At 45.3% G+C, this 71425-nt stretch overlaps 1 protein-coding gene across 2 annotated transcripts; it reads left to right on the forward strand.

Moving 5' to 3' along the window:
* The first annotated feature begins 693 nt into the window (after positions 1-693).
* On the forward strand, positions 694-44412 carry TIPARP (TCDD inducible poly(ADP-ribose) polymerase). Of its 2 annotated transcripts, none has more exons than XM_031957559.1 (6): positions 694-1183; positions 4999-5967; positions 27133-27301; positions 29352-29533; positions 40478-40753; positions 41759-44412. In XM_031957559.1, exons 2-6 carry the CDS (start codon positions 5054-5056, stop codon positions 42204-42206), a joined length of 1989 nt encoding a protein of 662 aa, XP_031813419.1. In that variant the 5' UTR covers positions 694-1183; positions 4999-5053; the 3' UTR covers positions 42207-44412. The 2 variants fall into 2 exon arrangements, with proteins under 2 accessions (XP_031813419.1, XP_031813420.1); XM_031957560.1 differs by lacking the exon at positions 694-1183 and adding an exon at positions 2344-2957.
* Positions 44413-71425: the final 27013 nt, after the last annotated feature.

Consider the following 71425-nt stretch of genomic DNA (forward strand, 5'->3'; position numbering starts at 1 on the left):
CACACCCGCCGCACTCTGGTCTCGCCTGCCCGGCCGCGGCCCAAGGGGCAGAGACGGCAGCGGCTCCTCTCGTTATTGGAAAGGACGCCCGGCTCCGCCTGGTGGAGCTGCCGGGAGCTCCCGGGTCACGGAGAGCTCGGGGATTCGCACGGCGGAAATATCAGGAGCTGCCTGTGTAAGAGGAGGAGCACTGGCTCCCGGCCCGGGGCCGGGGCTGACTCTGCTGGGACTGGGAAGCTAATTACGGGAGATGAGCCTGGGGGGAGGGGGCAGGGGGAGGAGGCGGCAGTATGACGGGCAGAGTTTGCTTAAAAAAAAAAAACAAAAAAACTCGGTTCAACGTGACCTGAGAAAAGAAGAAAAGGGGGAAAATAAATACCGGGGCTTTGAGCTCATATCCTCCCTGTCTACCTATTGCGGAGCTCGCGCGCCCTCCCGGGAACAGGGTGACTGGCCCGTGCTCCCTACAAGGCTTGCCGACGCACGCAGCGTCCTGCAAGTAGCTCAGCCTGCAAGCCCCCAAGGACATTTCCTTCTCCGCGGCGCATGCACACACACACGGACGCACACGGGGCCCGGCCGGGCTCCGACGCGGACACGGACACACAAGCACACGCACGGGGGGAGGGCCCTGCGGGCGGAGGTGTGAGAACGGGGCAGGGCAGCCCCTTTCGGCAGCCACTCTCCCGGCTCTCAGTCTTCCTCCCCCTCCCCGGCTGCTCGCCAGCCAGCCTGCCTGCCTGCCTCCTGCGCTCGCTCCGCCCCTCGTCGTGAGGGGGCCGTGAGAGTGCTTTACAGGAAACACTTTAAAGCAGCTTAGCCAGTGAGACTGGGCGAGCGGAGCGAGCGGAGCTGCTGCCGGTGCTGCTGCTGCTGCCGCCGCCGCCGCTTCCACGCGAGAGCAGCAGGCTCCTGCACACTCCACCCGGGCATGGTGACTCAGGGAAGCCCAGAGCGCGGAGCCTGCGCGTGCTAGATGCCCAGGCTGCTCCCGGCGCGGCCGCGCGTCCTCCCGGTGGCCAGCCCTAGCCAGTCAGCTCCGGCTCCGGACGGCCCGGGGGTGGGGGTCGGGAGGATATTTCCGAGGCTCGCCTCATCTCCGTGGGGAGCCGCGGCGGCTCGGATCACGTCCCTGGCGGTGCCGGCCGGCCCCGTCCCTCGGTGCCCGCAGCTGCTGGTGCAGGTAAAAAGAATCTGACTGGGGGCCGGGGGAAGAGGGGGGCTGGGTGGGCACCGTCACCCTCCCCACCACCGTCTTCGCCCACCGCCTTTGCCACGGCCCCCTCCCCCATTCCGCCAGCATCTTCTGCCTGCTCTGGACCTTCCATCTCACCTCCCCCCCCCCCAAGGGTGGAAGAGCGAGAATTCCCCCCGGCTCCCGGCGTGCAGGGGAGGGGGTGGAGGGAAGGGCTGAAAAAGTTTGGGGGATCAGGGGGAGAGTGGCTGCTTCTGGGGCTGGCAGGAGCTCTGGAGTGAGGGGAGGGAGAGAAGAGCAGTGATAGGCAGGGCGCCCGGTCCTGTCGGGGGTCCTATTGTTATGATTTGCTCCTGGAGGGCACGGGGGCCGGCCAGGTTCTGGGGAGTCCGCTCCCGGTTCTTTCTATCCTCCCTCCCAACGCTCTTGTTTCCCCAGTCCTCTGGATCTGGGGGAGAACCCCCCCCTTTTTTATAAGGTTGAGACGGTCCAGCCCAATCCTTCTGGGTTACTCGGAGCCCCTGCCAACGGAAAAAAATGGGACTGCGTCCTCCCGGGCTGCCTCTTGTCCCTTCAGATGTCATTCTGTCCCTCAGCGTGTCCGAGTGCACCAGGACTTGCACTGGGCAGAGCGGGGCAGGGCAGATGTTGCTTTGACTCTTAAGGACCTTTGCTGGGGGGGGAGGGGGGCTTTCTGACCTCTGGGTTTGGGAAGCTTCTCTCCGGGGCCAGCCACCCTGGGAAGTTCTTTGGCCTCCTTGGGGGAGGGGAGGCAATTGCGTGCGCTTAGAAAGAGGTAGTATCCCCGCTGCTCCTCGCTGACCTTGCTCGTCCCAGGCGGGCAGTGCCCAGGATGGGAATTGGTATTCCGATTGACTGTACAAGAAATCTGTCTTAAAGGTTCTCCTCCTGTATCTCTCTCTTTCTCTTTCTCGTTTTATACCTCTTTCCTTCTCCCCTATCTCCCACTCCCTCCCTCTCTCTTATCTCTTTCTCCTCCCAAGCCCTTTAGAGCAGCAGGAGCAGTTTTTTTCCCCATAAACATATATATTATTATTATATAATAATATTATATTATTACATACATACGTATGTATGTAATAATATAATATATAATCCCCCCTTTCTCTTTTGGTCTTGTAAATGTTGAGCCTTCGAGTTTAAAAAAAAAAAAAAGGTTTAATTTCCACAGGAAGGAAATTAACCCGGGACAAATGGACTAGGAGGAAATTTTTTGGGGGGGAGGGGGATGTGTAGTCTCAGAACCGGGGGCCCCTTTAAGAGCAGCCCTGCCTGGGGGCCAGCGTGGGCTTCCCATCCTGCCTCCTCGCGGAGCGGGCCATCCCGGCCCCCGCTGCTCCCGGCGCTTCGGCCGCGGTGCCGCCCACTTAGTCGGAGGCGTCTCCGCCTGGGGGTTCTGGAGCTGCTGAGGGCTGCGAGCCGGCTCCGGCCCGGCCATTGCCTTCCCGCGAGAGGCCGGCAGGAGGCAGTGCAGGACCGGGACGCTGGATGCTCCTCCTCCATCCCTCCCGGGAGGATGCGAGTGCTTGTGGCGGAGAGCGCCGGGGCTGCGTGCAACTAAGTGCCTGTGAGTCAGCCCGCCGCTGACACACGCAACTGCAGGGCATGCAGGTTCTGAGCGGCCCGGGAGGCTCCGGGCTTTGCACCTGACCAGGAGCTCGTAGCTGCCGCCGCCGCCGCTGCTGCCGCCGCCGCTCCGGGGAACGGGGGGGGAGTTTAGCTGCAGGACAAAGGGCTGGAGGTGAGCGAGCTGCAGGCTGTGGGAGCGCGGGGACCCGGGCCGGGCCGAGTCTCGCCCCCCGTGGCCCTCGGCTCCCGCATCCCCTCCGCAGGGGCCCGAGCGCCCAGCCCCCCGCTAGCGCCGGGAGCTGGGGGCGGTCCCCGCCGGGAGGCGGCTGTTCGGGGCTGGGTCGGGGCTGGCCGGGTCCCCAGGGAGGAGAGGGCGAGTTTCGGGCCCCCTCCGCGGTGGCGCTGGGCGTGGTGGGCACCGGGAGAGCTGTTCCGCGGCGGAGCAGCCAGTCCCTGCGGGGAGGTCGCTAAGGCAGGAGGAACGAAGCCCTGGTTGGCCCGTTTCCCACCGATTGATGACTGATGTCGGTTTCACCTTTTCGGGCGGCCTCCTGGGGCCCAGCTCCCCCGGAGCTTCTTCCGCCTTTTGTAACATTGTGCACTTGTGAATCTCGGTGCCTCGCAGCCTGCCCTCTTTCCCTTTTCTTTTTAAAATCCCCCCCCCCTTTTTTTTTTTTTTTTTGGCTGACAACTTCTCCTGCCGGGGGAGGGAAGGGGCGGAAATGTTTTCCCGTGGGACTGGTCTCCCCAGTGCATGATGAGCCTCCCACCGACCCCCGGGCTAGGTTCCCTCCCCCTCCGGGCGGCTGAAGCTCGGGGGGGGGGGGGGGGTAGAAGCAGCTTGACTCGGAGCTCTTGCGGGTGTCTCTGCGTCTCCGTCTTCCCGGATGTCTCCCGAAAGCTTGGGGAGTTCCATTGTAGACGAGTCCAGCGCTTTAGAGGAATAGACAGTCGCAGGTTAATTGACAGGAGAACATGCGTGTCTATTTCCTTCTGGGTTCTTGTGAAGTTCCCGGTTTTCCTCTCAGAACCTTTTTCTGCAAGGCTGATGGACTTGGGTCACTACTCGACACACAGTAGGCACTTCACCGATGCTTCCAGAATGAATCCCATTTCCTTTCTTCCTAAGGGTTTTCTGGAAAGCAAGATTTCTTTTTCTGACATAGCTACGAATAGTAATGGATGTCACTGTTGCTGGCTGACCCTCTTTTCTCCCACTCCTAAATCAGGAGTAACATTGGGGGTTGTGGAGTGAGGAGGGAAGGCAATAATTCCATCATAATTTCTTGTGGTCAAGCCTTTGGAACGGCTCCACCTGTTCGGAGCCCCTGATGCCCAGGTGAAATTTGAAATTGGCTTTAGAAAAGATGGGATTTGGTACATCTGTTTCCAGAGGAGCATTTTGTGAATTCTCTTTTCCCTGGAGAATCCTTGCTACCCATACTCCCTTTTTTTTCCATTGCCCTCTTTGTGTCTTTGTATGAGCTGTCATCCCTCTCACCTGAGTGAGCTCCTTATCTCCTCTTCTGCCTTATAGAATACCAGGGAGTTCAGGGGATGGGTATTAGTTTGTCCACATTTTCTGATTCTGGAAAGCAGAGACTAGTATTGGTTTGAGTAATTGACTGATTGATTGAGCATCTTCCAGAGTACCTGACATAGAACCTGGGAGGACTAAGTGCTTAATGCATACATTGGCTTGGCAATACTGTGTTGAATGAATGAGTTAGTAGGTTTTTCACCTTTTTAGTGAGAGATTCTTTTTGTACCACCCTGATTTCCTGATATAATCTGCCCACTCCCTCCACTCTTTATAACAGGGAATAAAACAGTTAGAGGAAAAACCAGGGGATGAGACCATCCAAAAAATCTAAGCAGTGTTCCATACTCATGCCCTCCTGCCAGAGCAAAGAACAACAATAATAAAGATTTGCAAAGTGTTTCAGACCCATTTTATCTCATCATTTGATCTAATTCATAAGAGCAAGGTAGGGGAGAGTGGGGTCATTTGATCGATGCAGAAAGTGAGGCTGAAAGAGTTGAAGGGATTTGCCTGGGGTTGCAAAGCTATTAAGTGTCTGAGATAGGGTTCCACGTGACATCGGTTTGCAAATGAACCTGTTAGCAAAGGCAGCTGATGACAAAGGTAATGGGATAGCCCGGATCAATGATTGATAGAGGATTCTAATTGAGACGCTTTTCTTCCTGCCTAGGTCCCGGTCTGATCTTTGAATAGGGAAGAAGGTGACTCTCTGGACTTCATAAAAGATGGAAGCCGAGACAGAGGCGGCCTGCATTGTGCAGCCTCATTGTCCTTCGGATGAGTTTCCTTGCCAGGTGAGACTGTCTGAGAAGATTTCTCCGGTGAAGACTTGTTTCAAGAAAAAGCAGGTTCAGAAGAGACTCAGCACAGGAACTTTGAGAACCTTGAGACCAATATTAAACACCTTACTAGAATCGGGCTCCCTCGATGGAGTTTTCATGCCCGTGAACCCGAGTGGAAATGGCGGTAGCAGCCTGTGCCAGCCAACTGTGAACAAAACATTGGGAATGAATTCGCCGTGCCCACCAGTGGGCAGCGACGTGGGCATTCTGCTGCCAGGAGGGGCGGATGTTGGAGCGCCAATAGCAGAAGCGGAACCTTCCTCGGAGGATACGGAGCAGGTGGTCCCATCCCAAGACCACGGCTTCCCATCAGAAACTAGCAACGGAACCGTGCCCGATCCTGCCGTGGGGCCCTTCCAGGATGCCCTCCTGCACGCGGCCCCCAGCGACGTTCCCGTCAGTCCTGACTGTGCGGAGAAGGCGATGGAGTGTATTCCCGGTTTGTTTCAACAGGACAACTACGTCCTCCAATATAACTTAAACACCAGCAACAAGTTGAATACTGGACTCTTCCAGGGTAAGAGCGAGGAGGCTTCCCTCGATCTGGTTTTTGAACTGCTGAACCAGTTACAATATCACACGCACCAGGAGAACGGGATTGAGATTTGTATGGATTTCTTGCAGGGCTGTTGCGTTTACGGCAGCGACTGCTTAAAGCATCACACGGTCTTGCCCTACCACTGGCAAGTCAAGAGGACGGCCAGCCAGACGTGGCAGAGCGTGACCAATGATTCTCAGGAGCACTTGGAAAGGCTCTTCTGCAACCCAGACAATGACAGAATTAGACTGAAGTACAGGTACGTAAGTGGCCGCTCATCCCCCGGCCCACTGCTGGCTAGCTGTCCATTCTGCTCCAAAAGAGCAGACTGTTCTCCCTGGGATTTTCCCCTGTTCCTTTTAAAAGAATAGAATTGTTTAAACGATTCTGACTTCTCCTTATGATACAGCTCATACTCATTACTTACCAAGGTCACTGGGGCTTTAGCATTTGGAAAATGAAAATATATCGTATTTTATGCAAGGCTTTTCTTACTGAATTGGGTGTGTATTGAATTCTGTGAGCCAAGAAATCATTTTCAGTGCAGAGTTTGCTACTTAAAAGAATCCTAAGGTGAAACTTTTGTCATTCTCTCAATTTGTGTTGACATTTGGCTTTAGATATTGGGATTTTCTAGAACAGTAAAACCTGCCACGTGATTTGTGGGGCACACGTTGAGATTATTTTCCCACCCAAACCAACATGTTCTGAGCTGTGACTAGTTACAAATAATTCAGCCAACTTGACAAACCCCTTTTGATGTTTTTTCCTTCTATCAGACAAAGCTCTTGGCTCAGTACCTTGTTGACATCAGAAAGTTTTTAGTCAAATTCTTTTGATTTTTCCCTTTTATTGGATACCCTAAAGCTTTTTTTTAGTCATTATGATAATTATTTAATGCCCCTTAGCTAAGAACAGGAGTTCTATTTGTGGCAATGAACCCCTTTAGCAAATGGGTAAAACTTGGATCATTTTCCAGCAAATGTTTCTTAGATAAAAGAGAATTACAAAGGAAACCATTTACAGTGAAATATGGTGATTATTTTAAAAAAAGAAAATAAGTACATGGACCATTGGTTGAAAGCCTCTGCCTAGGACATATTTTAACTGTAGTTTCATCGATTTTTAATGAGGTCAGAAGGTAGGCTTCTTTGTCTGTTATGAGAAAAGCTCTGGTACCTTACATAAGAAGCCTTTAGATAAATGGTCCAGTTCTTTCAGTGTGAACGTCCAGGGAACTGTATTTGACAGAGAATTTGTCTCCATGTTCTAATTCTGCTGAACTTTGAAACAAAGAGGAAAAACTACAGAGGGCCATGAAATTTAAAAAAAAAAAAAAAAAAGAAAGAATGTGCAAAGCTATTGGACCAAAACCATTCTTTTGTAGCCTTAAGATTTCTCTTTCTTTGAGTCTGAGTAAGAAGTGATTGTTAATGATGACCAAGAGTTGACACCATCTCTCTGGAATAGCAATGAAAGAAGTCTGGGAATTCCAGATGGATTAATCTGGAAGGACAGTAAGGGCTGAAAAGCAAAAGAGAAAGCTGGGAGTGGGGAGCTCATTCGGTTTCCAGCTGGAGGATTGTTGTCCTAGACTTGGAGAGACTTGGAGGGCTTACCACCATGCTCAAAGCATGTCCTCCTGCTTGGTTCATTTCAGCATTCACTCTGTTCCAATGAGGGACTCTGGAACCCCAGAGTTCTTCATCTTTTTGCTGTCTTGGACCTCGTGGCCAGGCTGGTGAAGGCTCTGGATTCCTGCTCAGAATTGTGGTTTTTAAGTGCATAAAATAATGTACATAGGATGGCCAATATTCAGTTACACTGAAATACTTAAACCAAGTTAAGGGATCTCAGGTTGATCACCGGAATTAGAGAAACTTTCCAGTGATCCCCTCCCTCTTAAAAAAGAAAAATGGTTAAGAAATCGGCTAACTCAGTGATCCTATCTGTCAACATATGCAATATGTTCACTTTTTTTTTTAACTGAAAAGAGGCAGATGTTTATGTTATCTTTGGGGAGGGAGCCAGTCAGTCAACACACATTTGTTGTTTGGTTATTTTTTTGTCATGTCCAACTCTTTGGGACTTCAAAGGGGTTTTTTGGGCAGATAGTGGAGTATCCTTCTCCATTTTTAAAAAATGGATGAGGAAATTGAGGCAAAGAGGATTAAGTAACTTGCCTAGGATCACACTGGAATTCAGGAAGATGAGGCTTCCTGACTTCAGACCTGGTACTCTATCCACTGCCCAATTAGCTAGTCCAATATACATGAATAAACACCAATTATATGCCAGGCTCTGTACTTAACAATGAATGTAAAATAAGAAAAAGAAAGACAATCTTTGTCCTGCAGGAGTTTCCAGTCTTACTAGGGTGGAGGTGCTGAGTAAGGTCCCCAACATGGGAGCATGGTGGAGAAACCCCAAGCAGAACATCCAGGTGACAAGCTAGCTGAGCCAAACATCCCTCCTTAAGTGTAGGAGTTCATGACTCTACTCTCCAATTGGAGAGGCAGGAATAGTGATGAGGTTGAGTACCGAGGCTGATTGAGGGATGATGAAGTCACTCACTGCAATTAGGTTGTCATCCTTCAGCTCATCAATGATCATGAGCATTAGGAGATTGCATTTTGTGCCTTTTCTAAATGAAAAATTTAGGGAAAAAGTGAGCATGAGGACTGTTTGTGAAGCTGCTTTAAGGCAGAAGTCAGGCTGTGTGGGAACTATTTGCTAAACAGAAATTTCTCATCTTCTAAGTATCTTTTGCCCTAGTTCTCTTTTGATGGGATAATCAGGATTTTGCTGGTGAATCTTATGATTCTAAAAAGCTACCATTTTTCCTCTGAGGAAAAATTCATCATCAGTTAGGAGAAAATGACTTCTTTTTTCTTCTGATTTTTTAAGCCCTCTGTAGCATACAGCTCTATTTTCCAAATCCTACCAGGGTATACAGGAGCTAGCAGTTCTAAATTGATGTGACCAGGTTGACTGATTAAAAAACAACCACCAAACAAATTACCCAACCCTCCCAGCCTCTTTAATCCTTCCATCTCCATCAGGGCTCAGGCTGGTAAACTTTCAGCATCTTAATCCACCGAGTTTCTCTGTAGTTGAACTGGCCAGGAAGAAACTTCTCAAGGTCACTGTCAAAGACATGGCATTCTGTTAGCATGAGTAAAGTGAGAGGGGAAGAGAAGCCGTTGGATTCCAGAAAGATCCAGGAACCAGGCTGAGGTCATTGTGTGGGGGCATTCTGTGTTCTAGTCTTTCTGAAAGGCTGTTCCGGGCTAAAGTACAGAAGCTGACCTTTGAGCAGCTCTCGCAGAGTAGTTACAAAGCTGGCACAGCGGGTGCTGGCTTTTAAAAATAGTTTTAATGAGGATAAAGTGTATTATACACTCGGGCAATAGAATTCTCACTTGATTGTGTTTGTGTAGGAACCTGCACATGCGTGTGCACATGTCTCTGTACATGTGTGTGGATACATGTCTCTGGGGGTGTATGTGGGAGGAGGGGGTGGTGCTCACTGACAGGGTGGCTTAATGCTGGGCTGGTAGACCCGGATTTGAATCCTGCTTCCCCTGGCCGGGTCAACCTGGAGGAGTCATTTAGTGCCTCAGGCAGCTTTCTAATGCTCGCAGTGATTCAGAGGGAGGTTTCACATTAAGGAGTTCCCTACCTCGGATCCCACATTGTGGGTCATGACCCAGCAAAAAAAACCAGTGTGTTTCCTAATTATAAAGTGAGTATTATTGTTGTTGTTGCCCTCGATGACAACATGGACAGTGATATTTTTAATGGAGATGGGAGGCTAAAGGTCCCTCCCGGGACTTGGGACAGGGGACCGACCTGTGGTCAGTGCAACCTGCTTTTCCTTGTATTCCCCGGCGATGTTGGGTTTCCTAGCAACAAGATGCAGATAACGGCATTGCCGAGAGATCGCAAACAAGCCGGCGCAGCCCAGTTCACATGGTTACCACATTATTTGGCTCAAGCTTATTAATCTCTTGTGGTCAGGCTTGTAAAGCTGGTCTCTCTATGCAGATTGCCTACAACCCGGAAGAGCCCTGCTCGGCACTGGGCAAGGGCCAAGTCCCGGCAGCCGCCGGGCCGGCCCATGGGTGGCGGCTGTTTGTGGTGCTTGTTTGCAGCAGTTGATGTGGCCTGGTAACCGAGTGGCCACCGCGCCGCGCTCCATGATGTCCTTGGGTGGACTTTACAGAGAGTTCGGGTTCCGGGCCCCTGGCAGCCCCCCCGTGGAGAACGAGCCGGGTTCGGGGTGGGAAGATGTTAAATATTACTTAACCCCAAAAGGCAGGCGGCCTTCATTTGATGACAAAGTTCTATTGGATGGCAGCCTAGGGTCCTTTTCCGGGAGCACATGTTCAGCAGAATTTAGTGCCTGCTGATTTAACTGGCGTGTTTTAAGTGGAACAGTTTTTGCCCCCCTTCCCCCTTCTGGCCTTCGGCCTGACGGATGAGACCATAGGGTTTGCCATGGACTTTCTGCCTCTGTGCATCTGCCGGCCTTAGGGCCGGCCCCCAACCTCCGCAGATCCAGCCCCGAGACCTCCCTTTGAGCCTCGGGTAGACCCTGGAGTGTTTCCAGATCGGGACCTTGCGCTCTTGGGGGGGAGAACCCCGCACACAACTGAATGTTTTGTTGGGGCCTGAGAGAAGGGCTCCTGTGACGGGCTAAGGCTGGCTGTCAGTGGGAGGGAATAGTTGGACGGCAGAACTCAGCAGTTTTAAAAGCCCCACACTAATCGGCCCAGTATTGTTGCGGATGATTGGGATTGTTGGTGGAGGCTGCGCTAATCTGGCTTTCAAATCTCGGCCCCCATCTGGCCGGGGCCCTCTGTGTGAGGGGAGCTGGAGTGTTCTGGAAGGGGGGACCACTCCATATAGGGGCTTGCCTTTGGAGCTCTCCGGGCAGGTCCCCGTGTGACCCGAAGGGAAGGGAACACGAGAATCCCCGGTATTGTTTGGCCTTCGCTCCAAGCCCAGGCTTCTGTTCCTCCTTTAGAAACCAGGCCGTTGTTGACAAAAAAAGGGAGTTGATCTTGCTGGAGGATTAAGCTCAGAGTGTTGTCATATTCTCGGTTTGGGGTTGTTTGTGAGAGTGCTTTTCTGCTCCTGGGGATAACACCATCAGGTGACTTCCCAGGCAGGCAGGAACCCTTGTACAGGCAGCCTTCCCCAAGCTGGTCACCCCATTTATCCTGGATGGAGCTTGCTTTGTTTTCACTCTCTCTCCCGTTGGATTGTAAGCTCCCCAGGTCAAGAGCTGCCCTTTGGGATCTTAGAATGGTCCTTGGCACATAGTAGGCCCTTAGTAATTGTGTGTTGATTGATCCATTGATTGATGGATGATGATGAGGAGAAACTGCCAGAACACTTCCTGGTACCTTAGCCTATGCCCTTTATTCTAATTCGCCTTCCCTCCCTCATCCCCACCATCTCACCCCCTCCCCAGCCCCTCACCCCCCAAGGACTCCTGCCTTTACTTCTGCCTTGCCCAAATCGCTAAATTAAACGAGTTAGCTCCATGGTCTGCACAGCTGTGGCAATGTATGAGCTAACTCATTATGTGTTATTGATAAGACTGGAGAACAGCGAACAGCTGAAACTCGCTCACTAGGCCTTATGACATTTTGGTATTTCTTGAATATACAGCTGGATGGGTATGAATTTATTTTTAAAAAGCAAGAGAAAGAAAGAGAGGAGAAGAGAAGAGGGAGTCTCTCTGTAAGCAAGATGTGCCTGAAGTGACTTTGCAAATGGGCTGCCTGGTGCTGGAGAATAATGCTCCCGATGAATTTATTCTCTGTACCTCTTTGTACTGCTATTTACATATGAAATAAAACTTAATTGGCTTCTATCTCTCGCATCCAGAGAAGTTCCTTGCCCTTGGGTAGAGCTATCTGGAGGATCAACAGCAATCACTCCATCATTTCTTTTCTGATTTTATCTTTTTTTTTTTTTTTAAAACCCCCATCAAGAAGTGAATTCTGGGTCTTGGGAAGAAGCAGCTGTCACCTGGCTCCAGGTCATTTTTTCCCCTGGTGTCCTCCTGGCAATTAAACCAAGCTCCCAGAGGTAAAGATGAGGAGTCAATCAGAAGTTTCTTATGGGTTATCTATTGGGCCCAGATGCACGCCCGCTCCCTTATCAGGAGAAAGCAAAGGGCAATGAGTTGTCATCAGAGAAGCCCGGGGGGGGGGGGTGGCTTTGTTGTGGGTAAAATGCCCCACAGAAGCCCTCCTCTCTTGCCTTCCTGTGGCATCCCAGCCATCCTGGTTTCTCAGAAGTTAGGCCAGAAACATAAGGCCGCTCCCACAAAGCTAGCCAGGGGCTTGCTGGCTGACTGGGTGTGGTCCAACTCTGGGAATCCCTCGCCCAAGGGTAGCCAGGAGATGGGGGAAATGTTCAGGGACCATAAGTGAAGAAGATCATCCACTAATTTCAATTCAACAAACATTTATTACCTCTCATGGCAGGGACCGGTGAGAGAGACAAAAATAAAACAATTCTTGTTCTCTGGGAGCAAGTGCAGGCTCTGTGTCCGGAGCTCCCTAGTGCCTCTACTTACACTAAGCGAGGAGAGGGAACATTTCTAAGTAGGAGAAGGGAGCCTCTCTTTCCAAAGGCACAGAAAGAAGGTATTTGAAGGATTCTGAGAAGCGCAGATAAAGAAAGAATGAATGCATGGGGGATGGCTGCTGAATGTATGGAGGAGGCAGCTGGAATGTTGAGTTCAGAGAACATGGAGTACTTGGGTGGGGATGGCTTGTAGCCTGTATTGGGGAGGGGGGGGGGGAAGCTGGTGATGAAGGGGGAAAGACAGGTTGGAGCAGAGTGGAGGGAGGGCCATCAGGTCAAAATGAGGCGTCGGGTGGATTCCAAGTAGTTATGGGGGGACGTTGGAGGTGACATGGTCAGATCTGTGATTCTGGAAGATTATGTTGGCAGCAGTTTGGATAAGGGATCCCCTTTCCTCCAGGCAGCAGTTGTAATAGTCTGGGAAACAGGGACTGAATTAGCTTGGGGGCCATGGGGGGAAAAGGAGTACCTATAGGGAAGTTGTCAAGTGACTGATTGGCTACAGCAGGTGTGAGGGAGAAGGAAAAGGACACTGAAAATGAAGCCTGTTGTTTATGCATTTCCTGAGAGATGATAGACTCAAGATAGAGAGTGAGGCATCTTTTCAATTATGATCAACTTGGCAATTTGTGTTGCTTGATTTTGCAGATTTGTCACGAGTTTTGCTTTCCTTTTTCCAACTGGAGGGGAAATTCAGAGAAAGAGAGAGGCTAGAGATAAGGTTCCCGGTTTTAGAAAAGAATAAAGGGAAGGAGGAGGAGGAGGGAAAGGCAGCAAAGGAATCTCAGACAGTCACAGCAGTTTTGAAAATTAGGTGTTGGATTTATTATATACTGAAAAGAAAGTCAAGTTCTACAAATCAGATTTGCAGTTTGATGTATAATCATCTCATTCTGCAACATATATGGAAAGGCTCATTGTATTTGGTACTGAAGTCAGAATTTTTAAAAATGAAGAAGTCTTTAAAAAATCAAGGATAATTTCAAAGTTATGAACTGGGTAACTTGAAGGATGGTGCTGTCCCCAAGAAAGCTAAAAAATGGGTAGGAATAGGGAATTTAGAGGGAAATCTGGGGAGTTCTCTGGTGAATATGTGGAGGTTGAGGTGGCGATGCAAGGCCGAAGCCCAAGAGAGAGAATTAAGACTGTTTATCAATATTTAGGAATTGTTTTTGTAGAGATGAGAAGTGAAGCCCTGGAAATTCTCAGAAACCAAATGATGAGAAAAGAAAAAGCAGGTACAGTAGAGAGCCTGGAGTGAAGGGGCATCATGATCCAGTAAAGACTTTCAAAGCAATTAGACAGATAGAAAGAGACTAAAGAGTCAGTTAATTGCATTTATTCAACCTTTACAGTATCAAGCATGATACTAAGTGTTGAGAATCAATCAGTCAGCCAATAAACATTTATTTAAAAACCTTAAGGCTTCTTGGGTGCCAGGTGTTAAGTAGAAAGACAATCCCTGCCCTCAAGAAGCTTCCATTCTAATGGGGGAAGACAGTTTTTGGGGGGAGCAAGGGTACCCACTAGGGGCATAACTAAGAAGTGGAAAGGAATAAAGGTTAGAAGTGCAGTGTAAGAGAGAATCTAGGCTGAAGAGGATTGTTAGTTGTTGTCAAAAGATACTTAGAGGTCAAGTAGGAGAAAAAATGAGATTTAACAGCAGAGAGAGACAAAGTATTACCCCTACAAGGGCAAATAAAGTAACTATATTTGTAAAAACAGGAGTATTTATATAACAACACTTTTAGATTTTCAAAGTGCTTTAGAAATATTTGATCCTCACAGTTATGATAATGCTATCATCTTTACATTCTATTTTGTATTATTATAGGGAAGCCATGTAGTACTAGGCTTGGAGTCAGGAAGATCTGAGTTTAAATCTGGCCTCAGACACTTGTTAGCTGAGGGACCCTGGGAAAATCACTTTACCCTGCTTTCCTCAGTTTCCTCAGTTGGAAAATGAGCAGGAAAAGGTAATGGCAAATCATTTCAGGAACTTTGCCAAGAAAACAAAAATGGTTTGGTTTACTTATTTGTAAAACAGGAACAGAGACAGAAGGGGGAAGGGGGAGAAAGGGAGGGAAAGAGAACAACCAGTACAGTTTCAGCTGGAAATTTAATTGAAAGGAGTTGAAAGATGAATGAGTGATCTAGAATTTTTTCCTAGTGTTGTAGAGAAGATGCCATTTTCTTGGGGGGAAGGAATTCCCACACTCAGGATAGGAACTTTGAATTTTTGAAGTATAGGTAGGTGAAAGGTCATAAAAATAATACTCTGTGTAACTGAGCCAAGCCAAGGTCCTTCCTCGTTTCTGTGTTAGCTAAGAGCTTGTGATCACATGCCATACTGTACTTTGCCACACCATAAACACACAAGTGAGGCAAGGCAATGAGCTAACTCACCTTTTTTGAGCAACTCTCTTTGGGGAGCAGATATCTCTTTCTCAGTGCTTCTGGTTATTGTTGGGACTGGTGCAGAGGGAGGAAACTGTAACCAGCAGAAAGGTGTGTCCTTGTGGTGTGGTGTTTATTCTCGTTCTTTTTTTGGTTTCTGCTATCTTCCCAGCTGATGGCTCAAGAGTCAGTACCAGGTGGGATGTTTACAGTGAAAAAGAGATGAGGCTTGATGAGAGCCAGGGATGACTTTTCTTCTCTTTGCAGAAAACGAGTGACTCAGAAGCACGCACTAGTTAGTGAACCTTGTGTGAGAAGGATATAAATCTTACCTACTGCTAATTACTTCATTCAAGGCTGTGTCCTTTGGGTGACAGCCTTTCTAAGCAGAGGAAGGGACTTCTGGACTGTGAGATGAAACAACAAACTTCCCATATCAGTAGGAAATTTTGAAATATTCTTGTTTCGAGCTCGTCTTACAAGAAGATTTGTTTTCTAAAATATCTATCTTCAGTGAAACCAGAGAGGGAGGCTGGGACTTTGGTGAGGGGATTGCCTAATGACTCCCCCCTCCCTCCCCATCCTTCCCCCTTCTGGTGGCAGTCTGCAGAAGGCGAGCTAGTGGGTGGTTTTCCTCCCTGAACCTGTGGAGCGGAGGAGTCGGGGGTCAGTGCAGGTGGGAGAGGAGTCTGGCCCCGGGCGCTCTGTGCACCCACAGAATTCAGCAGAGCCCCGGCACCTGAGCAGGGCGAGGACACAGGGCCAAGGGCCCCCAAGCTTTCCGCTCGCTTCCTGCTGCTGCCTTGTTGCTCTTGGGTTTCTGCTTGTCACCTGGCTTCTTTCTTTCACTTTTGGGTGTGAGAGAATGCAAATGACAGTTCTCCCCCCTTCCCTTCCCCACCCAGGCCTCTCTTTCCCCCCTCTTCACCACCCCCCAAGTTTCTGCCCTGAAGGAATGAAAGCAAAGGGACTTGCAGAGCTCCTGGCTCTCTTCTGCATCAGGAACGCCGGTTGCTATGCTACCAAATATCAGGGACCCTGTGCCCAATGTTCTAGCATTAGTTTGTTATTCTACCTTAATTGGGACCATTTTAGCTAATCGATACAAGCGAGTCCCGGAGGGAACTTTTTCCTCTACAGAAGCAACATGGCGGTGTCTAGACATGTGGTTTCCATTGGCCGCTCTCTGCCTTGATCAAGGTGTCCAGACTCACACACGGCAAAATCTGAAACAGCCCTGAGACATCATTGGCCCACGGTCTCTGTTTGGGGGAACAACCCTGGGACATTATTGGCCCATGGTCTCTGTTCCCCCAACCCCACACCGTACCCTCCCAGAGAGCAGTAGAGGGAGAATGGAATAGCTCTGTGCTTTCTATATTAACAAGCAATTCCTGCTACTATGAACCTTGGGGAAGTGGGGTGGGAGAAAAATGACCCCATGCTCTGGACTCGAAAGACTCGGGTGATGGATTTTTTGACTCTTAGTATCTGTGTGATTTTAAGTCCCAGCCTGAGTACCTGTTATGGACTGGTAGAGTCCTTAGGATAAAATGGAACTTGGGATTATTTATAAAAAGTTACTTTTCCTGAGCCAAAGGGGCCATCCCAGCTCCTGGTCCAAGTGAGTGGAAGGCCTGAATTGATAAAGCTTCTCTCCACTGATTGGGCCCGAACCTGAGCTCTGACATCGGTCTTGTCTGACGTCAGCCCAGAACCCTTTGCCCGGGAGGGAATATTGTGGCGTCTCCTCCAGGGCTGGGCTTTTTTATAGCTGCTGTAGAACCGGCATCTGCAGTGGGAAGTAGTGGCGAGAATGACACAGGACCCTTTATGAAAGGAGCCCGGCGTGGGTGTCCCAGCTGTTGGGGTAGAATCCGAGTTTCGCTTCCTGTTCCCGCTGCGGCGCATCGCGGTGCCTCATTTATTATAGTTACCGCTGTCTGGCAGGCTCCACACAGGCCCTGCTGAATCAGGCAGAAAGCTGGCATGGGCTTGGAAACCAAGCTCCCTGTAGCATGCGCTGTTAGGGGCCTGCCGTGCGCCAAGCGGGCGCTGAGGAAGCCCCCAAACGGAGCAGCCCAACGGGCTCGCAGAACTCCATGCAAAGCCGAAGCAAGGACCCGGGAGGGAGGACTCAGGGCTGTTCAGGGCTGTCGGGAGCTGGAGGAAGTTAGGGATTCTGGGAAACTGAGGTAATGCATTCCAAGCAGAGGGGACAGCCCAGGTAAAGCCCAGAGAGAGGAAATGGGATTCTGGCGTGAGGAGAACGGTGCAGACCAGAGAGTACAGAAGGGGACTCGTGTGTATGAGAAGGGAAAGGTAGATGGAGGCCCGGCTGTTACTGGCTTTAAATACCAAACCCAGGAGATTCTATTTGGTCCCAGAGGTAACAGGGAGCCTACCCAGGAAGTAGGGAAGTGACCTGCTTTAAAATGTCCCTCAAAGTGGAGATGGCCACATCTCCTTAAAAATAAAGTCATGATATATTCCTTTAAGTGTGACTCTTCTGGAATCACAAGTGAGTCAATCTGAGAGAAAGAAGGGGTCACCCTCTCCCACGCTTATACTTCTCATCCTGGCAACTTTCAAAATGAGAATACCCTGGCCACCCATGGCTGCATTTCCCATTAGAGTGTAAAGCCTTTGCAGACCAAGGCTGTCCTAGCTTTTCTTTTCATATCCCCAGTGCTTACTCTATTTGACTATTTAGTCCTCCATCCACCTACCTATTCATCCACCCATCCATCCACCTACCTATTCATCCATCCATCCATCCATCCATCCATCTACCCATCCATCCACATATCCATCCACCTATTCATCCTCTTACCCATCCATCCATCCATCCACCTATTCATCCACCCACCCATCCATCCATTCAGTTGTGAGCATCATTTCCCCTGAAAAACCCGTAAGCTCTTTGAGGACAGGTTGGACTCCAAGCCTTGTCTTTGTGCCTGTGGCGTCCCAAGCACCTAATTAATACTGGCTGATTGATACAGATACATCCATACAAGAACAGTGGCTTCGATCTAGTTTGTAAGGAGGGGCTTTAATATAAAAAAGCTGTTGATGCTTCCCTGGGTCAGCTCTAGGGAAACTCTGTAGACTTCTTTGCTTTGATCCTGCGGTTTTGACAAAGCAAGTGTTTCAGTCACTGCTGGCTGCTTCTAATACCGAGGTGTCTGCTGAAATCTGCCTCTGGCAGGTGCCTGAAGGGTTTTGTTTAACTCTTGCCCCATGAACTCCATAAGGAGTCACTTGCAGGATCACAGGGGTCTTAAAAAGTGCTAAGCTTGACTCAGAGCTCCCAATTATGGGCCCCCATTGGCGCCTTATCCACTGTTTCTGTTTTATGAATTAAAAGTGCGCTGGCAGATGCTCATTTAAAGAAATATAAGTTGTTTGTTTTTCCTAAAGGAAATAGGTGTGTATGTATTACGTACGTACATATGTGTATATATGTGTGTTATATATAATGTGTGTCTGGGTAGAGAGAGATAGCACAGTGGATAGACGACTGGGCCCAGAATCAGGAAAATCCGAGTTCAAGTCTGGCCCCAGCACTTATGTGTGTGCTTCCAAGCAAGTCACTTTACTTCTCTCTGCCTCAGTTTCCTCATTTGTAAAATGAGAAAAGCAACAAGACCTCCTTCCCTCCCAAGGTCATGTTGAGAATTCACATGCGATAATAATTGTAATGTGCTTAATTCAGTGACACAAATAAATGCTTTGTAAATATTAGCAAAATGTGTGTATAAAATAATAATCAACTACAATAGTAGTCGATTATTTCTGGACTTGGGGGTGGGTAGGTGGTTGAGAGAGAGCTTGTGGGAGTGGAGAGGATCTTTTGCCTTTCTCTGCCTCCCAGGGCTTATCTGGCTTATCTCAGGGCCTGCCACATAGTGGGCACTTAAATGTTTATTGAATGACCATTGTGTGTGTATATACATATATGTGTGTGTTTTGTGTGTATATACAGATACATACGTGCACAGTGCACCATACCTATGAAATGCATTCTTTTTGGAAGGGGAGAAACAGTTCTGGCCTCTGATTTCATCTGTTTAGGGGAATCTCCAGTGTGGAAATTTCCTCCATTGATGTATATCAACAAATTATTGTTTGTAAGAGAAACACCTAGTTTTGGTTGGAGGAGTGGGGGAGAAAGTAGGTGTTCACCCCAATGTGTTCACACCGCCCAGTGGCCGGCTTCCTACCACAGAGTCAGAAAGCCCCCATCCATCTATTAGTCATCTGAGGACCTGGTAATTAACTTACTTTTTAATCTACTTTATGTTTTTAAATCAGTCAGGACTCCTATAGAGAAACCCTTTTAGCAGAATGGACTTTGGAGCACCTGGGATCCAGTCCTGTTTCTAAACAGTTAAGGGACCCTGGTCAAATCCCTCAGTGCTCTAGTCTCCTCTAATCCCTTACATCACCCAAGAATTATTGATCTGAAGTTCCCCAAAGAGGTGAATCTTTGGCCTAATTTCACCCAAAAGAACCAGAAATAGAGTGGATTCAATGTAGCATTTCACTTTCTTATGGAAGAATTTTGAAACCTCCATAGCTAAATGCTATTTCATCACCCACCCCACCCCTGACCCCTGTTCTATTGCTCTCCAGGTTGAGAGACTATTCATAGAAATGTCACAGGTCACAACAAAAAATGGAAAACAATGTTTCTAAAACGGGAAGTGAGGGGAGTCCACGGCCCCTGAGCGTGGACAAACAAGTACACGGGCTTTCCGTGAACCCTGGCGGTTCAGGAGGTGATGTTCGTTTTCGTCAGGCTGGGACGTTACTGAGTATCTGCGTCAGGTCCCAGAGAACCCCTGGGCTGTCAGCTGAGTTTATTTGAACACCAAAGGCAGCCACCAGGAGCCAGATCTGTTTTGTTTGGTGTGCCTGTGAAATATTTCCAGGACTCTGTTTTCAGTCATCATCCTTATCTGGGCTTTACTACAGGAGGCCTGCACTTCAAACAGATGCCTTTTTACCTTTTGTCCTCTCATTTCACTGGAACAGATTCCTTCACGGGGCTTTTAATCTTCCCTCCCCAAACCCCTGTAGGGTGTGTAGCTGGGGTTCTTAACCTGGGGACCACAAAACTAGGAGCTTAAAATAGATATGTTTGATAAGCATATTCCAGTATAATTGAATTCCTTTATAATACTAGGTATTTTACTTTATGAATTCAAAAACATTATCCCAAGAATCAGTCTGGATTCACCAGATGGCCAAAGGGGGAGAAGGAAGTAAAAGACACGAAAAATGGTCGGGATCCCCTGGGCTGAAAGGCTGGATTATAACAGATTGGTCCCAGGCCCAAGAAGGGCATTTTCTTTTTTCACCAACACACCCACAAACACACACACATCCAAAGAAACCCTGCCTCATTTTCTCCTTAATTTCAAAAAAGCCCAATTCATCTCAGTTTTTTCCTTTGTAAAATGGCGGCCTTGGACTCAATGGCTTCCAAGCTGGAAGTCTCTATCTCCGTGACTTTGTCAGAAAGTGGGAAGCTTCCCAAGCTGATCTTGTTCTCCTATCCCCAGGCCGGAGCCTGGCGCAGGTTAGCACATAAATGATTGCTGGATGACTCTGGCTCTCGGTGCCTTTCCTAACCAAACCTCCTTGTATTAGTTTTGCTCATCATTTGTATTATTACTGCATATTTCAGTAGAGATCACCCCCCCCACACACACACACACACACTAAGCTTTCTGAAGTCAGGGACTATTTCATGTTTTCTCTTTGCATCTCTATAATCTAGCACAGAGCCTGGCACACAGTAAGAGCTTAATAAAGCCTTTGATTGATTTGGCTGAGCCATATAGAGCACAATAGATCAAAGACTCGCTAATATTTGTCCCAATGACTATTTTAATCTAAGCATCCATTCCCTGGCTGGTCGTAAGACTTTCAGCATCCTTCTTCAAAAGTGAGGTTCAGCAGCCCTATTTTTTCCCTAATCTGTGATAGTTAGGTTACCATTTCTTTTAGTTTTAGTTACCTTGGCTCAGTTTTACATAAACACAAATTAAAGATATGAAAAAAGGTCTAAGTATGAAGTGAATTTTTTCTTGAGTCCTGATAAAAACAAAAATCTCTGCTATCTACTTTGGTTGCCACCAGACCTTTTTTTCTTTTTTCCAGCCCCATTATTTTAAATGATTTCTAAATCATGAAGCTGTCCAGAAATAGCTCTTCTCTGTACTAGGGCCAAAGGAGGTTGGGGGTGGGAACAGAATCTAGGAAAGACGGTGCCATTTATCGAGTCCAGTCCAGACAGATTATGTTCTTCAAAGGCTTTTTCTCGCCAGCGTCCATTTCCTTGCATTTGCTCGGGTGTTCACACCAACACCATTTACTGTTTTCTCTGCAGTCTTATTTTTCTTCTTTCTGGTCTGTGCTTATCGGGGCCCACAAAGGAATAATGATCATGTGGGGGGGGCATATTTGCTGAATCAGTGTGGGTGTTGGCGCACAAGGCATTGATAAAATATGCTGGAGAATGTCAGACTTAATTAGTTTGTCCAGATATGTGCTCGGTGGGAGGAGAGCAGGGGTAGAAGCACCTAAGCCATGAGAATGGCGCCTCTTGTTCCAGTCAAGTTATTTTGTGTGTGGAACCTCATGATTGTGTGTGTGTGTGTGTGTGTGTGTGTGTGTGTGTGTGTGTGTGAGAGAGAGAGAGAGAGAGAGAGAGAGAGAGAGAGAGAGAGAGAGAGAAGGAAGCAAGCCTGTGGAAGCAGAGCTTTTCAGCTGGGAAGTGACTCCCATCCATCCTTCAGGGTGTAACCCACCACCCCTCACCCAGACTTCTCTTGCATTCTCCCTGGAGGCATTGCTTCTAGGAAATCAATTCTGGTTTCATTAACTTGCTGAATTTCTAGGACCCCTGACTCTCTTTTCACATCCCAGGTATCCTTTTTCTTTTTGACAATATTTTCACATTCTGAATGGAGATTTAGAGCTGGAAGGGATTTCTGAAGCTATCTAGTCCAACCCTCTCCCTTTTACAGAGAAGGAAACGGAGGCACAGTTTGACATTTAGACCAGCCCTCTCCCTTTTACAGAGAAGGAAACGGAGGCACAGTTTGACATTTAGACCAGCCCTCTCCCTTTTACAGAGAAGGAAACTGAGGCACAGTTTGACATTTAGACCAGTCCCTTCGTTTTTATAGAGAAAGTGAGATACATTTTCCTAAGTGAAACCCAGGAAGCCTTGAATGACTTGTCTGAGGTTACCTAGGTAGTAAGAATCAGAGGTGGGATTTGAACCCAGTCCTTTGATTTCAGGGTTTTTTTTTAACAAGAAAAATAAGAAATGTCACAAAAACTCTTCTATGGACATTAATAAAGTGCTTTACCAACTATAACCTTTATAATAGACAATGCAAGAATTATCATCTTCATGCTGCAGATAGGGAAACTTGAACCAGATAATAGCTGTAAGGCTCTAGCGCAGTGCCTGGCACATAGTAGGCTTATTTTATTCGTCAGGGCAATCCCAGTTCCTCAGGCTCCCAAATTAGGAGTCAGCCTGGATTCCTCACTTTTCTTATGACCCTCCCCAACCCATAACCAAACAGTTACCAAGGGCTGTGGATTTCATCTCTGTAGCATCCCCCAAATCTTCCTTCCTGACACCATCCCCACTCTAGCGTGGGCTCTCTTCCCCTCACTCCTGGGGGCTGCCTGCTTCCAGTCCCTCTTCCATTTAGAAGCCAAAGTCCAGGTCAGCCCGTGTTTCTCTCTCTCTCTCTCTCTCTCTCTCTCTCTCTCTCTCTCTCTCACACACACACACACACACACACACACACACACATCCCTCTCCAATGACTTCATGTTGTCTCCAAGAACAAATATAAGATGCTCTGTTTGGCATTCAAGGCCACAATGATCCCATGTGCTCTCCAGACATGGCCAAACAAGACTCTCCATCTCCTAACCCCAGGCAGTTTTGGGGCTGTGCTCCATGCTTGGGATGCCCTCTCTCTCTTCCTCCACCTACTGACTTCCCTGGTTTCCTTTAAGTCCCAACTAAACCCCATTTTTTTACATGAATCCTTCTTCACCCCCTCTTAACTCACCCCCTCCTTTCTTCCGTTCATGATTTCCCATCCACCCTTTCCGCAGCTTGTTTGAGAATGTCTGTTTGCATATTGTCTCTTCTGTTCGCCTCCAAGCTCCTTGAAGGCAGGGACTGGCTGTCATTTGCCTTTGTCATTCAGTGCCTGTAATAGGCAGTTTTATAAAAGTCAATTGATTGTGAGCCGTTGTTGTAGCCCCAATTCTATCCATCCCTCTCCTGCCTTTTGTGGCCAAACCCCTACAGTAGTGTTTCTCCTCCACTTCTCATTGTCTTCTCCACCCTGTAGTCTGGCTCCCCACCTCATGACTCCGCCCAAACTTCTCTGTCCACAGTTACAGGTAAGCTTTCAATGACCAAATCCATTGGCTTTTTCTCAGTCCTGGCCCTCTCGGCCTTTGACGTTGGCGATCGCCATCTTCTCCTGGATCTTCTCTTCCCAGTTTTTGTCACAGTGCTCTTTCCTGGTCCCCCTCACATCTGTGTGACCTTCCTTTGCCACCCACCCCTTGGCTGCATCTTCCCCTCACTTGCCTCGAGTGTCCCCCATGGCTCTATTTTCGACCCTTCCTCTCTCTGTATTCTTTCCTTTAGTGATATTATCGACACTCATGGATCCGACTTGGTTATCATTTCCAAGCTGAGTCTAGTCCCAGTGGCTCTGCTGACCTGCGGTCTTGCTCTTCCCTGTCACCCATCGATAGCCTTGGATCAAGGGGGCTGCTTGATGCATAAAAGCTGTTGAGAAGGGGGGAGGGAGACCCCTACGTCACCACCAGGGAAAGGTGACATTATTGCCTCCTTTCAAAGACATGTCTGAATCTTTAAAGATGAAAATTGTAATGTTTTTCAGTGATTGATGTGAATCTGAAAGCTCCAAAAAAGCCTCAGATCCAAGCTAAACAGCACTTTCGCCATCAGTCTCTGCAGCATTTGATTGTAGTTAGTGGTGATTTGTTGCTGCATCCCAACAGACTGGCCCGGGTGAAACTTCCCCCCCTAAAGTAGCCATTACTTGAACGGTGGCCAGAATAAAACTCGCCCTGTAATAACTTCAGCGTGCGAGGTTCTTTCCCACCCTGGAGCCAGAGCTCTAAGGCCTCAGAACATGCTTGTCAATTAAACGAATGACTTCCAATACCCAGGAAATGGAGCCAGGAAAAAGCAGGGATCGTGCACGTGAACGTGGGATGAAATTCTCTTTGACCTCCTTGTGGAATTCCTAATTATTTGCCCATAATTGAGAGCAAATCAACTAGAGATTAAGTTTTAAGAGGAAGCACGTTTCATTTGGATGGGGGAGCTTAGGGAAGGGTGGCTATGGCAAAGCTAACGGGCTTCCTGAGACGGCACAGAGAGCTCCCGCTAGAGTCACGGGGCGCGGGTTCCAATTCCGCCCGTGCGACTTGGGCAGGCGACTTCCCCACCTTGACCCGGTTTCTTCATCTGGAAAATGAGTTGGTCGGCGGGAACGCCGACCTTCCAACTGGAAATCTAAGATCCTACGAAGGGGCCCCGCAGGCTGGTAGCAAGCCCGCTGCCATGGCGAGGACTATTGGCGTGCCATCCGAGGAGGAACGCCAGCTCTCGGTGGCGTGGTTCATTTTAAGCGGTAGGTGTGTTCCAAGGGCCCATTGTTCGCTCTTCCCCTTAGCTACACAATGGCCCAGTTTGGTTGTCATAATGGGGGGGGGGGTGGCAGAAAGCGTTCACTCAATCATCCCAGGCTCCTCTGTCCATAAAATGTCTCTGAACATTGCCCACTCGCTAAGCCCCACAGGGCCTGTGGGGACCGACTGGAGGGACTTTGGCAGGACCAGGGGAACGAGGAGATGTGGGGGGATAACGGGAGCTCCCGGGGACCTGAATCAGATCCTCACTCCTGCTTCCTTCCTGAGTCACAGGGCTTCTCTGAAGCTCAGTTTCCTCTTCTGTTACATGAAGGTCAGATGGCCTGGAAAGTCCTTCCAGTTCTCCAGTTAATGGGATCCCCCCAGTGTGGAAAAGGGATTTCATTTGCCCTGCCCTCCTTCCTTTCTCTCTGTGTCTCTCTCTGTCTCTCTGTGTCTCTCTCTCTGTCTCTGTCAGCACCAACAGTGAGAGTTCTGGGCTCACTAGCCCGCGTGACGTGCTGTGGTGGCTGGTTATATTTGGAATCCCACATGATGAGGGAGGAGGGCACACCGCTTTCCAGCCCTGAGTGAGCTCACTGGGGCAGAGTTGCTTGTGCTCCCTCCTCCCCCTCTCTTTTCCACACTGCCCTTGTCCCATTATTTTAGAGCAGCGTTCCTCCCGACCCTGCTAATTAGTTTGTGGGGGAGAAAGCCTGGGACGCATCCACTTTCCCTTTCCTTGCTGCTGGACACTGTTCCTGGGCCCAGTGCCTCTGAGCCGCTTTCCCAGGAGCTCCCGGGGCTCCGTGCTGGCTCCCTCCTGCTCTGCCAGTGGGACTGTGGCCGAGTTACATGCATTTGCAGCATGACCAGGACGCCCTGTGCCCGAACTCGGGAGCCGGCTAGCTGGCTGTGGTGACCGGACCAGTGACCCCCATAGCTCCGTCCAGCTTGTGGCCCGGTGTGACCCACTTCCAGTGACAGGCAGAGAACGGTGACTTAATAACAAGAATCTGTCCAAACACCTGGACTTTGCCATGTAGCCCCATCTCCCCATTAGCCAGATGGAAAGAAGTCGGCTTGTGGACTCCAAGGGTCAATTTTAAGTTTCTCTCTGGCAAATTGAGCTGCTTTTCTAGTATTAACAAGGAAGAGCGTTCCCTGTTTTCAGATGTCACCTAATTATAGAACTTTCACGAGGTTTCGAGCTGAGAGAGACTGAAGCCGTGTCTTCTAGTCTCTCCTTTTACTGAAAAAGAAACCAGGCCGGGATTTGACCAAGGGGTCAGCCGGGCAGTGGATGGCAGAGCTGGGCTCCGGCGGAGCTGGTCCCTCCCCCCAGCTAGGGCACCTCCTGTTATATTCAGTATCACTCCCTTCTCCCAGGCTTCTGACAACAGCCATTATTTAATGATGTTTAAGGTTTGTTTATTTAAAAGACCATCCATTTGTTTCCCAAACTTGGAGGATGCTCCATTACAAAAACAGCCCAAGTGGTGTGTTTTTACGAGGCTCCCCTTTATGAATCAGACGTGTGAAGTTCTTAAAGGGCTCTGATTCATACAGCAGCTTCTCCGAGTGGGGATTTCTTGGTTCTTAACGGCCTTCTGGAGACCTGGATTGGGCTGTTTTTGCAGTAACTCTACAGCTACCCAGATAATCCCAGCTATTCCCGCAGATGAGTCTTCTAACAAGGAAAACCCAAACCACATTGGGGGTTTTGTTGTTGTTGTTGTACCTTGCCGGTGTGTTTACACCCATTTACCAATACTGCTCTTCCTCACTGTTGGAGCAGAATCAGTGAGAATCGCCCAGCATTAGGATATTCTTCAGTTCCCCCTCTTCTCTTTCTCTCTTCCATTCATCAAGCAAATAGAGACATTGCTGATTTCAAGCCACAAGAGAGTCTGATGCTTTTAATAATAGGCAATATTTATCAGGAGCAACGATAGTGCAATTATTGAGTGCCTACTATGTGCCGGGCATTATGCTGAGCACTTTAAAACATCTCATCTGCTCCTCAACTCTGGGAGGTAAGGGCTGTTATTATACTCATTGTACATAGGGAGAAACTGAGGCAAATGGGGTGAAATAGATGGCTCGGGCTCACACAGCTAGGAAGTTTGAATTTGCTTTGTGATTAAGGAGCTGTCCTCAGTACCTTGGACTAAGGATGCATTTGCAGGGAGGCCATTTGAATTCAGGTGTTCCTGATTTTAGGCGTGTTACTCTGCCTATTAAATCTAGGCTGTCTCTATGAAAACAAGTATTTCATTGGTTAATTGTAGAAAAGAAGTAGTCCCACCATCAAGGAAAATTGCTTAGTGACTTGGGCTTCAGACACGTATTTCTTGTATAATCTTGGACAAGTCACTTTTGTGCCTCAGTTTCCTCCTCTGTAAAATGATGGGGTTGGTCTGGATGGCTTCTAAGCCCCCATACAGCGTTAGACCTGTGATCCTATGAAATAAGAAAAATGGGAGACTTGGAATTCTAGGTCAACAGAATGAAATGGGTTCATGGGTGCTCATGCTTTGCTAATAGATTCCAGTATTTGAAGAGGATTCTTACTGTCCTTTTATTCCTATTACTCTATTATGAGGAGCCTTCCTGCATATCTCAATGGGTTTTAATTGAAGCAAAAGCTGAAAAGTAAGTTTATGATCACACTAAATTTTGGTTCCCTTGCTCTTTTTAGGGGCCATGAATTTTGGGCAGATTTGAATGCAATGAGTGTGTACGACACAACTGAATTCGATCAGATTCGAAGACTTTCTACACCTTCTTCTTTGACTGTCAGCTCCAACTACCATACAGTCTGGAAGTATTTCTGCAGAGATCACTTTGGCTGGCGAGAATACCCAGAGGTATGGATTGTTAATCATCAGAATAGCGCGGGCCATGCTTTAATCCTCTCCTTTCTCCCTCTGCCACTTGTATCTCAACCCAATAATGACCAGGCACCCATAGCTGAGTATAAGGTGGTAAAATGGAAAGAATGTTGATTCATGAATCAGAGGACCTGGATTCAAATCCCATCTCTGAAGCCTTTTATCTGTGTGACATTAAATATCTTTTTTTATAGCTTTTATTTACAAGATATATACCTGGGTAATTTTTCAGCATTGACAATTGCCAAACCTTTTGTTCCAATTTTTCCCCTCCTTCCCTCCATTCCCTCCCCCAGATGGCAGGTTGACCAATACATGTTAAATATGTTGAAGTATATGTTAAATACGCTTTATGTACACAGTGACATTAAATACCAATTTGCCTTCTTGATCCTCTGTTTTCTCATCTATAAAATGAATGAGATTTGACTCCTTGGCCAGTGAGATGCATAAATAAGGTGTGTTTGACTGTACCTGTGCTAATTAAAAAGAGCAAAAAGCAAGCAAACAAACTGAAAACCAAAAAATGGCTCACCAGATGGAAAATTTGCCCTTCTTAAAGTTTTCTTTATAATTTTTTCTTTTTAATTCCTATTTTTTCCAGCATCAGAAATATAGCCTCACTTTTTGACAAAAACCAAATGCTAACCTCAGAAACTTGTCCAAGCCAGCGGAACATCGGGCTAAATTATTTATAGTAGGGGGTGGTAGGAGTGGTCGGTCTGTCTATGTGTGTTTGGATTTGAAAGTGAAACCCCAAAGATCAATGTCGCCCATCCCTTCATTTGGAACAACTTTCAATCCCAAGTGTGTTTATTGGAGTATCTCGGGGCCACACCTGGCCCACGGGAGGAGGGCATGTGATGTTGTTAGCATGTCAAGAGACTAGGAGAGAACAGTCACATTCTGTCCCCAGGAAGATGTACTTGCAAATGTTTATTGAGTTGTGGTCAGGCCAATCAATCATTCCTGTTTCAGACTCCGGCCTCTCTGCAAATGCATCCTTAGTCCAAGGTACTGAGGACAGCCCATTAATCACAAAGCAAATAAAGCAGAGGATGCTGGTCTCTTCTTTTTTGGTGGAGGATACTGAGTCCTGTCTAAAAACCTTGAGATTGACTTCAGGGGCTTAATTTCAAGTCCAAAGGATTTGGCCTTTTTCTGTGATTTAAATTTATTTTCTACCTGCAAACACATAGAAAGAGAAAGCTGGATTATCTGTTTTAGATTCCTCTCTTCTTTAACCAAAAAAAAAAAAAAAAAGGAATGAAGAGAGAAAGTGGGGCACGTTAGTTACTGGATAGTGTCATGAGATGAAATGACTCTTTTAGCAGAGAAGGTGACTAAAATATGTTCTCTAAATAATTGTTCTGGCCTTTCCCTTTTTTCTTCACACAATTCCCTCTTTAATTCTTCTCGTGGACATCCTTCCAGACTCAGACAGTCACAGCTCCAGAGTAGAATGGAGTTAGTTACTTGTGGGCCTCAGGCCTAAGAGAACAAACCCATTAGCTCGTAATAACATCTGGGCTGGTGTTGTCATGTGAGAGAAGCCGAACCGAACACTCCCTCTCTGGTCTTGCCTTTTTTACACAGAATAAAAATTATTTTACCTTAACATTGCCTTTTTTTTGACAAAGCCACCAAGGATGAATTGTAAAATGCATCACTGAAAGGGATAGCCACATTAAGAAGATTCCAGGAGCAGGAGCACTGTAGTAGAAGAGAAATCATTTTGTATTTGGAGCCAGAGGATCTAGGCCCCAGTCCTCATTAGCTGTAGGATGGTGGGAATGTTCCTCCCTTTGTTCCTTCATCTGTTGAATAATAGGATTGGATGACATGGCTCCTCTAGCACTAAACCTCCAGCCTTGTATCCCTCTTTCCGGTGCTGTGGCCCCGGCGGCGGCGCTGGCCCCAACACAAGCTGGTGAAGTTGGGGTTTATGTTGCTTCGTTTAAGGCTCGTTAATTTGCTTTCCCCTGGTCCGTTTTGTTTTCTAATTGAACAGTCTATTGTTCAACAGTCTGTTATTCGGCTGATCGAAGAAACCAGCTTCCGGGGCCTGCGGGAAGTGCGGTTCTCCATGCTGCATCACCAGTACGTGCTGAACATCAAGGACAACTACCAGCAGAGCGTCTTCTCCCGGAGGATAATGAAGAAGCGGCCCCTGCTGCGGTCCTGTCTGGTGCTGATGCCTTATCTCCAGTAAGTAGCCCCGGAATGTGCGTCGTCAGCCCCCACGGAGCGGCCCCTCTCTCCCTGGCTGCCTTTGGAGCCAGGGAGGGAGCATCCTCCGAGGGGAGCGGATCCTTGGCGTCCATCGGCCACGCCCGCCGCTCCGGGCACTTGTAGCTTTATAATAGTGTTTATAACTAGTGAATGGTTATAACAGCTTACGCCGTTAAGGGTTCCAAAAGGCTGAACCTGTTTGGTCACCGCCTCTACCAAGAAGAGATGTTATGGTTTACAAAGCATTGACTCTCCCTTCGGAACCCCACAGTGGGAGCCCTGCGAGGCAGAGGCTAGCGGTATCTGGGTGTATTGTTTACTGCTGCTATGACCTCACTTAAGTGAGAATTTTCTATCGAGGCAATTCAGTAAGTGCCCTGCAGCTGAGACTCTGAGATAATTGCTGAGATCCACAAAGCGGTTGTGATGTAGTCAGGGTCATGCACAAAGCTGGCTTGTGTCAGAAGCTGCATTGGTAGCCACGGCTTCCTACCTCCGAAAGAAGTCTGTTCTCAAGGTGGCATCGCTTCTTTCCTCTGTATAACCCGTGGAAATGCCAGCGATAGGAAGGGACTGGGCCACTCACATAGTAAGAGTTCCCAAAGCAAGATCCCAAGTCATTCCTGTCTCCAGCCCCATGCTGTTTCATAAAAACAAAATGAAACAAAACTTACCTGTTGCATCACCTTGATTTCCCAATACATCCCTTCCCCTCTGTTACCCAGCACACTAACCCTTAGAATAAAGACTTTGGGAAGGAAAAAGAAAGAAAGAAAATGAAACCAGAAAAACCAAGTCATGGCTTGAGTCTGATTATGTAATAAGTCGGTAAATAATGCACATTTATTAAGCACCTACCTTGCCCCATTTCCCCGATTTCTACAAATGGAAGAAAAGAGTAGAATTTTCTCAAATCTTCTTTGGGACCAATCAGGGTCATTAAAATTATGCATAACTCGCAATTATTTGGATTGGCATGTCCAAGTTCAATGTATTTCAAATTAGCAGTAAGTACCGTAGAGTTTTTTTTGAATAAATGTATTTCAGAGGGCTTTTGTGGACACTGATCCAGTGGGAAAAGTATAATAGCAAGTTAGCACATTGGATGGAGAGTTAAACCTGGTATTGGGAAAACCTGAGTTCAGATGCTACTTCCGATACTTCCCAGCCAGGTGACCCCGGACAACTCCACGCCACAGTTTCCTCATCTGTAATAAAATGGGGATAATAATAGCTCCCACCTCCCAGGAGCATTAGGATGATCAAATGAGATAAGTTTTGTAAAGTGCTTTGCAAACCTTCTAAGCTGTTATTTTAAGGTGCCAGCTCTGAATCTATGATACTATGACAGGCAAACAGCAGCTTGCCTTCCCCAGAGTGGTATGAAGCCACATATCGGTGAATACCTGCCTCTCTCTGAGACTGGCACAAGTATTCATGTCACCAATTCATGGCCAATTTATTTGTCTTTTTTTTCTTTTCTGGCAGGACCTTTCACTTGAAAGGACCACCAACCCCCAGTGAGTTGTAGCTGCAAGGAGTTAGCACCATTTGGGCTGGGATAAATGCGGGAGAGGAGGGGAACCTGGCCAGGAAATCCCAAGAGTGAAAATAATAGGAGGAAGATGAAAGATTAAGGACTGAACTCTCTTTTGTTGATGCCTTTTTTATTTCTATCAGTCATGTCTAGTAAAGAGCTTTCTTTCCCACTCCCAGTAAACCATCCTCATTGAATAAAGAAAAAATCCCAAGCTAATCGGTGCCTCTCAAACTGTCGGCATTTGGGATACCCACGTGGGCTGCCGTCTCATTAACACAAGGATGTCATATTCTTATGACAGGTCTCTCCCTTCTGAGGCTACTAGTACCAAGCAATCCTGCTCTGAATTCACTGATTATGGAGGCTTTCAGTTTTTCCCACCCTTCTCTCCATCTCTGGCAAACAGAGGAACAGAACTACAAAGGTTACTCCAAGGTCATAAGGCTCTGTGATCACAGATCTAGAGTTGAGATGGATCTCAGAGGCTATCTAGTCCAACTCCTTCATTTTACAGATGAGGAAACTGAGGCAAAGAAAAGTAAACTCCTTCTTTTCTTCCTTCCTCCCTTTCTTCTTTCCTTTCTCTCATCTCTTCCTTCCTTCCTCCCATTTCTTCATTCCTCCCATTTCTTCCTTCTTTCCTTCCTCCCATCTCTTCTTTCCTTCCTTCTCCCATGTCTTTCCTTCTTTCTTTCCTTCCTTCCATTTCTTCCTTCCTCCTTTCCTTCTTCCCATTTCTTCCTTCCTTCTTTCCTTCCTTCCTCCCATTTCTTCCTTCCTTCCTCCCTCCCTCCTTTCCTTCCTTCCCTTTTTGCTTTTGTTTCATGCTCCAATTTTCCTTTTCTTTCTAGTCCTAGTCTTGTGAACTCTAGCAATCATAGCTACAGTACATTAACAATACCAAACCTGAGCTTGGAGACACGAACGTTATTTTTTGAGAAACACTTTGTGTCCAGGAATCATGGGAGATGAAACATTCTTTGCATCATTACAGCTTGGGGTGAATGTACGCCTTCATCAAAGGCCAAGTGAGGAAAGTGCTACATTGGAGCCTTTTTTTGATTAGAACTAATAAAAATGCCATTTCTGTGATTTTGCCAGCACAGCTGGAGATGTTATTGTCAGAGTCCAGTAGTTAGGAACATATTGTCCTCCTAGTAAGAGGGTGGAAGTCATTAGTGTGACTGGCAGCTTGGCATGCTGGGCCAATCCGATGCGATTTAGCTCCTGGGAGCAGACGAGAATGCTCATTAACTCACTGCATTGGGGGTGGTTGGCGATGGCAGGGTGAAAGTTAATTTGTTCAGAACCTTGAAATAAATGATGATGGGGCCCTCTTTTTGTTTTTCTTTTAAGCAGACTTGTTTTGGAAAACCACAGACTATTTAAAAAATTGTAGAAGCAGCAGGAGAATGAGTGCCCCACAAATGTGGCCTATTTCTAAATCCAGCCTAAATAAGCAGGGGGATGGCCCCCTGGACTCCCCAACCTCGGCATTCCCTTTTAAGATCTCAGAGCCCTCACTTGCTCAACCCCCTAGGAACTACGGTCGGTGGGTCCAATGGGAGAGCCCAGGTCGTAGAGCCGAGTCCCTGCTTAACTCTTCTCCCCTTTAACTCTGCTCTGGAGATGCAGGCTATGGTCCAGCTACTCTGGCCTAGTGGCTACAAGTCATCCGTGACCCTCCATCCCCAGCCTAGCCTGCTCTCCCTCCCCTCTGTCTCTTTCTTCCCAGGCTCCCTTCAAGGTTTGCCTCCAAGCCCACCTTCCCCAGGAGACCTTTCCTTGTCCCCACTGCTCTTGAAGTTATCGCCCATTTCCACGTATTTCAAATTCAAATAGAAACAGGGGCCACTAAACCAGTCGTAAGGATCCCTTTGGGCCACACTGACTTAGAAAATCCCAGTAGAAGATCATGTCTGTTTTATTGTATTTTGATTTATGTTGCTAAATATTTTCCATTTGTCAATAATATTTGTAAAGTGCTTAACACAATGCCTGATACATATATAAATGCTTACTTTCTTCTCCCTAACTGAATTTGAAGTGAATTAAGGCTAAATGTTGGGGGTTATACGGACTGTTGTGACCCTGTGGGACGCGGGTTCGCCCTCTGCTTTACATATCACCTGTGTACATGGTTCTTTGTGCGCTATCTCCCCCGTGAAATGTGCCGTGTCTTTGTTAGTTTGTTTTTTTAATTCCTGCTGCTTGGCTCAGAGTAAGTTTAATAAATGCGTGCTAACCGATTCCTGACTGGTCTGGCTAGTTTTATATTCACCAGCTTCATCCTCCACCCAAGCTGTGGGGATGAGGAAAGACTTCCAGCTCATTGGCAGACTATGGTTTTGGGGACCCATTTCTCAAAACAGGCTTGATTCTTTAATGCCCACGGAGCTCAAACTGCTGGCTAACTTCCAATACACAAATAGCTTTCTGGGCCTCCCATTTCCACCCCACTCCTTAGTCTGGCACAAAGCTCTAGACAATTTGGATCCAGCCTACCTTACCCATTTTATCTCAGACTATTCCTACTTGGTGTTCACCAAATGAAGGGCACACTGTATTATTATTACTACCCCCTAAACTAGATCTGCAATTTCTACCCCTGGCACTTTTGCTCACAAATCTTGTTCTTTAGCCTCCCAACTTAGACTATGATTATCATAAGCTGGTCAAATACTCGAAGCCAGCCTGCTGGAATCTTCCCAGCTGAAAGGGATTTATTTATCCTTTATTGGATTTAGGATGCTGCGCTCCTCTTATAGACATAGCAAACTTCGACCGTAGTCTGTGCATTTGCAGAAGTGTCTTCTCTTTATGTCCGGAGACTCTGACTTATTTATCTTTGAATTGTGTCTTATTGTCCCGTTTCAATTCTTCTGTGGAAGCGATTTGTTTTGGGGGGGAAGGGTATAAGATTGTAAGCGCCTTAAAGATCAGAACTGTCTTTTGCCTCTTTTTTATCTTTAGCACTTGGCCCATAACAATTGCTTAATAAATGTTGATTGACTGATTGATTGGAGTACGAACACTGGCAGATCGTAGGGAGCTGGAAAAACTTCAAATGGGGTGTCAGGGTCCTAGCGTAGCGAAGGTAAATAAGGAAGCTCGTCACCTGTTGGCCACGGGGTGATCAAAGTTTCAGCCAAAACCGTAGACAGAATTCTAGATGTCGAGCTGGAAAGGTCATCTTCTCCAATCTTTCATCACCTTGGCCAAGGTCACGCCAGCAGTTAAAAAGCTGGAATTCAGACCTATGACCTCTGATTCCACAGATTTCTACTGGACTGTGCTGATTGCAATCTGTGCTGATGGAGAGAGTATGAAATCAGGGCTCCCGGGAGGCTCGCGTCCAAGGAGTCCACCGCACCCAGCAGGGCATCAGCACATGTTGGGAAGAGGAGATGGCTAAAGATAGCTCAGGAGAGGAAAGCTTTCAGCCAGATGAGGAGAAATGTTTGCCTGCTCCCTGGCAGCAAGCACACTGACTATCTTAGTATTGATATTGCAGGAGCAGGCTTATCCCATATAAGCTAATCCCTCCCATTTGAGGTGAGGGGTTTGTTATAGCCAGTCTGCTTATTTTTATTCCAGGTGTCTTGTTGCTAGCTATGGTTAAACTGAACAAGTTCAGATTTCAGAAATATTCATTTAAATGGGATCGAGGCAATTTCTGATTGTTCCAGAACAGAATTTCTTAAATCAGCCACTCTCGGTGAAATTTTGTTTATCTTGTTCATTTAGAAGGTTGTTTTCCACAGAAAATTGCAAAGTTGAACTCAATAATTTGTGGCATTTATATAGAAATTTATAAATATCTCATCTGATCTTCCCAGCAGCCTTTGTGGTAGATATCATAGCCATTAATATCCCAACTTTATAATGAGGCAGTATGCTCAAGGGCCTGGCCTTGGAATAAACTCTTGTCTCTAAGCATTCTTGTTGTGCGACCCTGGGCAAGTCACTTACTCTTTCATTGCTTTTAGGCAGTTCTGGAAAGCTGTTTTAAATTTTAAATAAAATTTTAATATAATAAATTATTATATATATATAAAATAAATTTTAAATAAAATCCTGATCTGTATCCATGAAGGGAGCTTTATACCAGCAGTTCCTTCACTGATATGTCATAAACCAGTCCTAAACAACTGTGTGAGACCCAGGAGGGATTCAGGGATGTGCCCATGGTCACCTGGCTGGTGCCAGAAGTGGGATTTCTCCCGGGGCCAGCGGATCCAACGTTGCTTTCCTTTCCGCTTTCCATCCTGCCTCTTCCCGCTGGCTAGTGAGACACGACCATAGCCCAGCGGTCAGTGCCGGGTGAGTCACAGTGTTCATCCTGTGACTCCAGGAGCTGGCCGTACCAGGAGAAGCTCTGCAGGCGGTGACTCCAAGTCATCTGGGAAGCGAGTGACTTTTCCACCACATTTATCAAGACTAGTGTGCTTAGAGAACTGTGCTGAACTCTGGCTAGTAACGCCCCAAACAAAGTCCCTGCTCTCTGGGAGTCTCATTCTGGGAGAACCAGAGTGACTGGATTCATACCATTGTGATTCCTACCAACAGCGTGAACTCCCAGGCAGGAGAACAAAAGCAGCCCCCACGGAACAGGGATCTAACAAATGTTTCGGGGCCGATGAGCAAATGAATCAATCAATAATCAATGAGTCAGTTCCTTAAACAATGGTATAAGTCGGTAAATACTGGGGATACAGAGAAAAAGCAGAAATACCTGCCTCCTCAAGGAGTCGAATGAATGAATGAGGGAGTGGATATGGCAACCATCTTTTGTACTGGATCCGACCATCCCAACAGCTGAGACTACAGGACATTATACAGGCCTGCCATTCTCTTGAGTGAGAAGTGCCCTTTGGGAGAATATTAATGAGGAGAGCCTGACTCACTGCCAGAATCCACTTTCTCAGGAGACTCTAGCTCTGCAACCTCATGTGTCAGCCATGAGTGTCTCAGCATCTGCAGGGGGAAGGGGAAGGGGCTGGCAAGGTGAGAATAGCTTACAGCAGGGTCTGAATGGAATAAGATGTTCCCAGGCATCCCTGCGAAAGCCTGTGTGAATATCAAAGCAAGCAGAGCATGGGGATGTGGGGGATGTAGGCAGAGTGAGAGGAAGGCAGTGAAGGAGACTGTCAGGTCCTCAGTCTTAGGACTTCATGCCCCAAATTAGGAAAGCCTGGGTGGGGACTGCTCAGCCCTTTAGAGGAAGGATATATTGTATGGGAAACATTTGACAAACAGTTCAGGTTTTATCCAAACACTAATCATTATTATTATTATTACTAATGAGCACTCCTGTTCTGAAATGGATCTTATTAAGGGCGTCCTTTTACAGAACTTCCAAGGGCAGGAGCAATAAGGAAGCCGAGGCAGAAATTCTGCTAGTTCCCTGGAATCCCGTCCTCCTAACAACTGTTTCTTTCCTACTGGTTGATCTTGACGCTGTTTTTCTTTCTGTCCCTGCAGCGATCAGATTTTATGGTTGTCCTTTATGACCACTTAGTTATTAAATTTTCAACCAGACGTGTCATTTCAATTGTGGGAAACTCCTGGCACAGAATGGGTGCTCCCTTTGCTTCTTCCAGTCTCCAACTTCTCTGGGACTCGAGCTTGGGCAGCCTCAGTCCCTTTACAAGCTCAGTGACTCGCCCCTGTTCAGATATTGCCTGAACTTGGGTCTTCCCTGGCTCCAGAGCCGACTCTCCTGCCACTGTCACAATGCTTCCCATGACTTTGTTTTGCCATAACTGCCCTGATTGCTTCACTTTCCTACGGTACTTTATAAGTTTTTTTTATCATGTGGAGCATGTAATTCAGTTATTCTTATCTCCATTTTAGAGACACGTTAACTAAGTCTTAGAGACTTTAAGTGTCTTGGCCAAGGTCAAAGAAATAGTAAGTGTTAGATCAAAGACCATTAGGGGAGGAAAGTATCTACTTGGCCAAGGGGAATTCAGATCGTCTGCTGTCTGCCTAGGATATGAAATAATGAGCATGTCCCATCGGTTCAGTCCTGCTAGTGAGAGGCAGAAGGTGGTGGAAAGTGGGAGAGGCCCTCGGGACTGATGAAAAACAAAGATTTCTGAGTAAAAAAGCAACAAAAGGAGAGAATAGAGACTGCCGACTATGGGCCAGTGAACTTGACTTTCATCTAGAAAAATTTTGGGACAGAGGTGGTCAGTGACCAGCCAGAAATGGCTCCCATTGAAAAAGGCCAGTTGGTTTTCTCTAAGAACTCATCGTTCAACTGACTTTTTAAAGTGACAAAATCATAAACTTGGTAGGCAACATAAACTGTAGATGGGATTTACAGAGATCTGGACAGTGTTTGATAAATGATCTCATGGTATTCTTGTGGGAAGGATGGCGAGGTGGATTGATTGTAGATTCTTCCTCAACAATAAGAGTTAGCATTTGTAAAGGGCTTTAAGGTTGGCAAAATGTTTTATAAGTGACGTCTTGTTGAATCCTGATAATCTGTCCAGATAGCAATTAAGTGATTTGTCCAAGGTCACATAACTAAAAAGTATCTGAGGCTGGATTTGAACTCATCTTCCAGTCTGAAAGGCTGTATCCCTCGTGCTACTTGACTGCCTCAGTGAAATCCATTAAGGATTTAGAGTGAGATCTGAAAAGCTTGCCAGGCTAGAGCATTGAGGTGATTCAGATGAGATGCAAGTCAGGAGCTGTGAATGTGAAGCCATTGCTTTTAACACTGCCCGAGTCTGGGAAGCGTTCGTAGATTCTGTGTCCCACGGATGACGTGCCCTCCGCCGCTGGCTGGTGGAGACCCCCTTGTGCCCTAGAGTTCCGTGTTCCCAGGATTCTTTGTAAGTAAGCATTCTTCAGGTCTTTCCATTAAGGGGGCAGAAGGCTGTCCTTTCAGCTAGACTGTGGGCGTCTGGGAGAAAAGAGACTGCTTCTCTTTGTTTGCCGTAGCCCACAACATTGAGGAAGATGACTCAATGTACTTGTGCCTCTGGGATGACTGTGACTGATTTTATTGAGTAAAGGTCTTCAGGTTTGGGGGCATTTCCCAAGCCTCCCACTCATGGGGACTCATGTCTGAGGTGGCCGAGCCTGAAAGGCTGAACCCTGGTTTCAGGTGCCCCCTCTGGGGATTAGGTGCCTGCCCATACCCAGCTGCCCCACCTGTGTCACATCATTTCACTAGAATGAAAATACTCTGAACATGGGAGGGCCAAGCCTGCCCTTCCTGTCTGTGTGGATCCTCGTGACGGTTCCTGCTGAGCCCTGAAACTGGGGCCAGGTGTGGGCATTGGCTTTCTCTCTTCCCCATTTTCCCCCCTTCCTTCCCCCTCTTTCTTCAAAACGGTTAAGCGGGTTGATTACATGTAAGCACTTAATCAGGCGAAAATCAGCCACTGCTCCAGGTTGCTGCTGCCTGGAAGTCCTTGAGAGTGACTGACCTGAATGAAAAGGGGCACTCCCCACCCAGGCTTCCTTCCCTGTACACAAGGCATTGCCTGCCATTTTGGGGGTGCCCTGAACTCCCTTCTCAGAAGGATGCATAAATGACATCTATAGGATTTCAAAGGAAATCAGTAATATCGAAAGCGAGCTATCAAAACCCAACTCAGGGACTCCATGTTACACATCCCTCCTTAGAGATACTGCACTCAAACTGCCTTCCATTTACCCAGCACCTTTTCCCCACTTGCTATTCTCTTTTTATTGATGTTTTACAAAAGCTTTATGCCTTTGGTTTTTAAAGATCATTATCATTCTGGCAAGTCGCTGTCTTCCTTCCCCTACAACTCAATTCACCTTGCCTTTTTATAGAAAACTTTATTTTCAAAATACATGCATAACAGGTTTAACCTAACTGGATTACTTGCCATCTAGGAGTGGGGGTGGGGGGAAGGAAGGGAAAACATTTAGAAAACAAGATATGATAAGGGTGAATGTTGAAAATTATCCCTGTATATATTTTGAAAATAAAAAGCTTTAATTAAAAAAAACACATGCATAGATAATTTTCAACATTCATCCTTGCAAAACCTTGTGTTTCAAATGTTTTTTTCCCTCTTTTCCCCCTTCTTTGGATGGTAAATTGTTAAACACGTGCAATTCTTCTATACATATTCCCACAATTATCTGGCTGCACAAGAGAAATTAGATCAAAAAAGGGGGGAAAATGAGAAAGAACACAAAATTGAAGCAATTAACAACAAAAAATGGGAAAATACAATCTTAGAAAAGGGAAGGTTACTCAGTGTCCCACCCTCAGTGCCATTTGCCCCCCTTATTCTAATAGGAAAAAAAAATCAGTTGATGGCTTGTTTGGAAAGATTTGAAATCTTTTCTTGTCATTTACCCAAAAGGCATGCTTTAATACTCCATGATGGTTATCTTTGCAGCAGCATGTAAAATACAAGTCTGCTGAAGCTCCAACAGCCTTGTCTTCACTTGCTCATGGCTGAAATGTATTGGGCTGCCTGGAGAGAGATTTCGTAACAATGGCCAGGGCAGAAGGATTTATGCCTGATGTTCAAAATGTCATGCTATATCACTGGGGTGCCCATCTCCCAAGGTGGCACTTAATTATTCACTAATGTGTGTTTTGGTCTGTGGCTGCTTTGGGGGGAACTCTAGATATAATCCTCGGACTAACGAGGATGCTCAGAATCCATTCTAGATTCAGTTCTAGAATTGTCCCCAATCACAGATTTCTACTGATTTTTGATGATTGGTACAGATATTTTAAATGATTTAATTTTAAATTAAATTTAATATTAAATAATAATAGTAATCAAATAAAATAATTTAAATATTTTAAGAACAATTTAGCTCTCCTCCATTCCTGCCATCATTGATGAGACCCAATAAGCCATCACTGCTTGCTTGAGACATACTTTTTTGAATGGACAAGCCTAAGAGACACGTGATGATTATACATGAAAGATGATTCTAACTTAGAGTCTCCAGTGCCTTGTAGGCTTCTCCTTCCTTCCTTCAGATGCTCTGCAACCCATACTTGGAGGAACCTCAGGGTCACTGAATGTTTTATAGGTAAAGAAATCGATCCAGGAAGGAGATTGGACTTGTTCAGGTCTCACAGTCAGTAAGCATCCACAGACAGGAGATCAGGACAATGGGAATCATTGCTTTGGTACCCAGACAACTTGGCTACATTCCCCTTCTTTAAACGGCATTCTTCTGCTTTTTTTTCTTTTAAAAAAGAAGCATCCACGCTTTGCCAATTCTAAGCCGGCACATAATTACCAAGTTATAAACAACTCGTTCACGCTTTGGCAAAACGTTACTTGTGACTGCCCAATTAGAGTTCAAAACTTGTTTGTTTCGGTGTTGTAAACCCAGACTTTTTTCTTTCAAATCAGGACCCTCGGTGGTATGCCCTCATTGCCCCTTCCTTCAGCTGAAACAGCCTCATCCCAGCTCTTCTGTCCGTCTGTAGTTACCTCCACCAACTTCTATCCCGAAACCTGGATTGCTATGGATCCATCTCAGGACTTCATCCAAGTGCCTGTTTCCAAGGAGGACAAAAGCTACCGAACCATTTATAATCTCTTTCATAAGACTGTGCCTGAGATTAAATATAGAATCTTGAAAATACTGAGAGTGCAGAACCAGTTTCTTTGGGAAAAATATAAAAGGTGAGTCAAAGTCCTGCCACTTCCCTGGGTGAGGGTCTTACAGTATAGAATAAGAAGAGGGAGGGGTTCATGGATGAATCATAAATAATAATAAATTGAAGTGAAATTTATAAATAAAATGAAAATAAGGTGAAATAAAGTGAAATAATAAAGAATAATAAATTGAAGGAAATAAGTAAAAACAACTCAGGAAAGTCTGGTTTTCAGCGGATTTACTAATTGAGGACTTGATAGCAAATATGAGTTAATAAAATTAAATATAATACAAGTTGAGAGTTGTGAAGTCGGGAATTAAAGAAGCAAACAAGAGTTGGATTGCATAGATGAGGGAAGCCTTCCTGAGCAGGGTTTGGAAGGAGGAGAGCTAGAGATTAGTAAAGAAGACGGAGGATGGTTTCCCACTCCCAGGTGTGAGATAAAGATCCATAGAGAAGGAGAAAAATCCCATGAGATCTTATGTTTGGAGCCAGAGGCAAAACCACCCCTTCATTTTATATTAGGAATTACAGGTATAAAGACCAAAGCATCCACTTGGATGAAGTACACCACAGATACCCTAACACAGAGGTATCAAACACTAGCTGATAGGAGATATACAGTCCACAGTACCCAAGTACAGCCTTAACCAGATTAAAATGTAATTGGCAAATAGTAATAAAAGAAATTAAAATGCAGAAAAAAAGACAGAGATAATGATAATTGGTCCTATTTCTATTTTATTTAATAACTCTGCCCTAAGGAATTGTAGATTCTCCTATGAGTCAAAGATGGTCCTTTTAGTTCATTTAAGGTCAATCCTGTACCTTTTAGTAAGATTCTAATAGAGAGCCTCTTCCCTTTAAACCACAGGCTTCTTGTTGTTCCCTACTTTTAAATGGGTTGCTGCCTCTCTTAGTTCTTCTAATAAAGTATAGAAATTTAAAAATAAAGTCCTTTATTAAATCTTGCCCATTAAAAGCTGTTCTTTACTTTTTTCTTCCAATTCTCCCATCCTCTTTGCACCAGGAAAAAGGAGTACATGTCTAAGAAAGCCAATGACATTAGCAGAATCATGAACGAGCGACATCTCTTCCATGGGACATCCCAAGATGTGGTGGATGGCATCTGTAAGCACAACTTTGACCCGCGTGTCTGCGGTAAACATGCTACCATGTTCGGACAAGGCAGTTACTTTGCAAGGAAGGCGAGCTACTCCCACAGCTTCTCTAAGAGGTCCCCCAAAGGCGTCCATTTTATGTTTCTGGCCAAAGTGCTAACTGGAAGATACACAGTGGGCAACCACAACATGAGAAGACCACCTCCAGTGAATCCAGACAGCATAACCAGTGACCTGTATGACTCCTGCGTGGATAATTACTTTGAGCCTCAGATTTTTGTCATTTTTAATGATGACCAGAGCTACCCATATTTTGTTATCCAGTATGAAGAAGTCAGTAACACAGTTACCATTTGAAAATCCTTGATACTGCTAAATTATTTGAAATAAGTCCTGTCCAGCATTTGTAGCCAATTTTGGGGGTGGGAGGGGAGAAGCAGTTGGGGAAGAGAGTTCTAAAAAGAAGGCATTGCCCAGAGCTTTGTTGTTTACTATTTTTCTTTTTTGCCTATTTCACCTTTGGTTTTTTTCCTGCTTTCTTTTTCATCTCTTTTCCCTTCTTTCCCTTTCCTTTCTCTGTAATATTCCTCTATATTTTATTCTCCCTTTTCCTTTCTTTTCTTTTTTTTTTCTTATTCTGTCTTTTCCTTTTTTGTTGCCTGTTTTTCCTTCCTTACCCCTCACCCCAGAGCTTTAAAATGACTGGGAATTAAGAACATTTCTAAGAAACCTCAGAGATACACAAACCACAAGTCTAAAATATAACCAATTACAGGCTGGTTGATTATTTGCTAATTGTTCTCCATGTACTCTGGTTGGAAAGTCTGACCAATTATATTGTCCCCTTATATTTGTGTGTTCAGGGTTATTAGTGTTTTGAAAACGGAACATTAATCATAGCAACTGAAGTACAGAAATAATGACTCAGGTCAGAGGGAGATTAAATAAGGGACATAATGAAGTCAAGGCTGCAGAAGAAGAACATGGACCATTGGTTTCAGGTCCCGCGTTAACACAGGTGAGAGGAACAAGCTAGCAGAAAATGTTTAGATTGTAAGCTCCTTGAGGGCAAGGATTGTCATTTGCCTCTTTTGGTATCCCCAGCACTTAGCACAGTGCCTGGCACATAGTAGGCGCTTAATAAATGTTTATTGATTGGTCGATAGATTGATAACCAGGTCCAATAGAATTCTGTGGGTTTCTAAAGAAAGTCATCCAGGGTTCCATGGAAAACCAGAATTGTCAGTGCTTTGAGAAAATGTTGGTCACTAGCCAAACTCTTTTCTAGTCAGTGACATAGCAGTGTCAGCATTGCTTTGTTAGAAATCACTGAAAGAAATCTCCCATCTCCTTCGCCAGCCACAAACAGAAGAAGAAAATCGATGGTCCGTTGACTCAGAATCAGAGGCAGTATTAGCATTGTCCACGGAGCAGCCCTGAGCTCCTGCTTCCCCATCCTTGGACGTCCTTTGTGACTCAGGGCCCAAGCCCTCTCCTGCAGAGATGTCAGCTCTGCTTGGGAAAGAAAGCCCAGCAGTGCTGATATTAGGAACTCCAATTGTTGGTTTGGGGCCATTAGGGGAAAGGGGATGATTTTAACTCTTAGCTCGAGGTTGCTTTTCTCCAATGTAAAGGAAGCTCTGAGGCACCCACGGTGTGACCCCAGCTTTTCACACTACTTAAATATAGAAACACAGCCTTGTTGGGGTTCAGCTAATTAAGGGAACGTGCAGCTGCCACAGAGAGGTGGGGACTGACTGCACATGTACTCCACCTTAGGTAAATCTGGTAGATGAAGATACGGATCGATTAAGAACAGATCAAATAGGATTGGCAAAGGGATTCACTTTAGGAATCTTTCCAACACCAGGTTCCCCCCCCCCACCCCGTGCATTAAAAAGCAATTAAACAGCACCCAGTTTTTCAGGTTATGTAAAAGCAAAGTTATATGTGTACTGATTTCTCATTGAATTGACCTGAACGAGCATTGGACAGGGCTTCTACACAACTGACTTTTCTGTTCCGGCCAATTCAATACATGGTTGCTCACGGCCGTGAAATGTCTCCATGTGGCTGAAAACTTGAGAAACACTTGCACTCGCTTTGGCAGAACAGTGATTCCCAATGTTCTTTGTAATTGTAATAGCTTTTCCTTATGTGTTTGATTATGTGACACTCGTTCATTCATTCATTCCTCCCTTCCCATCTCCAGAAAAACGCTTGTATATCTTATTTATTTTTTTAATAAAAAGATAAAATAAGTTTGTTGTGAAGACATTTTTCAAGATTTTCTGTTTCTCCCTGAAAAAAAATGATGATGATGCTCTTTGTTGTTGCAAGACCAGGGACTTGGGATCTTGGGCATACGTGTCAACAAAATCACCCAAATACTGTCATCTGTTGCTGGCTGTCAAGCCTAAGATATATAGTAATTGACAGAATAGAAAATTGTTCTGAAGTATTTGATTTTTTTCAAGTCATCCTGTTCTAGATGTCAATACTCTGTGAAACCAGGACTTAAACTGTATGGGTGATAAACATTAAAATCCCTCTCTGCTTTCAACTGTGTCATGAGTGACTATTGCTGAAAAATTATCACTTGGTGGTCAGCTGTGGTGATAGGGATCCACCAGCTCTCCAAACTTCTCATCCTCACGTGACAGACAAGCTAGACCTAAAGCTTGTGCTTGGTTTATGTGGCCTTCAGAAATCTAGTCGCCTCCAAATCGTGGTGGAATTTGAAACCATTTATTAGTGTAGGAATAAGTAGAAGTGATATGCATTCAGTCTTATAAATGCTTTCTTTCTGATAATGAAAATTCACTCAACAGTAATTAAAATATAGGGCATGATAGTAGGTGACAGAGGGAGATATTGTAAATATACCCCCTCACCACCTTTAAGGGGTTTAGATTTTGCCCTATTGAAAGAGCTATCTGATTAAATAAGTATGAATATCATTGGGAGTCCTCCTCCCTTTATGTCTTTATTTTTAAAACAGCCTATAGTATGTAATGTAATTTTAGATAAACTGGAACTCTGGAGCTGACATTTAAATACATCTCTATTTCAAAGATTGAATACTGCATGCCATTGATCCAGTCCCTCTTCTTACCCTGAGGCACCGATGACCATTTTAGATCATCTTAACTATGATGAATGGTTCCATAAGAAGAAGGTTCCATGATCTCTTTTGGAAAAAATGAGATGGCTTGATGTCTTGTAGGCAGAAAACATTTCCTCATGTACATATTGTATCTATTGTACATAGTAAAACAACAATCTTGTACCCTTTGTTTATTAAGCTATTTATGTTAGTAAACATTTATGTTTGAAAAATCATGTGGGCCTGAGTTATTTATATTTAATAATGAATTTTGAGTATATTTCAGAGTTATAGACAAATAAAAAAATGCATTCTCTGCACAGCCAGTAGGTTTTAAATAAGTGCTTTTAAAAAAAATTAATTTTGTGACTTGTGCCCAGCTTGTTATCAGAAAAAATATTTTAGGTGGCCTCTCTTAATTAAACTAATAAGTAAACTCCTAAGTAAAACTGTCTTGAATTTTAAGATTAAAAGGAGATTTTCGTTAGGTTTTTCTTAAAACAATTGTGTTACATATGACCTTGGTTAATCCTACAGAGTTTTGGTTACAGACCTAAACAAATAAACAAAAAAATTTAATCTGTTGCCTCCAAGCTTCCTTTGGTCAACCTGCTCTCATGGAATAAGTTTCATAAGATCCAAGTCTCAGAAGAAATGCTTCCAGAGATTTCCCACCCACATCTCATTCCAGATGCAATGTAATGTGCTGCTACAAATGGCTTAATCAGAACCACTCCATTGCCCTGTTAGTTTATTTTCTTTCAAGATACTAACTGAAGTCGTCTGAGTTGCCTTTCCAGAAAGGTTCCCATTTTTATTCTTGAGCTCACTTATCTGAAAGTGAAGGATTTTTAAAGATTGAAAGTAAACTAGATTTTGCCATACCGGCATTACTAATACCTTGTTTTTTGATTGCTGCCGGAAAAAAATATTTCACGCTGATTTTTGCCCATGTAACTCACAATAATCTGTGAGATAAGATAGTCCAGGAAGCTCCAGAATGACTTATCCAACATTCTGTAACAAGTAAGTAGGGGAGTATGTCTGGGTATTCAGATTCCCAGGGAAACATCTGCCCGATTTATTGAGATCTATTTCATTTAATGATCGGTCAGTCAACCAACTCTTGGTAAGTGCCTACTGGATGCCAGGTTCAGTCCTAGGGAAATAGAGGAAAAAAACAATTCTTGCTTTCAAGGAGCTTATATTAAAAAAAAATTATTGATGACAGTGTTGCATCATTCATTTTCATTTTGGAAAATACTCTTCCACCATCATCACCAATGAAACTGCCTTTTAACCAAAAGAAAAAAAAAAGAAATTAAGTAAAAACTCTTGATCGGCTGACTGAATACAACAAAGTATACAACATTGTGCTCCAGTAGTGGCCCATCCTTCGGCCGAGAGATAGGAAGTATATCTCTTTTGCTCCAGAACTATTCTTATTTTTATATCAGTCATTTCTTAAAATTACCCTCCCCCCCAAAAAAAGTTTTTTGTCTATATAGATCCCACCCTTGTAACAAAGAACAGTTAAGTAAAAACATCTGATTCACTGACTACCTCTGGAAATATATGCAACATTCTGCCCTAGTGGTCTCCCATCTTTTTGTCCATATTAGGAAGATGTATATATATATATATATATATATATTTTTTATTATCTGTTCTTGCTTTTTCAGTAGCAAAGGCCTGACATTCTACTTGATCCTCACAAAAACCTGTGTGGAAGCTTTTTAAAATATGATCATCACCCCCATTTTACAGGTCTGGAAACTGACCCCAGGAGAAACTAAAGTGATATTAGTAGCAGAGCCAGAATTAGAATCCAGTTCTCTTGATTCAAAGTCGCCGCTCTTGCTGTTGCATCATACTCTATTGCAAAAGCAAACCCTATTGCCCAATCCCAGGGGCCAGTAAATCGTTCTCAGCCTAATATTGGAGCTCCTGGGCACAAGCCCTCCCTGAGGCCAGCAAATTGAGCGTCAGCCTGGTGCCTCTGAGCCCAACACGGCCATTTGTGTGACTTGTTTCTCCTTGGAAACCCAGGAGAGGGGAAGGAAGTTTGGGGTGGGCCTTGAGCATCATTTCCCAGCACGGAACAGATTTGTCAAGCTGGAAGGGACCTTGGAAAGGCCGTTTGCTTTGGAGCAAACTAAGGTTCAACAGTTGTGGATGCTGGGCCGAGAAGGCGAAGAGACTAATAAGAGTAAGATGGTTAATGACTTTTCTCTCCAGACCTAACACTTACCCAGGGTTTTGACTAGATCATCACATTTGAGGTGGGCACTGCAGAGATTACTATGCCCATTTTAGGGAAGAAGAAACTGAGTTTGAGCAGCTTGCCCATAGTCACAAGGCTGAAGCACCTTACTTCCTCCGGGTCCTAAACACTCTGTCACCTACATGTCATGAAGCAATGCAGTGCACTGGAAAGAGGGCTGCCTCTGAACCCAGGAGACCTCGACTCCAGCCCTAGCCCCCCCACTTACTCCCCGAGTTACCTAGAGCTCCAACCCCAGCCCACTTACTCCCCGAGTTACCTCGGGCTCCAGCCCCAGCCCCCCCACTTACTTCCCGAGTTACCTTCCCCTGTACCTCAGCTTCTCTTCTGGAGACCAGTCTCTGAACTCTCCTAGCTCTAGAGCTATAAGAATAAATGTAACTAATAATCGGGGATTTTCCAAGTGCTTTACGGCATTACAGAATGAGATGGCAGACGATTACTGCCATTTACAGGTAAAGAACTCGAGGTTCCAAGGGGTCATAGCTCGCCCATGGTCACCTGGTATGTGTGCGAAGCCGGATTTTGGACACAGGTCCCCCCAGCTCCCGCCCAGCCTCCTCTGCCACAAACCGCGGCTCTGGGAAGGATCTGGGCCTGTGCTGGCCTGAATATTCCCCCCTGAGCATCTGCCAGGAGAGTTCCTGGTTTGAAGAGCTTCTGTGGTCAATGAGCTGTGTAATGGGTACAGCCTCTTCCACCTTCTCCTGTGTTTACCAAGATGACCAAATGATAGGAGATGATCTATTGTCAAGAAGCGGCTGAAGCGAACTGAGCCGTGGAAAGCTGCCCTCGCCACTTTGACCTTGACACCATGAGCTCCTTGGGTTAGCCGCTGGCCCTGCCCGCTAACCTGGCACCCACCAATCCCTGGCGAGAAGCTTCCCTTCCACTTTAAGGCTCTGTTACACACACACTCACACACAACCCCCAGCCTATTTAGAATGGCCTTGTGGACACCCTGCTTTATGCACCTATTATGACCGTTATCCTGGCATTTTGGAAGGGGAATAGCTCCTTTTCTCAGCAGGGGATCCCCCCTTGCTGAAAGCTCGGAGGAGCGGCGTCCCAAGCAGCCAGAGTGCACACACCGTTGCTCCTGGCCCCAGAGGGAGGGTCTGCAGGTGGTGATCTGGCTCGAGGGCCATGGCCCCCTCTGCCCTGGTTGCCTTGGAACAGTCCAGAGCCGGAGTCCCAGAAGGCCAGGGATGGGGCTTTGCACAAAGCTGCTCAGGGGTATGGCAGGAGGAGGGCGCCGGGCAAGGGACAAAGCACCTAGAGATCATCTAGTCCGATTCTTCTCCATTTACAGGGAAGGAAACAGGTCAGTGACTTGCCCAAATTCACATCTGGAGTGAGCCTGAGTGACATTCGAACTCAGATCCTCCGATTTGAAAACCAAGCAAACTGTTCACAAATTCTTCTCCCACCGCTTCTCTGAGGTGTATTTGGTTCTGCCAGACCAGCGAGAGCTCCATTAAGGGTCTGGCACATGAATGGCAATGAAGCCCTTGCACACACACACTGAAAGGGATCCTTACTCCCTGCTCCTGCATCTGGGACTGATCTAAAGTACAGGGTGATGTCCCGGGCTCTGGATTGGGATCCCAGCTTGACTCCTTCCTGGGTGGGAAAATCACCAAACTTTCTGGATCTTATTCATTTCCCTATAACATAAAGGGTTGCTCCAGGGTATCCAGAAGGTCTCTTCCAGCTCCAAACTCCATGAGTTTACTGGGAGTGGGGATAACATCAGCAAGAATACCAGGGACAGAGAGCTGTGATTTTCCCTGTCCGGCTCCCTCTGAAATGTCCCTTCTGTCCTCCAGAGCCACAAGAGTCTGAGGTTTCTTAAGCCAGGAGACAGGGGGATGGCCGCAGTCGTCAGGTTCTCACGTGGGCAGGGGCCAGAACAGCCCTGTGGAGTCTGAGTCAATGACCAGGGACCCGGGATGCCAAGTAGTCCAAGGCTGGAGACTCGGGGGTTTCCTGGAGCCTAGGGCCTTCGCAATAAAGCTGGGCTCCAGCTAGTCAAGACAATCTGCAAGAGGGTCTCCATGACCTTTGTCCGTCTCTGAGGGTCGAAAAGTCTTCCCCGAGTTGAGGATGAAATCCTTTTCTCACCAACTTCCCCCCTTTGCTCCTAAATCTGTTCTCTAGGACTGACCAGAACAGCTCTAAAGCCTCAGCCCGGTCCTTCAGGGAGGAAGCAGTTCCCAGGCCCTGCCCAAGTCACATCTCCTCTGGGCCGACGGTCCCCAGATATTTTGGCAAAGCCCCTTACGGCACGTCCCCCACTCTCCTACCATCCTGGTGACATTGGGCGTGACACGTAACCTCCCTTGGTATGAGTATTATTATTAGTGTTGAAAAATGGCTAGAGAGCTTTTGAAGCTTCTTCCAAGTCTCCATGATTGTATGATTCCATGATTGCACATATTTCCCAATTCTTCCTAAAACTTCCAAAACTTCCTAAAACTAACATCCAGAGTTGCCGGCCTGCCCATGGAAGACTCTGACCATTCTCTTCCATCCCTGATTTTGGATACTATATTTCTTCCAATGTATCTAAGGTAGCCTTGCTATGTTTGCTGATGATAGGGGGATCAGACCTTCATCTCTGATTGAATTTACTGCATATGAAAGTTCCTAGATCTTTTCCACAGAAGGTGTTTTCTTGTCATCTATCACCCCCATTTTGTATTTATGAAGCCCATTAAAAAACTCAGTATGGAACTCCTGACTAAATTTCAGCCCATTGATTTGATCTTTTACTCTGACCTCCCTGGATCTCAGCTCTGCCCTCCGTCTCATTGACTTTCCTCTTCAGTTGTTTTTTTGCCATCTGAAAATCTGGAAAAAAACATTTTTCAACATGGAATATGATTTTGAAGGCCCCAAAAGGCACAAATTATGTTCCATTCGCTTTGGGGGCTCCTCCACCCACTGGCTTAGTGTCTGTGTTGTAAATATCTAAGAAATGAGGGTTGGTTGACCTCAATCCAAGTCCCTGATTAAAATGTTGACCGTTACCAGACCAAGGACAAGTTTCTGGGTTCCTCCTCAAGCCATTCCTCCTATCCTCCCCCACCACCCCATCTATATCCAAGCCATTTAAAATCCACCCTTTCTGAACCTATTCACCAGTACTCTCAAGGACACCTCATCTCTTTGCCTGTCACAAAAACAGCAGGAGATAACCGTTATGCTAAATTTAAGTATATTAGATATATTCAGCTTCCCTCAAACTATTTCTTTAGTTTCCTAATCAACAAAGGAAATATGGTCAATATGGCATGATTTCCTCGGGATGAAGGCAAGCTGGCTTTTGGGAATCACCCTTCCCTTTCCACATGCTAATAGATTGTCCTCTTAAAAAATATTTCCTAGAATTTTCCCGGGAACAGAAGTCCAGCTCACTCACTTTTGGTTTATAGTTTCCACATTCTTCCCATTTGGAAAATTGAGAAAATACTTGCCATCCTTCAGGCCTGTGATTTCTTTCCGGGTCTTCAAGAGTCTTCAAAGATCAAGGGCCATATCTGGTACATGTTGGCTAGATCAGGCTCTTTCACCCCAAAGGGGAGGGGAAATGTGTAGAGAGACTGATAAATGGACCTTCATCCAGCCCCCAACCCCGAAAGAATTCTACAAAGGCTCGTGTGCTGCTTGATCCGATTCACTCAAGATCGATGAGTTTATAAGTGGCCCCAGATCTCTTTGTCTGACTCAGTGTAAACCTACACAGACCCAAGGAGGATCTGTGGGCCTTCTGGTCGTCAGACTGGGATTATCTGGAGAAAATGGAGCTTCTGGGAATATTCATGAACTCTATAATAAAATGGTCACTAATCCCCCAAGCTCCTGTCTTTTATAGTGTAGTTAATAGTGATGTGGAGTTGTAAAGACTTAGATTTGAATCCTGCCTTAGTCATTGACTAGTACGTGACACAATGACAGTCACTATGTGACTCTGGACAAATGACATATATGACAGGGTTGTTGAGAGAATTCAGTGAAACAAAATGTAAGATACATTAGAAATCATAAAATCCTTCATAAGTGGTGACTGTCTTTATCATCATTTTTCTCTTATTTTGATTTGAGCATAAATTTCCCCTTATTGGTCAGAATCCAATTGAGAAGCACAGGATTGTTTTGTTGTTGCTGTTGTTGTTTGGCCATTTCTCCAATTCTTAAAGGATGAATTTATCACTGAAACAATTAACTTATTTATCAGATGAGAAGGGAGGAGAGAGATGGGGAGAAAGGAAAAAGAGAGACTGAGAGAACAGAGATCCAGAAGATGTCTTAATACTTGAAGTTCTCCAATACTAAAATATTATGGGCTGTGTCTGGTTTGTGATCATTTCCCACATTTTTCATTTAATTCCTTCTCTGTCCAGCTCTTCTGATTTGTGCCCCCACAACAAAAGTGCTTCCATTAAAGCCACCTTTGCTTTTTACCCAAATGTTCTCCCTCATCCTTCCATATCCTGGATATCTCATGAGCATAACAGATTCTCAGTAAACAATATTATCTCACCCCACCCCATCATGTTCCCTTTCGAATAAGGCCAGAGTCCGGCCACAGTCGTGTTCTACTCATGAATCCCAGCTGGCCAAGTCTCAGTAAGTAATATATCTTTATGATTTATGAATATGGGATAAAGGATATAACTGAACATAAAACTGACAATTCTGAATATCTGCCAAGATAAGCTCTTTTTTTTTTTTCTGAAGCAATTGGGGTTAAGTGACTTGCCCAGGGTCACACAGATAAGTAGTATTAAGTGTTTGACACCAGATTTGAACTCAGATCCTCCTGACTTCAGGGCTGGTGCTTTATCCACTGTGCCATTTAGCTGCCCCTCAAGATAAGCTCTTAATGTATAGATGATAGATATAAAAATAAATTAAAAACAAATTAGAGGGACAAGGGAGAAATTATCTTTATGATTTATGAATTAGGGGACAAAGGGGATAACTAAAGATAAAACTGACAATTCTCTATGTTTAAAATGTTTCAAGTTTTCACACAAACCAAAGCAATGCAATTAAAATAAGAAGAAAACAGAGAAATGCAGGGAAATATTTGTAGTAAGGATGTATGATATAGGTCTCATATCTAAGGTATGTAAACAACTCATTCAAATGCATAAGACTAAAAGCCATTCCCCAATAGATAAATAGCCAAAGAGTGTGAATGAGCAGTTTTCAAAGGAAGAAATCCATGCTGTTAACAAACATTTTTAAAGTGTTACAAATAACTAATAAAGAAATACAAATGAAAAAACATATTAGATTTACAAAGATAAAAAAAAGGAAAAATGGTAAAGGTTGAAAAACAGGAGCATTAATGCATTGTTAATGGAGCTCTGAATTGGATTGTCCATTTTTGTTGGAATCTTTACAAAGTGTTAAGCCATTGGAGTTGATAGAGACAATAATTATCCAATTTGGCATAGTTCAACATGATTGATTTGCTCTTAGAAGAAGATATTTTGGGCCAGAACTTGAAACAAAGCACTAAGTATAACTGATAGAAACAATGCTTGTGTTCACACCTTTAGAGAGTTCATAAGTATCTAAGTACTCAATGGAGTTCACACGTTTGGGAGAGTTCAGGGTTTAGAAAGAGATATCCGAATTTACACCTCCCTTAGGGCCAGAGAGCACTCTGGGAGATAACCCAGAATCCCTCTCTCTCCAGAAAGAGGAGTTAACCTTTGGGAGATCATATATATACAGGAAGCTCTTAGAGCTTGAAAGAGTTTTCTGGGAGCATTGACTGGGGTCGGAGAGGAGCACTCTGGGAGGAAGCCTACAAGCCCTATCTCTGAGGCAAGAGAGATTGAGCGTATCTTCTACCTTGTTGCTGGCTGGAGTCGGAAGGACAAACCTTTGGATTTGGAGACATTTGGAGGGAGCTCTTGGAACCAAACAGAGAGATAGCCCTGAGCTAACCGAGCTATATTGAAGGACACAATAAAAGATCTGAAACTTTTATCACCTGGCTGTGATTTTGGATCTTATTATTATATTATTATTTTAAAGAAGAGAAAAACACCAATACATTTTGGAAAACAATTCAGAACTATACCCAACCATTTACCAACTCATGACCAAATTTTGATGCAATAATACCACTACTAGCTCTATATCCCAAGAAGTTCAAAGAAAATGGGAAAAAAAATTCACCCATACAAAATTATTTATAGCAGTCCTTTCTGTTGCTAAAAATAACTGGAAGCTAAGAGAGTGCTTGTCATTTGGGGAACAGCTAAATAAATGATGTTATTTATAATCAAATAACTTGTGCCATAAGAAATGAGGAAATGTGTGGTTTCAGAGATCCCTGGGAAAACCTGTATGAACTGATGCAGAACGAAATGAACAGAACAAGAAGTAGAATCTATTGAAAACAACAATATTATAAGGAAACAAATTTGAAATAGTTGAGAATACTAATGAATGCCGTGACTAATATGATTCTAAAGCCAATCTGTTAGTCAGCAAGCATTCATTAAGCCTGCCACTGTGCTAAGTATTAGGGGACAGGGGGAGAGAGAAAGGTGGTGCAGAGGGGGGAAGGGAGAGAGGGAAGGAGGGAAGGAAGAAGAAAGAGAAAGATAGAGGGAGAGAAAGACAGAGGGAAAGGGAGAGAGGGAAGGAGGAAAAGAAAGAGAGAGAGAGAAAGAGAGAGGAAAAGGGAGAAAGGGAAGGAAGGAGAGAAAGAGAGAGAGAGAGAGAGAGAGAGAGAGAGAGAGAGAGAGAGAGAGACCAGTCCTTGTTCTCAAGGAGTTCACAAGTGAAAATGTCTATGAGATACTGTTTGAAATTTCCAATAGACAAATTGAAGGTTGAGAGAGAAGTTAGGAATGGAAACATAAATCTGAGGATCATCTGTATAGCTTTGATGATGGAAGCCATGGGATTTGATGAAATCACCAAGTGAAAAAGAACAGAGGGAAAAGAGAAAAAGGCCCAGGATGGTGCCTTTGAGTACACCCACAATTAATAGGCATGACCTGGTTGAAGATCTGTTCAATAAAGGAAACTGAGAAGGAACAGTCATAGAGGTAGGAGGACTTGGCTAGAAAGTTGATCTGGTTCACTAAGGGCATCAAATTGGATAGGTGGGAAAATGGGGCCAGTGCTTGGGGTGATAGCCTTGGAAAAGAGCTGAAGGGGGAAGGATTGGAGAGCCCAGTGAGGAGAAAAAAACCAGGTTTGGTAATTGCAAGACATAGATGACAATAACCTACAGGATGATGTAGGATTTCAAGAGAGTGTGTTTGGATAAAGGAACTTCAGTGTTCATAAATATGGTGGCGGGGCATTTGTGAGTGATAGCGTGAAGAGCGTGACCCTCTCCATATGCAGCTGACATGAGGTGGAGGAGCAGATCGTAGGAAATTAGGGACCTGAGGAACTGGGAGGTTAAGGTGTTACAGGGAGTATCATATGTAGAAGTTCCCTAGAATGAGGGAAAGATTTGAGGAGGAGAGAGAAATTGAGAACAAGGCAGTGGTTTCATTAAGGAAAGAAGGAGTTGTGGAGGTACACAGCAACCCCCAGTCTTACTTGAGTGATCAATGGGGATTCCATGAACCTTGAAGGAAGAGCGATGATTGAGTTAATGAAGGTAGAAGGAGAACAAGGAAGGGGCAATGGAAAGCAAGAGTATTTCAAGCTCCCTACTTTGACTAGCGAGGGGAGAAAAGGCAGCCATTGCTGAAAAGGGTGGCCAGGGAAGTCCAGGGGACTTAAGGGGGAGCCAGGTTTCAGTGAGAACCAAAAGATGAAAGGATTAAGTAGGAAAGGAAAAAATTGAAAATGAAAACAAGTGTATTACCTATGGAGCAGGCATTCTAGAGAGCACAGTGGAAGGGACAGGCAGTTTTTGAAGGGGAAGTTGGAGGGTTGGGTTGAGGGGGATGGGAATAAGGAAATGATCAATGGTGGGTAAACAAGTGTGGGATAGGAACAATGGCACTTGGGGGTTCCAAATCTGTTGGATTAGAAGGGAATGAAGGAGAGTGTGATAATCATGGAGGAATGAATTTGGATAGTATATAATTGTCCACGGGGGTTCAGCCTCAGGGTAGAGTTGTTTTAGGGCATCAGTTAGCAACTGGAAAAGGGGGAAGGGATGGTCACACACATAAAGACAAGCTGTTTCCTCTGGAGTTAAGGTGATTGGAGAGCGTGTGTGTGCCACGATCCAATGGCCATCCTGAAATGTCAAGAAGCCCTCCTGGACAGGCACACACAAGCCAAATAACAAGAAGTCTGGTGGGCAGGGACCACCTGGAATGTCCTCACACAAGCTGCCTGCTGGGTCTGCCCCCAGGCAAGCCAATTAAGGAGGAGTCTTGTGGCTGGGTTAAGCTCTGAGGACTTTCGGTGGTCTGCTATCCACCCCTCCTCAGAGAGATGATGGACTTAATATGTGGACTAAAATAAGCCATTTAGAACCCAACTCATTTGGGGAAGGGTGGGGGTTTGCTTGACTATGCATATGTGTTACAAGGGCTTTATTTTCTTTTTCCAGAGCTAGAGGCTTGAGGGGTTGGGGAACAGAGAAAAAATATACAAAAAGGAGGGACATGGAGAATTTTTTTAATGCTGAGAGAAGAAAGAGAGATAGAAAGAAATAGAAGCAGGATTCGATTTACTATACACTTAAATATACTATAAATATATATATATATATATAGTAGTATAGCATATATATAGTATATATATTATATAAATATATTATAGTATATAAATATACTACACACTTAAAAAGGAGTTATCCATACAAAGGAAAGATCTATAGTTTCAGATACAATTCTCTTTTTCTGCTTTACTGTGTGTATGGAATTGCCCAAGTTATTTAGTGTCTCTTAAATTAAGAATTTTTAAAAAGGATCATCTCCTGTGAACCACTGATTCTCCTCCTCACCTCCATTCCTCACCTTCCATTATTCTTTCTTTGATATTGTGCATTCTATTCTCTATAATACCTAGGTCATTTTTCTCCCTTTTTTTTTTCATTGTAAACCCATTCTTGATTGGATTCTCAAAATCCCATTTCAGTACTTTGTTTTATTCTCTCATGATTAACCAAGAGCTCTTCTTGCCTATATTTTGAACTGGGGGTGAGTAGAAATCCATATCTCATTTTGCCATTTTCTTCAGTGTTTTCAATTTGCCTTTCTCTTCCAAATTTCCTCCTTGCAGTCAGCAGTAGCCATAAAAGCATCCCCTATGCTGCAGTCCCCAGGTTTTTACCCAGAAACACAATACTTTGTTGTGTTTCCAAGCCCTTCTGGGAGCATCATGCATCAGCAGACATGGTTAGTGATCATCAGATTTGGCAGTTCTCAGGCTTCCCAGCCCATCCTGGATACAAGCCCTATGGAGACAGCAGACTTCTTTGTTGTTTGTACCAGGGTGACAAATAGGCACCTTGGTAACCCTAGTAAGTGGCAACGACTTCTCTCTTCTTCCTCTGTCATTACTGGATGACTTCTCGTCTAATCCACATCATCACTTCTTTGAACACAAAAAGCTGTTTTGTCAGAGAAGGTCCAGTCATCTGTCCCCTCCCACCCCCTATTATGTACCTATTATGAACCCCAAATGTCCAGCCAGTCCTCCTTATTATCCTCTTATTCCCATCACATTCATCTCCCCAATAACCTCTTGACCCAAGTGAATATTCCTCTCTGGGGCTTTGCATCCTTTTTGTTGTTTTCTGCTCTAATTATTATTTCTACTCCTCCTAGAACCATTTTTTAAAACCTGACAACCTGATGAATAAAAATGTGTTCCTCTAATTTTTATTTTCTCCTTAGTTTGGACATCAGTTTGCACTTTCCACACATCTGGGGTTTGCCTGATATTGGTGGAAACAAAACAGATCATTCTTCTTTTGTCTGTCATTACAAACTCTCCTTCCTTTCCACACTTGCTTGAAATAAGAACCATAATCTAATATGTTTCACACTCATTCTCTTAACTAAGAGAATGATACATATATATGATATATGTACATATATATGTATCCATAATGATACATATTTGCAGGATATGAAATTAACAATACCAACCCACCTTGATCACTGGATATTTCTCCACTTAAGTTCACAACCACAACTAGTGTGGCAAGTGAAAGTTTTCTCCATAACTGACACATATACACACACACAGAGATACAAAAGCCAAAGTAGCCAGAAAATCGGGGTGGGATTTTATAATTAAATTATCATTATAGAGGCTTTGAATTTTTAGTTCACTGTTGCAAAAAAAGCACAATTTCTTTTAAAAAATTATTGGGTTTTTTTTATTGGATTACAGATCTAGAAGTAAAAAGAATCTTACAGGATATTCAGTCCAACCTTAAACCAAACTAAACCAAAACAAAAACAGATGAACAAAAGGAGGACCGGAAAAGCAAAGTAAAAGAGTCACATCGATTTAACAACAACAACAAACTGGAAAATCAGAATTCAAATTCAGATGAGAATAATCTGTCTCCAAATGTAGTTTGTATCTATTATCAGTGAATGATGCAATTTACTTCATTTCCAACTATCTTTTCCTCCCTCCCTTTCCCAATGAGCCACTCATTGTAATAATAATAATAACAACAATAATGATGGTAATAATAATAAGGATGTGAGGGAGAAAGCAGGCCAGTAAAACTAACTTATCAACTGAGTATAACAGTCCTTATTTGTCTTCCATTCTTGAAGAGGACCGAGGAAGTGTCTTGACTCTCTAGGGTGATTTAAGTGAAGCAGATTTAAGGTGATTTGAGTGAGGTAGAAGCTGTTCCAAATCATCATCCTCATTCTCCCCTCCAAAGCCATCCGAGTCCATCGTCAGACAAAAATCAGAACCAGCTGCAATGGGTGACCTTGACTTTTCTAAATTAAGGTCTTTCCCTGATCTGAGTATTTCTGCCTTGTAGCTCTCTGACACTGTGTTACATGTAATGTTCCAACCCATAGTCCTCCACTTCTGCAAAAAAAAGGAAGGAGGGTCAAACTTGATCTTATTATTAGAGTGTTTGGTTTCATTTAGTTTTTTTCCATTTATAGCTGTTGATTTTGTGTACATTGTGTTGCTTCTGGCGCTGTTGGTCCATATACGATTACCCAAGAAGCATATTTTTTAAAAATCCAAACTGCCTCCCCTCTTCTCCATTGCAGGTCGACTATATTATAGTGTCTGGTTCTTAGGGGATAATCAACAGGTGACTATTCCGATGAGAGGCTCCTGCCCTGGAACACGGCTTGTAACGTGGCACCAGGTAGGAGAGAGCTTTAATAGACTTGTGATTATCCGGAGCTTGCAAGAAAATTAATAGTTGTGCAGGTGGCCATGTCTTCGAAGCTGAAGTGATTCAGAAGGCTCCACCCACTCCTACCTCTTGGCCTCCAGGATCAATGACAGGCAGCTGACAAGCTCACACCTGCTGGATCGCCGATGGGGGAAGGGATCCCATCCTGAGTTCTTCCCCATGGGAGTTTCTGTCGCAGGGTAGAAAGGTCCTTAGCCAGAGAAGAGAGAAAGTCTCACAGATTCTGAGCTAGGAGGGACTTCAGACCCCATTGCTCAGAGAAGAGCAGTGATTTACCCAAGGTCACACAGACTGAAGAGCCAGAATCTGGCTCTGAACTCGGGTCCTCCGACATCAGCACCCAGTGCTTTTCGTTGTACCATGCTGCCTTTCCATTGGCAAAGAAGCAAAGGAGGAAATGACTGAAGGCTGTGACTAATGGATAACTTGCCTTTCTCTCATGCTTAGCATCTCCCCCCACATCCCCCCAATTCATGCAAGTGGCGTTTCCTGATTTTAGGGCAAGGAAACCCCAGAGTCCTGGTCACACATGGTTACCATGGCCACACAGCTGGAAAGGAAGTTCGGCCTCTAGACACAGAGCCTCCTCTCCAGGACAGCAGCAGTGTCCTTGGGGAATATGAGAGAATCATGCTGGTCACACATGGGGGGACGGCTTGGCCATGGCCTGTCAGGAACAAAGGTAACCAAGGTGGATTACTTGCTTTTGATAAGGTGATCCGTCGATTAGTAAAGATTTATTGACCATTTTAAGGTGCTCAAATTGCTACGGAAGACAGTTAATCCCTGCTCTGAAAGAAGCTCCAGCTTTGTAAGGCACATGCTAGATACATGTATAATTAAAAAAGAATAAAAAATAAAAAAATATAATTGAAAAACTAAAATTTTTTTTAAAAATTTAAAAGAATTTTTAAAAAGACATAATCATGACAAATGAGTCACAAGATTAGTAACTCCTTGGCAGGGACAAGGGTAGGAAGTCCTGTTACAGCAAAGAGTCCTGAACTGCCTCAGGAAGTCATCGGATGTCAAAACTAATGGAGGACCACGATTCAGTGGTTAGAGCACTGGGTGTGGTGTCAGGAAGACCTCAATTCAGATCCTCCTTGAGACACTTACAAGCTGGTGGTCCCAGAAAAATCACTTACTCTAGGTTTGCCTTTGTTTCCTCATCTATAAAATGGGGACAAAAATTACAGCTCTCCCCCAGGGTTATTATGATGACCCCCCAAAAATGATGGTTATAACAAATTTTGCAAATAAAGTGCAATAGTGGCGGTGGCGGCGGCTAATCCAGAGAAGACTCTTGGACAACCGGCTTTTGAGGTCCCATCCAGATGGAGTTCTAGGATTCTGTTGGAGGGAGGAGGGTAAATAGAGGTACTTTGACTCATCTGAAGGAGATGTTTCCATAACACCATGCCTGATGGGAGTGTGAAGATGTCGAGTGATTCTCCAGAGGAATCTCCCCCAATTTGGATGTGTATGAGAACAGACAGCACCCCGAAAATCCAGACTAGCATTTATTTGACGAATTATATCCATTTTCCAGCAGAATAATTCCAGCCCAAATAAATCCCCTCAGTCCTGAGCTATCTCATTTGTTTGACTGACTTTTTGCTCAGACCTGCGCTTCCCTGCAGCTTCCTACTTAGAATCCTCTGAGCCACGCAGGCCCAGTCCCTTCACCTCAGTTTCCTCATCTGGAAGATTGAAGAGGTTGTAGTAAATGACATCCCAAGTGCCTTCCAGCCTACAAGTTGCGATCCTTTGATCTCTGCTTTCCTACCCCAGCTCTTTCCTTCCACCACCTCTCCCCCTTTTCTTCCTTTCCCTTTCCTGGCTCTGCAAAGAGTACAAGAGTAGACGTGTCGGGTTGGGCCACAAAAGCAGCAGGTGAGCCAGGAGTCCTAGGGAGCCCGATGGCCAGGGGTTCAGCTTGGTCCCTTCTTGACTTTCTCACAACTTCCTACACAACAATTGATTTCCACATAAGCTGATAACAAGCCAGCTGTGAGATAGGTCTCCTGGAGGATTTGTGCTCTCTCTCTCTCTCTCTCTCTCTCTCTCTCTCTCTCTCTCTCTCTCTCTCTCTCTCTCTATTTCTCTTTCTTTCTCTCTGTCTCTCTCTCTCTATGTTTCTATCTGTGTGGGGGTGTTTGTCTGTCTCTTTCTCTGTATCTTTCCATATCTCTGTGTCTCTCTATATCTTTTTCTGTCTCTGTCTTTCTCTGTGTCTCTATCTCTGTCTATATGTCTCTGTCTTTCTGTGTGTTTCTGTCTCTGTCTTTGTATGTCTCTGCCTCTGTGTGTGTATCTCTGTCTCTCTTTGTTCCTCTGTCTCTGTCTCTATCTCTCTTTTCTTTCTCTTTGTCTCTCTTTCTGTCTCTCTACTTCCATGTGTCTCTGTATCTCTCTTCCCCCACCCCGCCTCTCTCCCTCTGTGGCTATTGCAGTTTCAGGGAGATCAAAGGCCTGATGATACCTCGGGAGGGGCACCTTGCACCTAGAATAAAAGGCTCCAGAGAGGTCCAGAGGAGAGAAAGACAAGTTGTCTGTCAACGGAACCGTCAGAAAGACTGGAAAATTCAGAATAGGCTCCCACGCTTTGGGCCTGGCCTTTGAGGAAACAGTTATCGGGGAGTCACCCCCCTCCACCACACTCTGCCCAGCGGCTATTATCTCCTTTCCAGAAATATTACCTTGAACTTACTTGCTGTTTATAAATTAAATTTTATTTCAAATCAGCACCAATCTCTTTTCTCTCCCTGTCAGCTCCTCCCTCACGTTGGGAAAAAATAACTAGTAACAAATATTGTTCTAGCCATTCCTAACTATGTAGAAATACATTTATTGTGTACCTGTATCTATGTATCCGCAAAGGCAGTGGGGTCCCCTGGCCTGGGGGGAGGCAGGGGTTCAGATACTGCCTCTGATTGACCCGGATTCAATTAATCTGAGTAAATCCTTAATCCCCAGTGCTCCACTCAACTCTATGACTCCCCTGGTTATAAAGTGAGATGCCAGCTAGAATTTAGAGGGAATTTCCTGACTGGAAGCTCCCTAGGAGTATGAAATCACAGAGAGAGAGAGAGAGAGAGAGAGAGAGAGAGAGAGAGAGAGAGAGAGAGAGAGAGAGAGAGAGAAGGAGAGAGAGACAGAGAAAGAGAGACAGAGACAGAGAGAGAGTGTGTGTGTGTAGACACACATATAAAATACACACACATAGTATGTGAGGCTCACTTGCCTTGCTTGATTCAGTGACTTTGTTTCCCCAGGGAAGCGCCTGGAACACAGTAGGTGCTTAATCAATGCCCAGTGATGCTTTGGCCAGGGCAGCAGCATATCCTCAGTGGGAGCGCAGCTTTCTGTGCTGAGTCCCTTCCACTGCCCGCCCCCACCACACACACCTTCCTTCTGGCCACCTCCCACCAGTTTCCACATCTGGCGCTTCCTGGGCTCCCTGGGCCCGAAGGCCCCTCCATCCCCCAGTTCCTTGATCATCCCCTCTCATTGCCGCAGCGACTTACTTGACCTTCAGGCCCTCCGGGATTCCATTAGTTACATTGTTAATGCCCTTAACTAGGCAGCAACTTCACTCCCGACCATTGCGGGCAGGGACGGCAGAGAGGGCGCTGGGAGCTGCTCAGCCTCCCTGAACCAGCCCGGGCCATGCCGGGGGAACATCCCTCACAAAGCTTGGCCAGTCTCCCCCTCCTCAATGCCAACTGGGAGCTACTTACAGGAACCAAACTCGACACAGAAACCAACCAGATTCCCAACTTCCCTCGCGTCCCAGGATCCCACCCTCCAACATGGGCACTTTCTTGAGAGACCTTTATTAGTCAATAAGCGCCACGGCCTCGGGCCTAAAGTAGCTACTGATCCCTGAGAAACATGAGCGGCCAAAGCAAATTCACTCCTGGAAGGGAAGGGATGGTCCCTTTGGCGGAAGTCAAGTGCAAAGACTCAAAATTTATCTTTGTGGCCTCTTGTTTGTGACACTGTGGAAGGAGCACCGGGGACTAGAGTCGGGAAGACCTGAATTCACCTCTGAGCTCAGAGACTCAGAGGAACAAATCTATCTGCCTCAGTTTCCTCATCTGTAAAATGGGGATAATAACAACACCTGTACCCTGTGGATCAAATGAGATGGATTACTTGCCATCTGGGGGAGGGGGTGGAGAAAGGGGGGGGGGAAATTGGAACACGAGGTTTTGCAAGGGTTAACTTTTTTTCCTGAGGCAATTGGGGTTAAGTGACTTGTCCAGGGTCACACAGCCAGGAAGTGTTAAGTATCTGAGGTCACATTTGAACTCAGGTCCTCCTGACTTCAGGGCGGGTGCTCTATCCACAGCACCACCCAGCTGCCCCATTGCAAGGGTTAATGTTGAAAAATTATTCATGTATATGTTTTGAAAATAAAAAGTTTTAATAAAAATGGGGTTAAAAATCAAACATTTACTGATAATAAATCATCATTTTCCAGCCCCCATATTCAGTTACATGGCCCCTATATGGAGTTGCCATACGTGGTTTAAAAAGCTCGGCGTTAGATAAACTCTAAGGTTTCTTCCACGTCTAAAACTGTGGCTGTGACATCTATTGCCCTGCTCTGTCCAACACTGGCCAAAGATTTGGGGAGTGTGTGCCCAGGATTTATCTGGCCAAGGGCCTAAGATGTGTCCCTAACACACCCAGAGTTTCAAAGGGACGCGAACCCTCAGGGGTTTCCCCAGATGGCAATCTGAACCCCAGCAGGGCTCGCTTTCTTAGCCTGAGAAATGTCAGGAAATACAAAAGCACAGAGGCCGGAGGCCGGACTGGGAAGTCAGGGAAGCCTGGGCTCCCTCCTGCCTCAGACACTGACTCTGAGACCAGAGTTATAGCAGAAAGTGGCCGATGCCAGCACAAAGCCCGGCTGACCTCCCCTGACTAGCTGTGTGAGCTCAGTCTGGTCATTTGCCATCTCTGGGTGAAGTTCAGTCGTTCACCTAATAAATGGAGGGATGGGACGTTCTGCTCTCCCGGAGTTTCTTCGTCCTTCATGTGGGGACAGTGGCAGCCTCCGCCTCTGTAGGTGTCGGGAGGATCAGGTGAGATCATAGAAATCAAGAGTTTCACTTGACTTATTATTGGGTTCTCTTCCAGGGCAGGGGATCTTGGGGTCTTGCATAGATTTCAGGGGGACCAGAAATTTGGATGGGAAAACAGCTTTGTTTCCTTGGTAATCTTATGTATTTCATATTATGTATTTTAAAATATGATACTAAACAGAGATACATCAGCTTCAGCTATTTCCAAAGGGGTCCATCACACACATTCTCTCTCTGTCCCTCTCACTGTCTCTCTCTCTCTCTCTCTCTCTCTCTCTCTCCTCCTCTCTCTCTCTTTCTCTCACTCTCTTTGTCTCTCTCTTCTCTCTCTCTCTCTGTCTCTCTCTGTCTCTCTCTCTCTCTTTCTCTCTCTTTCTCTCTGTGTCTCTGTCTCTTTCTCTTTCTCTCTTTCTCTCTGTCTCTGTCTTTTCTGTCTCTCTCTGTCTCTGTCTCTGTCTCTGTCTCTCTCTCTCTCTCTGTCTTTCTCTCTCTGTCTCTGTCTTTTCTGTCTCTCTGTCTCTGTCTCTGTCTCTCTCTGCCTTTTCTGGATTAAATCAGACTCCCCCCAAACTCCCCCCAAAAGAATGTTTGCAGTTATCAAACAGTTTGATTTGACCTTGGGAGAAACCAGAGACCTTAGATGAGAGTTAGAAGGGACCTTAGAAGTCATCCAGTCTGACCTCCCTCCCTTCAACTCTATAAAGACGAAGAGTCACATTTGAACCCATTTTCCTTTCCTTAAGATCCAATATTCCTTCTACTCTGCCCCAGTATCTCCCAAGCTCTAAACAGACCAGACTATTGTCTTCCCATAAGCAGAGGGCAGTGACTAGGGCTCCCTAAGTGCCTAGGACGGTGTTCTGCCCATTCAATAAGTGTTCCTTGACTGAAAGAAGAAAGGATGAATGAAGTGGACCGGGAACTAATATTTGCCAAGTCATTCAAAGAACCCAAGACATGGGCCGGGCAATTACCAGAAGAGTCAGGATCCCTCAGTGCGGACGGAGCAGAGCAGGTGGCCGAGGGGCCTGTGTTCCCCAGAGCCTTGGTTTGAGGGCACCCCCGGCGGGGGCGGCCTTGCAGGCAGCCTGACGGAGCAGGGCCGATTCTCTGCAGATGGAGGTGAGGAGCGAGTGTTTGTCAAAAGGGCGTTCCTCAATCCTGCCAGGGTTATGCAACTGCTTTGCTGGGTGGGGCCCTCGCGTTGGCCAGACCTCAGTAATTGGGTCCAGGCTTGTGGGAGCTTTAGGAAGGAGGATCAACAGAAAAAGGCTGGAGCCGGCTTTCCTCTGACAGCAGAGCTGGACGATTGACCTGTGGCCCAGGTACCGGGACCCAATGATCCGGGACATCTGGGCGCCGGCTCTGGTATTTTCCTTTTGCAAGAATTTTCTCCCAGCCCAACTGGGTCAGCGGCCAAATGAACAGAGTGGCTCCTTCCTAATTAGCTGAGCAAGTTCCTTTCATAACCTCAGCAGGTAATCCCAATCCTGGTTTCTGCCTGGGAAATTGGATTAAGCTCTTGCCTTGGGATTTGGGCCGGGAATCGGACGAGAGGGGTGGCCGGTGGGAGCCGGGACAGCTGCCCCTTTGCAGGGAGCAGAAGCCGAGCACGTGGCCTGGCGGAGGAGGCAGGCTCGGGGCCGCTCCCAGAGACCCTGAATCTGAGGTCCTGCGGACCCGGAGGCCCCAGTGAACTTCTGACTCCCCTGAAGAATGCGGTCAGACTTGGCGAGCCTGTGTGGGGCAGAAGGAAAGGCCCTTGAGCCTGGAGAGGCGGGCGGTGGCGTTCCTACAAAGGGATTTCCTCTGGGGCCTCATCCAAGGGTTAGTCATTAGGGGAAAGAGCCCATTGTGTAACATGCTACGGGAGAGTTGGAGAGTTTCAAGGAACCTCAGCCATCCCTAGTCCATCCCTGTTTTACAGATGAGGAAACAGGCCCCGGCCCCATCACTGGAGTCAAGAGGACCTGAGTTCAAATCTGGCCTCAGACACTTAACACCTCCTGCCTGTGTAACCCTGGGCAAGTCACTTGACCCCAATTACCTCAGCAAAAAAACAAAAACAAAAAACAAAAAAACCTAATTTACTCTCAACTTGTGACATCATCCTCATGGTGTCATTGATCCTTTTCCACTTTTCCAGGATGAAAGACCAACAGCAACATCCCCTTTCAGTGTCTAAATTAATCCCCCATCCAGGTTAGCAGGAGCAACAACGGTTCTGACTAGGAAGCAATAAGATATTCAATTAGAAAGTATTTCTTTAAATCACATTTGAGATTCTAGTTTGAGAGTTTGAAGAGACTATGGAGACCATAATACCCCATCCCCTTATTTTACACTAAGATCCAGCCAGAGATGGTCCATGACTAGCCCAAGATCACACAGCTAGTCCATAGAAGGTCAGACAGGCTTTGTGACCCACATCCACCACTCACATCCCAGAGATCCCAGATCATTGTTCTTCCCATGATGAGGATCATTATGTTTCCTCATCCTTTTTCTTTCCTCTTCTTTCTTCCTCTCTGTTGTATTTTGCAAAAGAAAACACTAGAGTTGTGTATTTGACAGCCACACCTTCACAAAAACAAAACAAAACAAAACAAAACAGGTGAATTCTTCCCCTATTCAATATGTTAAGCATTACCTAGATCCAATGCCTACTTCAACCTCAGGATCGTTTTCTTTTTTCCTTTTTAAATAATTGTTTTATTTATCTCTTTTGTTTTTATCCCACTCACGTTTGAATATACTTTCACCCACTCACCGAAGCTTCCTTTGATAATAACTGGAACCAAAACAAAAACAATTAAGCAAAACCAAAAGACACAGCGGCTTTTTAGAACGTGGGTAATCCCACTGCTCCCTCTTCTCCCCTCCTCCTCATCTCGTACCACTCAGCTGCCTTTTACCATGATTTCCTTTCTCGGAACCCTCTCTTTCATGAAGAGGATGCCCTTCTCCTCGCCAAGGAGAACTTAACACCTGCAGAAACGATCCCATTGTGTTCCATCTTCTCCAGCAGATTGTCTCCCTCTCATTATCCCCATTCTCACTACCTTAAATCTTCCCCTATTTGTTGGCTACTTACATGTGGATCACAAACCTGCTCAAGCCTCCCCATCCTCAAAAATTCCTCACTTCATACTTTCACTCCTGCTAACCATTCTTCCACCTTTTCTGCCTCTAGGGGCAAACCTCCTTGAGAAGGTCCTCGTACACTTCCCCATCCTTTCCTCTCATTCTCAACTTACTGTTCTCCAATTTGGCTTCTGACTTCATAAGGCAATGGAAACTGCTCTTTGCAAAGTTGCCAGCCATCCTGCCAAATCCAGTGACCTTTCCTCCACCCTCATCCTTCTTGACTTCTCTGAAGCCTTGGGTACCATTAAGCATGCTATTTTCCTAGATCCCCTTTTCTGTTTAGGTTTTCAGGACACCCCACTCTCTTGGCTCTCCTCCTATCTTTGAGAAGGTTCTTTGTCAGTCCCTGCCATTGCATCTTTACCTAGGCACACCTGCTGACCAGGAGTGTCTGAGGGCTCTGTCTCAGGCCCTCTTTTCTTCTCCCTCTACAATTTTACTTGATGGTCTCATCAGCTCCGATTGATGCTGATGACTTTTAAACCCACCTCTGATCCAACCTCTCAGCTGATCTCCAATATCCCATCTCAGACTGCCTACTGGTCATCTCAAAGTAATTATCCTACAGACGTCTTAAATTTTACTTGTCCAAAACCAAACTCATTGTCTTTCCCCTGCACCAAACTTCCTTATTACTGTGGAGAGCATCACTATCTGACCAATCCCACAAGGCGGCAAACTGTTCCTTGACCCCTTATCATCTCTCACCATCTCCTGTATCTGATCCCAATTTCTCCTTTGTGACATCTCCTGAACACATTCCTTCCTCTCTTCTGATGCACCTCAGTGCTGGCTCTCATCTCCCAGGATTATTGCAATAACTGCTGGTGCATCTTCCTGTCACAAGTCTCTCCCCATATTGTCCAAACTCAATTCTGCCATCACAGTGATTTCGCTAACTCGAACTCCCCTCCACGTATTGGGTATTGAGAGGAAGAAGGAGGAAGAAGGAGAAGGAAGAAGAAGGAAGGTGAAGAGGAAGAGGAGGCCGAGGAGAAGAAAAGAGAAGAGAAAAGAGAAGAAAAGAGAAGAGGAGAGGAGAGGAAGTGGAGAAGAAGGGAAGAAAGAAAACAGGAGGAGAGGAGAGGACAGGGCTTATTATGCACTAGGTGCAATAAGCACTAAAGCTACAAATATAAATGGAAAGACATTCCTGCCCTCAAGAAGCTTACCTCCTAATGGGAGGAGGAGGGAAAACAATACCTAAAGGAGGTATGGAAAGGATACTGGAGGAGGAGAAGACCCTGGCAATGTCATGGCAGGGGACAGGTCTATAAGTGACTGGAACATCTGAGCTCAAATAAGATAAGGTAAAACTAACCTCCCCTAGCTGAGGACCCTGTGAATGGAACATCACAGGTTCATAGTTTAGCTACAGAAGGAAAGTTAGGGGCGTGACATTCCAACTCCTTATTTGACAAATGGGAAAAATAAGCCCTGAAAAATGAAATGCCTTATTCAGGGCTGGAAGGTGAATAAGCATCAGAGAAAGGTTTCCAACTCTTCTTCTTCCTCAATTATGCCCTGTTTCATATTCTTTTTCTCTTTAAAGACACCATCCTATTGCATGCCCTTCACGTAGCACATTTTGCTCAGTCTTACTGATGGGAACCACTTAGGTTTCATTGTTTTGGTTTCCACGTAATGGTCATCCTCAGGTTTTCTGCCTTCAAAATCAAAGAAAAGATGAACTCCACAAGAGCAAAGGGGGGATTTGGTTTGGGTTTCTTGTTTGTTTTAGTTGTTTGTTTTTGTCTTTTTGTCTTCAGCACCTTGCACAGCTCCTAATGTATGGTCTTCCTGGGTTATCATACCTGTTTGCTAAGTATCTGTGCAAATGTAAACTCTTCTTTTCTTTGACATTGAGGTGGAAAGGTCAAAGAATTGATCTACCCTACCCCAATCACCCTGAGGTAGAGAGAGAGAGACAGACAGAGAGAGAGAGAGAGAGAGAGAGAGAGAGAGAGACAGAGACAGAGAGACAGAGAAAGAGACAGAGAGAGAGACACAGAGAGAGAGAGACACACAGAAAGAGAGACAGACAGAGAGAGAGAGAGAGACAGAGAGAGAGAGAGAGAGAGAGAGAGGAGAGAGACAGAGAGACAGAAACAGACAGACAGACAGAGAGACAGAGACAGAGAGAGAGACAGAAAACAGAGAGAGAGAGAAGGAGAGAGAAGGAGAGAGGGAGGGAGGGAGGGAGGGAAAAAGAGAGGGAGGGAGGAAAGGAAAGAAGGAGGGAAAGAGAGAGAAACATTGTCTTAAAAATCCTAGAGCTGATAACCACAGTGCTGTTTTGGAAACAAAGCTCCCTTCAATTAAGTGAGGTCCCATTACAGAGCTGGTCATTTTGCCAAATACGACTTATAGTTCTGAAAATGTTTGCCCTTTAAACGAATACCCATGAGGAACCTGTGATATTAAACCAGTTTTTCTAGGAGTGGGGGTTGAAAATATGGGCTAAGATAATTTAAAGATTACAACAAGTCTGACATTTTCTTTTGAAATCTCCAGCCTAGGGTTCTGCCTTGGGCTCTCAGGAGAGTCCAACAGTGTGACCTCCTAACCATGGCTCCCATTTTTAGGGTTTTTTAAATTTCTGTTCATTAAGAAAAAAACTATTTTCTCTCCTTTCTACCTCTCCCTCCCACTCCCAGAAAAACAAAATCAAAATTATTGTAACAGATATTTATGGTCAAACAAAACAAATATATGTGGATATGTATTCGTATACGTGCATATCTATATATACATGTTATTTTGTTCCAGGCCTTCTCGGTCAGAAGTGGTTAGCATTCAGTGGTCCTCTGGAATTGTGTTGCTCATTGATTAGAGTTGTTTAAGTCTTTGAAAAGGTTTTCGGCACTTTTGGGGACATTTTGGAGTTTTCTTCCTGTCTCTTGACTGAGGATCAGATAAGGGACTTCTCAAAGACATAGAATGTTTTTAAATTTTTTTTCTGAGTCTTCAACTAAAAATATTTTGAATGTCCTCTTCCCTGGGGGGTAGGTCAGCGACAAGGATCTGAGGCCTAAACAAACATGAAGGGGACAAAGACCTGACAAAGGCCCAAGAGTGCCCGGATGCAGCCCTGGGTATGGATTGTAGCTGGGACTCTGGACTTCAGTCCCATATTAATGTAGAATAGGGATTCTTAACCTTCTTTTGTGTCCCTGGCTCCCTTTGTTGGCTGGGGATAGCTCCCAACCCTATTGTGGAATAACAGTTTTAAATACATAGGTTTACAAGGGAAACTTGGAGTTTCCTGGATTTAGAATCGGGAAATTAGGTTCAAATGTGATCTCAGATATTTAGCAGTTGTGTAATCCTGGGCAAGGACTTCACCTCTGTCTTCCTCAGTTTCTTCATCTGTAAAATAGTCATAATAATAGCAACTATCTCCAGGCGGTGTTATGAGGAACAAGTGAGATAATATTTAGAATGTACTTTATAAGTCTTAAAGTATTTTATAAATGCTAGCTATTCTTCCACCTCCTTTTCCTCCTCCTCCTCCTCCTCCTTTCTTCTTCCTTTTCTTCTTCTTAGTCATTATTATTATTATCTTATTATCGACATGTAGCTCTCAAAGGAGTTTTTTTAAAAAAAGCAAAACAAATTCATAGATGCAGAGGACGAGTTTCAGTTCTTGGCTAAAACATCCTGTGATGTATTAGCACAGACACCGTATTATTATTTTAAAGAGTTCTTTGCTTTCTTCTTTGTCAGGTCCCCATGAGAGGCCAGAAGTACGTGGAGTTCAGAGAGCAGGTGGGGCTACCCAGAGATCTGAGCTCAGGGATCAGAGAGGCTGGAACTCTGAGTCTTTGTGGTCCTGGGTAAATTGCTGCCATACTGTTCCCATTTCCTCATTAGCAAAGCCAGGATAATGGTATTTACCTGTGTCAAGAGTGAGTGAGTGTGTGTGTGTGTGTGTGTGTGTGTGTGTGGCTAGTTTGTGTTTGCAAAGGCCACTTCAAATGGGAGACAGGAGTAAATGAGATGGCTTTCATAGCTCGCCTTCACAAAGATCTCTTACCATCTTTCAGAAGGACTCTATGTAAACACAGAAACATATAATTATCTCCATGTCAACACCAGCTGTTCAAAGGCGCAAGGCTAAAGGAAACTGGGTGGCCTGGAAGACAGATAATGAAATGGGCTTGGGGATAGAAAGAGTATTTTCTTAAGCTTATTGCCACAAATCCCTCCCAAGGAATAATGAGTTGGCTGGTAACTTAGGTTAGTTGGAAAGCCTTTAGATTTCATATAATTGAAAATGTCTATTTTATCTCATATGAACGCTTCTTTCACTTGTTTGGATGAGTACTTCCAAAGCCCAGGGGCTCTTACCCTTTTTTGTGTCCTGAACCCCTTTAGCATCCTATAGAAGTCCGCAGATCCCTGATAAGAAGAAAGTTTTTAAATGTGTAAAGACGAAATACATAAAATTTCAAAGGAAGCCATTTATCCTGAAATACAGTACTCAAATTTCACATACACACATAGATGTATGAATTTATAGACATAATATATTATGTATATAATTTAAGATTATATATTCATATATATTATGGCTATATATAT

The sequence above is a fragment of the Sarcophilus harrisii genome, chromosome 3 (assembly GCF_902635505.1).
Source record: "Sarcophilus harrisii chromosome 3, mSarHar1.11, whole genome shotgun sequence".
NCBI lineage: Eukaryota > Metazoa > Chordata > Mammalia > Dasyuromorphia > Dasyuridae > Sarcophilus > Sarcophilus harrisii.

What these genes read in the sequence shown, in the direction of transcription:
- TIPARP (XM_031957559.1), top strand. Translation starts at nt 5,054, where the DNA reads ATGGAAGCCGAGACAGAGGCGGCCTGCATTGTGCAGCCTCATTGTCCT. An exon ending in GCTGGCGAGAATACCCAGAG is followed by an intron (nt 27,302 to 29,351) that starts GTATGGATTGTT and finishes ATTGTTCAACAG; the next exon opens with TCTGTTATTCGGCTGATCGA. An exon ending in GTGCTGATGCCTTATCTCCA is followed by an intron (nt 29,534 to 40,477) that starts GTAAGTAGCCCC and finishes CTTTCAAATCAG; the next exon opens with GACCCTCGGTGGTATGCCCT.